This window comes from Carlito syrichta, unplaced genomic scaffold (assembly GCF_000164805.1).
Source record: "Carlito syrichta isolate Samal-C Ts95f unplaced genomic scaffold, Tarsius_syrichta-2.0.1 Scaffold305332, whole genome shotgun sequence".
In the NCBI taxonomy this organism is placed as follows: domain Eukaryota; kingdom Metazoa; phylum Chordata; class Mammalia; order Primates; family Tarsiidae; genus Carlito; species Carlito syrichta.
In genome coordinates, this window is record NW_007249428.1 from 1 (window position 1) to 63,668 (window position 63,668).

At 40.6% G+C, this 63,668-nt stretch overlaps 2 pseudogenes; one reads left to right on the plus strand and one right to left on the minus strand.

Moving 5' to 3' along the window:
• The first annotated feature begins 21,351 nt into the window (after positions 1-21,351).
• LOC103263926 lies at positions 21,352-22,771 on the plus strand (annotated as a pseudogene).
• A 12,698-nt stretch (positions 22,772-35,469) lies between these two features.
• LOC103263945 lies at positions 35,470-47,338 on the minus strand (annotated as a pseudogene).
• Positions 47,339-63,668: the final 16,330 nt, after the last annotated feature.

Here is a 63,668-nt window from a genome sequence, read left to right on the forward strand (position 1 = left end):
GGTTCAGAAGTTAGTCTATGTCTTTATGAAGGCTTGTCTCTCCCGTTTCGGTGTGTTACCTTGAATCGCCAGCAGGTGGTGCTATCTCATCTGCTCGCCCCAGAGGGGGTGGGGCCGGACAGGAACAAGATGGCTGCCTGCCTCCGAGCAGGCAACAGGAGCCCCGCGCCGGGTGGGCAGGACAGTCTCCGTCGCAGGAGCGGTGGCAGCGATCCCAGCAGATCTTCCCTGAAGCGGTTTGATGTGGATCTCCTCCGGCCGGGTTGTGATGAGCTACCCGTGCCAGAGGCCGCGACGGCGGCGGCGGCGGCGGCAGGAGCGCTGGTGGGGGGAGGGGCTGCGGCAGCAGCGGGAGAGGGCGATGCAGTAAAAATGTCCAGTCCTTGTGATGTTCCAGTGATAGCGATGGCCGAGCTCTGTTTGAGGAGCAGGCTGCAATGCTGGGGTCCCCAGCCTCCCGGGGGCGAGAGTCAGAGACCCACTGCAGATCTCCCTTGCAGAGGGCTTCAGACACCGGGTTGCCAGGTCGCCATCTTTCACAAGTCGTTGTTTTTTTTTATTAGCCTGGATTGTTTATCAATTTTATGAATTTTAGGAGGTTTTTTGCTTATTATTTTATTGCAGATTTGTGGGGTACATGAAAGGATTTGCAGCATAAATAAATTGTGTACAGGTGAGGTTGGGGGGCATTTAGTAAGCCCTGTCTCCACCTGATAGTGAAAGTGTTACCCAGTGGATGATTGTGTACTCCTTATCCACTCTGTCTTCTCTCCCCCATTAGCAGTGCCCAGGGTTAGTTATCCTACCTTTTTGCTCGTGTGTCTAATGTTAAGCGCTTGCTTAAGAGTTAGAACATGTGGTATTCAGTTACTTGTTTTTGTGGTAGTTCACTTAGAATGATGATCTCCAATTGCATCTATGGTGCTGTAAAGGATATTTTATTATTCATATGACTGCATAGTATTCCATCATGTATATGGACCATGTTTTCTTTATCCATTCCACTTTTTCTGGGCATCTGGTTAGTTCCATGTTTTTGCTATGCTAAATAGTGCTGCAATGAACATGGAAGTGCAGGTGTCTTTTTGGTAGAGAGATTTTTGTTCCTCTTGGTATATTCCCAGAAGTGGGATTGCTGGATTGTACAATAGCTCAATTTTTAGTTTTTTGAATAAATACCATATTGTTTTCCACAAGTTTCAACTAGCTTACATTCTCACCAATGGTGTTGAAGCATTCCTTTTTCACCACACCCTATCACCTTTTGTTTTTTCACTTTTTAATGATAGCCGTCCTGACCAGTGTAAGGTAGTATCTTATTGTAGTTTTGATTTGCATTTATTTGATGATTAGTGAGACTGAGCAGTTTTTCATGTTTGTTGGCTGCTTGCATGTCTTCAAGAAGTGTCTTTTTTAGTTCTTTGCCCACCTTTTAATGGGGGATTTTTTCTTTCAATTCATTTGATATCCTTGTAGTTGCTGGATGTTAGACCTTTCTCAGATGTATAGATTGTCAATATTTTTTTCCCCATTTTGAAAGTTGTTTTTTTACTCTCTTGATGGCTTCTTTTGCTGTGCAAAACTTTTTTAACTTGATAAAGACTCTCCTATCCATTTTTGCTTTTTTTGCATTTGGTTTTGCAACATGTCAATGAATTCATTACTTACTCTGAATTCCAAGAGGGTCTTACCTAATTTTTCTTCTTTTTTTTTTTCTCGCTTGGTCACCCAGACTGGAGTGCAGTGGCCGCTCCTGGCCACCACAGCCTTGACCTGCTGGGCTTTGGTGATCCTTCTGCCTCAGCCTTCCGAGTAGCCGGAATTACAGGCATACACTACCACGCCCAACTGATTTTTTGATTTATTGTAGAGATGAGGTCTCGCTGCCCAGGCGGGTCTCGAACCCGCGAGCTCAGGCAATCCACTCACCTCAGCCTCCCAAAGGCGCGGGATTACAGACTGAGCCACTGAGCCCGGCTTAATTTTTCTTCTAATATTTTTATAGTTTGAGGTATCGCAATTAAGTTCCTAATCCATTTTGAGTTAATTTTGTATATGGTGATGAGTAGGGATCCTGATTCATTCTTCTGCATGTGGTTAGCCAGTTTCCCAGCTATTTGCTAAATATGCCATCCCTTTCCCAATGTTTGTTTTTTGTTGACTTTACTGAAATGCGTTAATTGAATGTCCATGGTTTTATTTCCAGATTATCTGTCCTGTTACACTGGTTTATGTCTTTTTGTACCAGTACCATGCTGTCTTGGTTACTGTAGTTTTCTAGTAAAGTTTGAAGTGTGATACCTCCAACTTTGTTTTATATGAATTTCTATATTGTCTTTTCCAGGTCTGAAAAATGATGCTGGTAAATTGATAGGGATTGCATTAAATCTGCAGATTGCCTGAGTAGAATGGACATCTAGACAATATTGATTCTTCCAATCCATGAGCATAGGACATTCTTCCATTTGTTTGTGTCATCCTTAATTTTTTTCTTTTTTGATTCAGAGTCTCTGTCACCCAGGCTGAAGTATAGTGGTATAGTGGTTAGATTATGGCTGCCGCAGCCTCACCCTTCTGAGCTCAGGCAGTTCTTCTACTTCAGCCTTTCAGGTAGCTGGAATTACAGGCGGGCACACCTCACCATGCCCAGCTAATTTTTTTTTTTTTTTTTTTTAATGTAGAGGCAAGGTCTTGCCACATTACCCAGACTGACCTCAAACTTCTGGGTTCGGACATTCCTGTCCCCAGAGCCTCCCAGAGTGCTGGGATTATAGGCATGAACCACCTTGCCTGGCTCATCCTTCATTTCTCTGACCTGTGTTTTGTAGTTCTGATTGTAAAGGTCTTCCTCTCTTTGGTTGGATGAATGCCAAGGTATTTTCTTTTTGTGTGACTGTTGTGAATAGAATTGTGTTTTTTATTGGGGTCTCAGTCTATTTGTTGGTATATAGAAATGCATCTGTTTTTTCTGTACTGATTTTGTGTCTTCAGACCACCAAAGCTGTTTATCAGTGCAGGCTTTTTGACATACTCTACAGACTCTAGACTTTTCTAGTTCTAGAATCATATCACCTGCAAAGAGGCATAATTTAACTTCCTCTTTTCTTATTTGGATACCCCTAATTTTTTTTTCTCCTACTTGATTGCTCTAGCTGGCACTTCCAGTACTATGTCTAATAGGAGGGGAGAAAGTAGGCATCCTTATCTTGTTCCAGTTATTAGAGGGGAATGATTTCAGTTTCTACCTGTTAAGTATGATGTCTGCAGGTTTGTCATACATGACTCTTACTGTTTTGAGGAGTGTTCCTTTGATGTTTAATTGTTTGAGGTTTTCTATCAAGAAAGAATGTTGGATTTTGTTGAATGCTTTTTCTGTGTCTAATGAGATAATCATGTGATTCTTGGCTTTACACTTGTCTTTATGTGGTTGATTACACTTACTGATGTGCAGGTGTTGAACCAGCCTTACATCCTGGGAATGAAGCCCACTGGGTCATCGTGGATGAAACTTGAAATGTCCTGTTGGATGCAATTTGCTAGAATCTTGTTGAGAATTTTTGCTTCCATGTTCATCAGGGAAATTGGCCTGTAGTTTTCTTTCCATGTTAGGTCTTTGTCATTTTGGGGTATCAGGATGATATTGGCTTCATACAATGATATAGGGAAAATTCCTTCCTTCTTGATTGCCTGGAATACTTTGAATGGGATTGGTATCGGTTCTTCCTTGTATAGCTTATATCATTCAACTGAGAACCCATTTGACCCAAGGCTGCTTTTGTTGGTGGTGGGGGTGGTTAATAAACTGAGTTGATTTCTTGGATTGTTGTTGGTCTGTTTAGGGTGTCAGTTTCTTCCTGTTTCAATCTTGGGAGGTTATGTGATGCCAGGAATTCTTCCATTTTCTTTAGTTTTTCTAGTTTACTCCCATATGGATGTTCATAGTAGTCTCTATAATTTTTGTATTTCTTTTTTAAAATTATTTTATTTTAAAGTTGTGGGATACAATTCAGAGTTAGGCATGCAGATGTTCATTATGCAGTACCCTTATTGATGAGGTGTGCCCCTCCCTCCCCTGGAAGTTTCCTTCAACTGCCAAAATTTTTGTATTTCTTTAGGCTTAGCTGTAACATTGCCTATTTCATTTCTAATTGTCTCAATGGGTTTTTTTTTTCCTCTCTCTCTCTCTCCCCTCCTCCTTCCCTTCCTCCCTCTTCTTCACTTCCAGAAGTTCAGATTGGTTCTTTCTTACAATTTTCACTTCCTGCACTGTTATCATGGCCTGAGTGATCTGTGTGTCCACCTTCTTGTGGATCTCACTGAGATTCTTGGCCATCCATAGTCTGAGTTCTATGTCAATAATCAGGAACAGGTTGTTCTGGGTGGGTTCTATTGCTTGAGATCTAGGAATGCCTTTTGTGGGTGTTGAGTTGTTAAGGCTTTGGGGATTGCCAGTGTTTCACTGGTTCTTTCTCATCTGTGAGGGCAGACTGTACTCTTTTTATTTTTGGTTTTGTTGGATAAGGTTTCTATTTTGGGATGGCCATTTGTGGGGTTGTTTTGTCCTACAAGGTACTTCCTTTTTTTTCCCCCCACTCACCCACCCACCCATGGATATGGTAGTCCATGAGAACCTGACCACTATGGGTCCTGCTGCTCTTCTGGGTCTCGCTGCCCCGAGAAGCTGTCACATTTTAGCTAGTGTTGACAGTATCTGAGTGTACCACTGCACTCCAGCCTGGGTCACAGAGAGAGACTCTGACTCAAAAAAAAAAAAAAAAAAATTGCAAAGAACATAATTTTGCTATGTTTGCCTTGCAATGTGAAAATAGGAGTTTTTACTCCAGTTTTGGTAAGATACTACAAATGATTTCAATATTTGTTTAGAAAGAATTGTTTATATAACCTTATCATGTAGAGCTATATAAAAGCAAGGAGCAGTATTTAAGGATAAGAAAAATCTGCAGGATTGATCAGTTGAACAAATATGAAAAGTAAACTGAAATGTATAAAAGTGTCTCATCTTTCTAAACTGTTATTGTTGTGCAGAGGCAAGTCTCCAGTTGAAAGCTTGGCCAGAGTTTGAATCTGTTGTTGCTTATTATGACTCACCAAGAGAATATTAGAATACTTTTTATGTTAACATAATATTTGTAAATATTGATAAACTATATTTTCTTATAAAATTTTCATATTGGAATTGAGTTGTGTGCATGAATTTCCCCCAAATCTAATAATTTCAAATATAATCTATTGGCTTCATATTCTTCATTAAGCTTGCACATCTTTGAAAATCTTTATATTGTCTAGTTTTATTTCTCTGCACATAACTTATGTACAGCTCAGAAATCTAAAGATAGGGATGAACTCTATTTGGGTAAGAAAGACTCATTTGGAACACAGAATCCGGTGAGACACATACTTTGCTACCAATTCTTAGACAACCTCAGTATTTCCTGCTTCCTCCTGTCTGCCTCCAGGAATCAAGGGAAAGGAAGCACCTTCCCAAATACTCCAAAGTCTCTTCAAACATAAGAGCTGGGAGCTAGTAATGATTTTGGTAATTACAAACTGGCAAAATGTGGCTTTTCAGTTGTATTCTCAGCTTCCCAAGACTGCACTGTCATTGCTACTACAGGTAAAATGATAACTGCAGTTCTGAGGGAGGTGCTGTTACACAATCACATTCATAATCTGCATGATGGCTCCCTCCCTCTTTATACAACACTGGCTGTCATGGCCATCACACTGATCTTACCATCCAGACAGTGGGATGGAGCCAGGTGAGTATGTTATATTTCAGTTTAACAGTTTTCTAGAAACCTCTATATCAGGAGTATGGGTAAGTAATCACATCAGAAAATAGGATTCTTCTGGATTTACACACTGCTCTAGTGCCAAACTCACACAAGAAGAAGGAATTGTTCCTGAGGCATCAGGTGAATGAATAAAGAGACATGGGGGTTACCTGTCTATCCCTGAAAGTACCTAATGTAATTTAATATAATCCTCACTGATGGTGATTGATGATGTTTAATCCAAGTGATAATTAAATCTGAGTGTAAGGTACTTAAAGACTGAAATTCTAAAATCCACCTGGTGTTCATCCTACCTCACAAACATTGTAGACAAAATTTTGGGATTTCTAGAGATGTGTCTATATCACCCCCATGCTCCAAATACAGAATAGTATGAATCTAACAAGAACTATCAAATCCTATGAAGAATCAATATTACTTGGCAATTGCTGAAATAGAAATGTTTTCTCCAACTCTGGTGTATGAAGTGGATATGGTAACTTTCCCTATACCAAAAGCAGTAGTGTGTGATTATGCTGAAACTTTTCTGCCTTGAAATTGGAGAGGCAGTTTGAAGGGAAAGGTAATTTTATAATGTGCTTCAGCTGGGTGCGGTGACACATGCCTGTAATCCCAGCACTCTGGGAGGCTGAGACAAGAAGATTGCCAGAGCTCAGAGGTTTGAGACCAGCCTGAGCAACGTGGCAAGACGTCTCTACAATAATTTAAAAAAAAAATAATTAGCTGGACATGGTGGAGCATGCCTGTGGTTCCAGCTACTTGGAAGGCTGAAGTAGAAGGATCACCTGCCCCGCAGGTTTAGGCTGCCATTGCCATGAGCATGCACTTTGAGAGACTGAGACAAGAGGATTGCAGAGCTCAGAAGTTCGAGACCAGCCTGAGCAGCATGGCAGGCCCTCGTCTCTACAGTAAATTACAAAAAACAAAAAAATTAGCCAGACATAATGGAGCACGCCTATGGTTCCAGTTACTTGGAAGACTGAAGTAGAAGGGTCATCTGCCCAGCAGGTCGAAGCTGCTGCTGCCTTGAGCGTACCACTGCACTTTAGCCTGGGTGAGACTGAGACTCCGACTCAATAATAATTAATGGACTTCAGACACCATTTTTCAGACTCAGATTTGTTGTGATTATTTTCTCTGGATTAAAACATTCTAACATCAATCCCCAAATCTAACATTTCAATGCATAAAATGTACAAAATTCCATGCCCTGCAGATTTTAATTTCCAGGTGTCATATTAATATTGTCCACAAATTTTACTTCATTATGTAAAAATTTGATGAGTATATGAACTGAGATGGTAGTCATTTAGTTTCTGCCCTACAGTATTGTATCTTGTACTAGTGTTTCATTTCCAATAGCTTAGGGCATTTTATGAGATTGTTGGATTATTCCTGTGGGAGTTGCTATTGTGCTTTTTTTCCCCCGACATAAAAGAAAATGAGTCTGTCTATAACCATCCTGATACAAGACTAATCTTGTATTCATACTACACTTGATCTTAGCCAAAAGACCGAGAAGCAATAATCTTGTATTCATTAAACCCACCTTGGCCATGGCTGCCTGTAATGTACTACAATCAGTGCATCTTCATTTTTATAAAAAAAATTAAAGTCTATTCATAATCTATACTCATCTGAAATATTTTATATATCTATAGAAATATATATTTTTTGAGTTGGAGTCTCTGTTGGCTAGACTGCAGTACAGTGGCATGCTCATGGCCACTCCAGCCTCGACTTGCTGGGCTCAGTCGATCCTTCCACCTCTGCCTTTTTTTATTTATCGTAGAGACGAAGTCTTTCCACGTTGCCCAGCTTCGTCTTGAAACCCTGGGCTCAGACAATCCTCTCGCCTCCACTTCCCAAAGTGCTGGGATTATAGGCATGAGCTATTGCACCCAGCTTATAGAAATTTTTTTTGTTGTTTGTTGCAGTTGCAGTCTCACTCTGTTGCCCAGGTTGGAATGCAGTGACATGCTTACAGCCACCACAGCCTTGACCTGCTGGATTCAGGTGATCCTTCCACTTCAGCCTTCCAAGTAGCTGAAGCTACAGATGTGTGCCACCACGCCCAGCAAATTTTCCAATTTATTGTAGAGACAAGTTTGTGCCAGGTTGCCCAGGCAGGTCTTGAACCCGTGGGCTTAGGCAGTCCTCTTGCATCCACCTTCCAAAGTGCTGGGATTATAGGTATGAGCCACTGTGCCTGGCAAGCTTACATAGATTTTTTAAAGCCCAAAGATGTAAAATTAAATATACCAGTGTAAAATATAATGACAAGGTGTAAAATCCAAACTAAATCAGCCAACAGGATCAAGTCCCCACTCTGCCCCTGTCCAGGGGCTGAATTTAGACAAATCACCTTTCTTCTCTGTACTGAAGTTCTCATCATTATATTGGTCGCACCTGTCTCATAAGATTTGTGAATAATAAAAAGTTACCACATGCCTGCTTTTTATAGCAGTGATAAATACGTTGCAGGCACTCTTTAAATGGTGCACTTTCACATATTGGAAACCTGCTAATAATAGAAAAATCTTTAAGTAGTATTTCTGAGTAGTAACTAATGGATAGCAGAGAACATTGGGGTTTAGTGGGCATCTTAAATGTCGCCCCTGCCTTGCATTCCCCTGCAGGTTCCTCTGGCTTGTAAGATAGACATCAGTCTGTGAGAACTGACAGAATATCTGCTGCAGACCTAGCAATAGAAATGCTCCCCTTATCACAGGCTTTACTTGCAATCCTGAGGAATTTGTGTCTTCCTTTACTTCACTGGATGCAGGTTAGGGTTCACAGAGTTGATTATCAAGCACCTGATGGTAGGCAACTCCTGTCTCCTCTCTAGAGTAGTTCACAGTGGCAGCTTTTGTGCCAGAGTGTGCAAAGGTATGTCCACTGGCACCACCTGCTGCTTAAGAGTCTTCCAGATGACCATGATCAGGAACTCCAGGTGGACTGAGATTAACATGAATCCTCCCAAATACATTGGTCTCTCCATATTCATATGCTAGATCCTCTACCTGTTGGTAAGTATCGTTTTTCTTATGTATGTGACTGGCAAGTGCAGTAAAAAAAATCAGAGACAAAAGATTTGGGATGTTTTCCTGTTCATCCTGACAAATCTAGAGAGTCACCAATGCAGCAATGTTATAGTTCCCTTATGTTTTATGTTTGGAGACCATGCCTCCATGGTTTTCGTTCTGTGTGGGCACAAGAGACAGGTCCAATGCACAAAGACTGATGTCTTCCAAGATTCTTCCCTGAGTTCAGAGCTACCAAAACTCGCCTTCTGGGGAGCACTTTTGTATCTATTTCTATTCTCTCCTTCCCCTTTCAGGTTTGTTTGGCTGTTTTGCAGTAATCCCAGTCAGTTGATGGTGAACATTTCTACAACAACCAAGACAGATTTTCCTACCATCATCTTCTTTGTTCTCATTAACAGAGACGCCAATGTATCCAAGCTTTACATCACCTAGATAAGTAATTAAGAATCCCTTAAGCACAGGACACAGTGGTCCACACCTATAATCCCAACACTGGGAGGCTGAGGTGAGAATATTGTCTGAGCCCAGTGGTTTAAGACCAGCCTGGGCAGCATGGCAAAACCTCATCTCTACCATTAAAAAAAGCAAAAAGAAAAAAAACTGGGCATGTTGGTGCATGCCTGTAGTTCCAGCTACTTGGAAGGCAGAAGCAGAAGGAGGCTTCAGAAGACAGTAGCCCTGAGTGTGCCACTGCACTCCAGCCTGAACAGCAGAGTGACTCTAACTAACAAAAATAATAACAATCCCTTAACCTTCTCAGAGATATGTGAATTGTATGAGTTTACTCAAAGCTCAGTTACTCACTCATCTCCATAAAACTATAGACACAATTATAAAAATAGGTGCATTACAAGAAATTGCCAGTGTATACTCACATACATTAATGCACTTGACTAAGTATAAATGTGTGTTCATATTTGAGTGTGTGTGTGACAGTGACAGTCAGGTTATGCTTATTATCTATCAAGCAATAACACTGGAAATTGTACATTGAAAATATAAAAATGCAATAATCACCCACTGCACTCCAGCCTGGGCAAGAGAATGAGACCCTAGCAACAACAACAAAAAGAATGTGAAAATAATACTTATTACTTCAGTGACAATATGCTTTACCACAAAATCTAATTTTAGTATATGTGCAGCCAGAGCAAGCACACCATAAAATATATTATATTTAATATATCACGATAGGTGATTAGTTGTTAATTTACCATTAAATTGTCCGACAAAATATGGTCAAATGATTGTTTTTAAAAGGAGCAATTAGTCTCTTTCTGTTGAATATTGGGTATATTTGTGTCAATATTGATATATTGACTCACTGGCTCTTTATGATAATTTGTTCTATTTTCTTATTTTTTATCTTATGTGTATTACATTTTAATATAATTCTATCTTTTCTCTGGTTTTCATTGATAGTTGTATATTTATTATCTCTTTGTCGTTAACCCCAAAATTGCAGCTTACTTTTTACTTCTTTATTTTTATTTTATTTTTTTTGAATTGGAGTCTCACTCTGTCACCCAGACTGGAGTGCAGTGGCTGCTCCTGGCCACCGCAGCCTCGACCTGCTGGGCTCCGGCGATCCTTCCACCTCAGCCTTCCAAGTAGCCAGAATTACAGGCATGCGCTACCACGCCCGGCTGACTTTTTGATTTATTGTAGAGATGAGGTCTCGCTGCCCCGGCAGGTCTTGAACCCACAGGCTCCCAAAGGCGCGGGATTACAGGCTGAGCCACCGAGCCCGGCTACTTTTTACACTTTTAAATACTAATCTCAGTGTCAAGCTATTTAATACCTGTGTCCTTTGAACAATATTACATTAATTTACTCCTCTTACATCACTTTAAAAACTCATAGGTATTTAAAACATTTAAAGATACATGCACAGGTCCTAAGTGGATAACAAGTACAATTTTTTAATATTGGGCAGAATTTTTTTTTTGGAGTCTCACTCTGTCGCCCAGACTGGAGTGCAGTGGCCGCTCCCGGCCACCGCAGCCTCTTCCTGCTGAGCTCCGGCGATTCTTCCACCTCAGCTCTCCAAGTAGCCGGAATTACAGGCGCGTGCTACCACACCTGGCTGATTTTTTGATTTATTGTAGAGATGAGGTCTCGCTGCCCAGGCAGGTCTCGAACCCGCGGGCTCAGGCAATCCACTCACCTCAGCCTCCCAAAGGCGCGGGATTACAGGCTGAGCCACTGAGCCCGGCTGGGCAGAATTTTTATAAGGTTTTTTAGATTAAAAAAAAATTAAGACATTTTTAGCCCTGAATATCTCTATGTGATCCCAGTCATTCTCGGGGTTAAGTACTATATTGACATCTGACATCAGAGGTGACTTTTCTCCTTTTTAAACCTTGTATAAATATTAAGCAGCAAGAACTCTTTTGTATATATCTTGAACATTACATTTTTTGTTTGTTTTTGAGTCCGAGTCTCACTCTGTTGTCCAGGAACAAGTGCACTGGCACGCTCTCAGCTACCTCAAACTCGACCTGCTGGGCTCAGGCGATCATCCCACTTCAGCTTTCCAAGTAGCCAGAAATATAGTTGTGTGCTACTACACCCAGCTAATTTTTTTATTTATTGTAGAGACGAGGTTTTACCATGTTCCCCAGGCTGGTCTCGAACCCGCGGGCTCAGGCAATCCTCTCTCCTCGGCCTCCCAAAGTGCTGGGATTATAGGCTTGAGCCAATGCACCAGCCTCATTTGTTGTTTTGAGCTTGTCTGTATCTTGCCTGTTGTTGTGGATCATATTTAGCATTGGATTCTGTTGTGTGAATATCAGATAATTAATTATTCCATGGCTGATGCACATGTGAATGCTTTTCTGGAAATATTAAAAATAGTACATGTATGTAAATTTTAGAAAATATATTGGTGACACAAGTTCAAATTTCTGTTGGGAGCATATATAGTAGTGGAAAATACATAGTAGTGGAATTGTTGTGTTTACATCTCTTCAACAGTAGGTGATAATAGCAAACAATTTTTCAAAAATTTTGCACCATTTTTACATGCAAATAAAAACACACATGTGCACACATTTATACTTAGGCAGATATATGAGTTTCCTAGTGTACCCACATCCTTGACAAAACATGGCTTTTTCTTTCATTTTCATTTTGGTCTCCTGGTTGTTGTGTTATAATATCGGGCTTTATTTATTTTCTAAGAAAATTAATTCCTAAGAAATAGGTTTCTAAGGAAGTGGAATATTTTTTCACACTCTTTAAGTCATTTAATAACTTATGTTTTAAAAACTGTTGTTTTATTTTGCTCATCTCCCCATTGCTTTAACTGTCTTTTTCTTATTGAGTTGTGATAGTTCTTTATATATGCTAGATAGGAGTCCTTCTTTGCTTCTCTCTCTCTTCCATTCTTTACCCTTCATCTGTCTCCCTCTCTCTTTCTGTATTTTGGGGAGTTACTAATTTTAACATATTTTCATTTGTTATTTCCCTCAATATTTTACTATTTTTGTTTTATTTAATAAATCTTTTTTAAGACCACAGAAATGTTCTTTTTTTAAATTTTATTTTATGTATTTATTTATTTGTTCATTATCAATATTATTATTATGATATTGTGGGGGTAGAGTTAAGGGTTAGGTATACAAATATGCTTCGTTCAGGCATATTTGTTTGATAAGAGGTGTCTCCCTGTCCCCAGACATTTACTACCACTAATCCCATCTCCCTTCACCTCCCCCCGCCATAGTTTCCCACCACTGTCAGTCATTTTCTTATGGTATTACGTTGGATGATCAAGGTCCACTATATGAGTGAGAACATGTGATACTCAGATCTTTGTTTCTGTGAGAGGTCACTCAGTATTATAGACTCTAGTTCCATCCAGGTTGCTGCAAAATTCATGATTTTGTTCTCTTTTATGGCTGTGTAGTATTTCATCATGTATATGTACCACATTTTTTTAAACCAGTCCTCTTTTGATGGACAGCATGGTTGCTTCCAGGTTCTTGCTATTGTGAACAATGCTGTGATAAACATATGTGTGCAGGTATCTTTTTTATAGAGTGATTTCAGATCTCCAGGCTATCTTCACAGTAGTGGGATTGTGGGGTCATATGGGAGGTTGATATTTAGAGCTTTTAGGAATCGCCACACTGCTTTCCACAGAGGTTGCACTAGTTTACACTCCCACCAACAGTGTAGAAGTGTTCCCCTTTTTTGCCACACCCTCTCCAGCAACTGTTATTTTTTGAGTTATTGATAATTGCCATTCTGACTAGAGTTAGGTGGTATCTCAGTGTGGTTTTGATTTGCATCTCCCTGATGATTGGTGAGGTTGAACATTTCTTCATATGTCTGTTGGCTGCTTGGATGTCTTCCTTTGAGAAGTGTTTCTTCATATCTTTTGCCCATTTTATAATGGGATTGTATGTTTTTTTCTTTTCAGCACATTTGAGTTCCTTGTAGATCTAAGATGTTAAGCCTTTGTCAGACCTGGAGTTGGGAAATACTTTTTCCCAGTCTGTAGGCTGTCTCCCTGCTCTCTTGATGGTTTCTTTGGTTTTGCAGAAGCTTGTCAGTTTAATTAGGTCCAACTTGTCTATCTTATCTCTTATGGCCTGTGGGTTTCGGGTTTTGTTCAGGAATTGGATGCCAGTTCCAATTTCCATGAGGGTATGTCCTTCATTTTCTAAGGTTCTTATGGTTTGAGGTTTTACATTTAGGTCTCTGATCCATTTAGAGTTAGTTTTTGTGTATGGGGATAGATAGGGGTCCTGTTTCAATCTTCTGCATGTGGTCAGCCAGTTTTCCCAGCACCATTTACTGAATAAGTTCTCCTCTCCCCAGTGGTAGGTGGCGGAGGCTTTGTCAAAGATGAGTTGGTTGAGAAGTTGAAGTTTTGCTTCTGGAATCTCAATTCTATTCCATTTTTCTATATGCCTGTTCCTGTACCAATAGCAAGCTGTTTTGATGATTGTAGCTTTATAGTAAAGTTTGAAGTGTGATAATGTCATACTGCCTGCTTTGTTTTTTATGCTGAGGATTGTTCTGGCTATTCTTGGTCGTTTGTGTTTCCATATGAATTCCTGTGTTGTTTTTTCTAGGTCTGAGAAGATTGTTACTGTAATTTGATGGGTATTACATTAAATCTGTAGATTGCCTTAGGTAAGATGGACATCTTCACAATGTTGATTCTTCCAATCCATGAGCATGGGATATTTTCCACTTGTTTGTGTCATCTTTGATTTCTTTGAGCAGTATTTTGTAGTTTTCATTGTAAAGGTCTTTCACGTTTCTGGTTAGGAAGATCCCAAGGTATTTCATTTTTTTTGTGACTCTTGTGAATGGAATTGTGGTTTTATTTGGGTTTTTGTTTGTTTATTTTTGGAGTAAAGAAATGCGATTGTCTTTTGCACATTTATTTTATATCCTGAGACTTTGCCAAAGGCCTTTATCAGTGTAAGGAAGTTTTTGACAGATTCTCTTGAGTTTTCAAGGTACATGATCATGTCATCTGCAAAGAGAGATAACTTGACTTCCTCTTTTCCTATTTGAATACCCCTGATTGGCTTCCTTTCTCTGATTGCTCTAGCCAGGACTTCCAATACTATATTGAACAGGAGGGGTGAGAGTAGGCATCCTTGTCTGTTCCAGTTTTCAGGGGAAATGGTTCCAATTTTTGTCCATTTAGGAGTATGCTGGCTGTGGGTTTCTCATAGATGGCTTTTACTATTTTGAGGTATGTTCCCCATATGCCTAGATGTTCGAGGGTTTTTATCAAGAAGCATTGCTAGATTTTATCAAAAATTTTTTCTGCATCTAATGATATAATCATGTGGTTTTTGTTTTGAAATCTGTTGATATATTTAATTACACTTATGGTTTTATACTTGTTGAACCAGTCTTGCATCCCAGGGGTGAAGCCTACTTGGTCATGATGGATGATTTTTGAGGTGTATTGTTGAATCCCGTTCGCTAGGATCCTGTTGAGAATTTTAGCATCTATGTTCATCAAAGATATTGGCCTGTAGTTCTCTTTCTTTGTTGGGTCTTTACCTGGCTTGGGTATCAATGTGATATTAGCTTCATAAAATGATTTGGCGAGAGGTCCTTCTTTCTCAAATGCCTGGAATGCCTTCAGTAGGATTTGTATCAGCTCCTCTTTAAATGTCTTGTAGAAATCTGCTGGAAAGACATCTGGTCCAGGGCTTTTTTTTGTAGGTAGTTTTCTTATTATGTAGTCGATTTCCTTGATTGTTATTGGTCTATTTAGGGTATCAATTTCTTCTTGTTTCAACTTAGGCAGGTTGTGTGATGAGAGAAAGACCTCCATTTCCTTAAAGTTATCAAGTTTGTTTCCATACAAGTGTACATAGTAGTCTGTAATGATCTTTTGTATTTCTTCAGGGTCAGATGTGACTTCATCTTTTGTGTTTCTGATTGTGCTTATTTGGTTTTTTTCTTTTCTTGGTTAGTCTAGCTAGGGGACCACCGATCTTGTTTATCCTTTCGAAAAACCAGCTTTTTGTTTCATTGATTTTTTTTTTGTATTATCTTTTTGTCTTCTATGTCCTATATTTGGGCTTTTATTTTGGTGATCTGGATTCTTCTGCTGAAATTAGGGTTTTTGTGGTCTTACTTTTCCAGCTTCCTTAGGTGTCTTGTTAGGCTGTTAATTTGTCATCCTTCCATTTTCTTCATGTCCGTTTATAGGGACATAAATTCCCCTCTTACTACAGCTTTCATGGCGTTCCAGATATTTTGGTAAGATGTTTCTTCATTTTCATTGGTTTTCAGGTATATTTTGATCTCTGTTTTGATTTCATCATTGACCCAAGAGTTGTTTGGCATCATGCTGTTTAGTGTCCCTGTCTTTCTGGGTTTTGGGGGGCCTTGTTGGTGTTAATGTTTTTTTTTATTTCACTGTGGTCCGAGAAGGTGCATGGTAAAATTTCAGTCATTTTAAATTTGCTTATGAGCTGGGCTCAGTGACTCAGCCTGTAATCCCGTGCCTTTGAGAGGCTGAGGTGCGTGGATTGCCCGAGCCCACGGGTTTGAGACCCGCCTGGGCAGCGAGACCTCATCTCTACAATAAAAAAATTTTTAAAAATCAGCCGGACGGGGTAGCACATGCCTGTAATTCCGGCTACTCGGAAGGCTGAGGTGGAAGGATCGCCAGAGCCCAGCAAGTTGAGGCTGCAGTGGCCGGGAATGGCCACTGTACTCCAGTCTGGATGACAGAGTGAGACTCCAACTCAAAAAAAATTTGCTTATGCTTGATTTATGGCCAAGCATGTGGTCGATCTTAGAGTACATTCGATGTGGTGATGAGTAGAATGTGTATTCTGTCATCTTTGGATGGAGTGTTCTGTAGGTATCAGTTAAGTCCATTTGGTCAAGAGTTACATTGAGGTTCCAGATCTCATTGCTGATTTTTTTGTACTGATGATCTGTCTAGGGTTGTGAGTGGGTTATTAAAGTCCCCAGTTATGATGGTGTTAGAGTCAATATCTTTCTTTAGTTTACCTAGAAGCTGCTTTATGAAAGTTGGCACTCCTATATTGGGTGCATATATGTTTAGGATAGATATTTCTTATTGACGCAGTGAACCTTTTATCATTATGTAGTGGCCCTCTGTATCTTTTTTAATTTTTGATAGCTTAAATGGTATTTTGTCTGAAATTAAGATAATGACTCCTTTCTTTTGTGTTCTATTCACCTGAAAATTTGTTTCCCGTCCTCTTATTATGAGTCTGTGCGTGTCCTTTCTAGTGAGATGGGTCTCTTGAAGGCAGTATGTTGTTGCCTGGTGATATTTTATCCATTTTGCCATTCTATGTCTTTTCAGTGGTGTGTTTAGTCCATTCACATTCAAGCTAATTATTGAAATGTGAGAGTTCGTCCCTATCATAGAGTTCTTATAGAGTTGTTATTCTTCTACTTGGGTTTTTTTTTTTTTTTTTGTCTTTCTTTTGGTTTGGGGGTTGGTTCATGTATATTTCATTCTTTTCCCTGTACTCTTGTGAAGAACGTTGTTCTTTTTTCCTTTTCTTCTGTGTTTAGTACTTTCTTAAGTGTTTCATGTAGAGATGGTTTGGTGGCAGCATAAGTTCTTAGGGATTGGATATCTGGGAAATATCTTAATTCTCCCTCACTAATGAAGCTTAGCTTGGCCGGGTAGGTTATTCTTGGTTGAAATTGTTTATCTTTTAAGACTTTGAAGATAGGGCTCCAAGCTCTCCTAGCCTGCAGGATTTGTGTAGATAAATCTGCTGCTATTCTTAGTGGTCTTCCATGGTAGGTCATCTGGCCTTTTTCTCTTGCTGCATTTAGGATTTTTTCTTTTATACCTACTTTGTTTAGGTGAATGATTATGTGTCTGGGAGTTGGTCTTCTCATTTGTTGTCTTGCAGGGGTTCTCTGAATCTCTTGTGTTTGAATTTTTGCATCACTGATTAGATAAGGGAAGTTTTCTTGAATAATCTCGTGGAAAGTTTTTTCCAGTGTGGTCTCTGTCTCTCTTTCTGCCTCAGGAAGGCCAATTACTCTTAGGTTCGGTCTCTTGAAGTAATCGCTTGTCTCTTGAAGGTTTTGTTCTGTGTTTTTAAGCTTGTTTTCTATGTTTTTAATAGTTTGGGTTAGTTCTATATTTTGGTCCTGAAGCTTTGAGATTTTTTCTTCTGCTTGGCTAATTTTGTTTTCCATGCTTATCAGTTTATTATTTATTTCATTCACAGTATTCTTTATTACTGTTATCTCAGTTATAAGCTCCTTCCTAGTTTCATCTTGTCTCTCTTCAATTCTTTTTAATCTCTCCATTAATGTCTTAATATCTAGGTTTGTAGTTTGAGACCAGTCATTCTGGGGGCTCGTCATTGTTTGCATTCTGAAGTCAGTTTTCTTAATGTCTGCCCTCCCATGGTTCTGGGAGAGACCCATATTCTTCTTTTGGTTTTTCTTCATTTGTGTAGATTTTTCTCTCTCTCCCCCTTTACCTCCCATTCTTTAATTCTGTTTTTCAGGGAAGGTGGGTTGCTTTTGCTTCACTTGTGCAATCTCCTGATCTTTCTTATGAGGGTCCTCTGGCCGTATTCACTTTTGAGGTTGGAGTGTGGGCTGCGGGGTGTACTTTTTGCAGTTTTGAGGTTTAATTGAGGGGGAAGATGTGATTCAGAATCTGTATGCTGATTCCAGTGTCCACCAACAAGTGTATGAACATGGTGGAACCTATTTCCTACTGCCTTACAATCTGTCTGTGCAGCGGAATGTAGGTTTGGTCCCTGGAACAAAAGGAGGTACTAAATAGAAAAATAATGGAGGAAGGGGGGGTCAATAGTAAGTTAGAAAGAGAGAAGAGTTAGAGGGAAAACTGACATACATACCAACTAACAGGTGCAAAAGAGACACAAGGCCGGAGAGAAGTGAAAATACATGCAAGCAAAATTCCCTAAAGAATACTGGTAGCTACACAAAGACAGACCAATAAAAGCGTGACTTTTGATCCATTTTCCCTAACACAAACAGATACTGTAGGTCAAAAAGCAAACAAAAGTGAGCAAAACAATCAGTCAAAATGATAAAATCAAAAGTCAAAATAAGAAACCAGACTATCTCTGGAATCTTTCCTGAGTGTCTAAAGTCTCTTCAGCTCTGATCTCCAGCCTCTCCCCTTTGCTTTCATTGCAGGCAGCTAGATTTACTCGCAGCTTGGGTTTGTTCTTTTAGCCTGCTGCCTGGGAGGTCTGCACTCTTAGTTGCCTGTGTCTGATTCAGCATGGAGGGGTTGTCTCCTGTTTAGCGATGTTACCTTAGGAACCGAGGTGGAGGCTGCTCGTAGGTGGGTGGGGCAATGCAAATCTCTGCCTGGAGAATGGCCACAGTGGCAGCTCCTTTTTCGTGGATCCTTTCTCTCCGCTCGTCTGGGTCCCTAGGTGATCTACTATGATGGGCTGAGGTGGCATGCGAGGTGCCGGGGACCAGCTGCACAGCTGGGTGCTGGATCTGGGGTGTCACCAGCAGGCTGGGGTGGAGGAGGGAGTTGGTATTTCCCTCCTCTGGAGCTGAGAGCCTCCAGTCAGCACCTCCTTAAGATCTTTTGTTCTCTTACAAGCTTGGAGTTGCGCACTGGGTGCCTCAGCCAGGGTGGGCCCAGAACTCCAGAGCTCCAAAGCTCCAAAGGGCAGGCGGTGAGTGGCGAGAGTGGCCCTGGGCCCCTCACAGGGTACTTCAGCCAGAAATGGAACCGGTATCTCTAAGGGGTGGGCGCCCAGAGCCTTCCTGGGTGACTGGCGGCTTGGTGCTGGCTGCTGGGCGAGATGATGTAACCAGGGAGGGAGCCGAGACCCAAGACTCCCATGCAAGCGGGGATCATGTATAGTGGAGCAGCTACAGCCGGGGACCACAATGTCCGGCCCTGTGTGGGACCGAGGGTCCCTGGGCCTCAGACTGGTGCAGCTGGTGGTGGGCAGGGGACTGGGGGAAGAAAAGTAAGAGTCTTTTTGGGAACTCACATTCGGAGAATCTCACAATTCCACCTATGCCGTTGCCATCTTACCGAAACTACTTTATTTTATTTTTAAAACATCAGGATGTATATTTAAAATTTGAATTTGCAATTCATTTAGAATTGATTTCTTGTGTGGCTAGTGATTTGATTTAATTTTTTCCAGTAAGCTAAAAAAATTTCTGAAAATGTTTTTATGGTTATTTTTATTTTCTGTCACCTGTCATTGTCTCACATATGTTAATATCACCTCACTCTTGGAGCTGACTTTTCTGTGAAGACTGTGTAATTTAATTCTTTCTAAATCTTTCAGGCCAGATACAGTGTCTCACACCTGTAATTCCAGCACTTTGGGAGGTCAAGGCAAGAGGATTGCCTGAGCTCAGGAGTTCAAGACCAGCATGGGCAACATGACGAGACCTTGTCTCTACAATAAATTGTAAAAACTAGTTGGTTGTGCTGGTGTGCCTATAGTCCCAGCTACTTGGAAAACTGAGGCAGAGGGTTCACCTAAGCCCAGCAGGTTAAGGCTATGATCGTGCCGCTACACTCCAGCCAGGGAGACAGAGTGAGACTCTGACTCAAAAACAAAAACCAAAAAACAAAAAAAATTTCAGTTTATAACAACTCCACAGCACCAAACCGCCAATGTTAGCTTTGGTTAAAAATCTTCCATGGACCTTTTTGCTCAATGGGTGAATTATTTCCTTTGTTATTGTTGTTATTGTTTAATTTTTAAATATTTTAAAATATTAATTAACAAATAGAAACCAAAAACATTTCAGATGTACCACATAATTTTATATAGGTTCTGGGTCCAACAATTAGGTTTACAAACCATCCAAGAAAAAGTGCTACATACCTCATTGCTAAATATCACTGTGGTCATCTTCAAAGTACTCCCCTTTCAGTTATGCACTGATGCTAGTGCCTAGTCCACCTATCAAAGAAATTTTGGAACTCTCTCTGTAATGACCTTCAGAGCTGTTATTTGTTGAGGTCTGACAATTAAGTTTGCAAACCTCCCCCTGCTTGCTTACACTGGCAGCACTGTACAAATAACTGTATTGGCACACCCTCCTTACTCATTTGATCTGGCCCCCAATGAAATTTTTCTTTACCCAAAGACGAAGGAAATATTGAAAGGAAGACATTCAGGACATCAAGGGTAATATGATGACAACTCTGATGGCCATTCTAGAAAAATAAATAGATTAAAAAAGTCCTAAGTTTTTTTTTCTTACTGAAAGCAGTCAACAGACTGCTCAAAACTAAAAAAAAAAATGTGACTTCTTGGTGCTTTGCCTACTTGCAGGAAGTCACTCTCTCCCTGTACCTTCTGATACCTCCCTCCACACATACCCATTTTACCAGATTTATGGGAAAATGTACATGGGAACTTTTGGGAAGGGCTACGTCAAACTTTCATAATTATGTTGCATTCATGTGTACAGGTCATCTTCGTTTATGGTTCCCTTAGCAGAAGCAATAGCTGCAGAGGTGGCTGCAAACAGAAAGATAAAGCTTCTGATCCTGAATATTCTCTAAATGCTGAAAGGTACAAAGGTGAGAGGGCAGCACATATCCCAGGGTGAATAGCTTACAGAGAATAACACCTCTCCGCTGCCTTCATTCTCCTTCCTACTCACACCTGTGCAAGCCTTCATTGGTCCCTTGCACTTCCCTGTACTGGAGATAGTATGTGATCTGACAGTTTCCCAAACTTGCCACCATGCACTTACATTGACAGCGCTGTACAAACAAGTGGGTAGGGTTTCATAACCTTGATATATCAGTGTCTCACAGCTGTATTCATGTTGACATGGTGGTGTTTTACTGAGTGGCATTCATTATTGTTGTTGCATTTTTTTAATGTGCTGTCACAAGACTGTCAGAGCTTGAATTAGAGCAAGAATAAACATTAAATTTCTTGTTGACCACACCTCTTTTCTAGATTTCTGCCTCTTTTCCCCGTGCAGTTGCTGCCCCCAGCCCACTTAGGATCATGGTGACAACTGAAGTACTGAACATTGGTTAAAAAAAAAAAAACTGTATGAGAGTAAAACAAAAACAACAAAAGAAGTCTATGAATTGTTAGATAGTCCAAGAAAAGTCCTCCTGCAGTCCAAGACCAGATTACGGCAGGAAATGCAGCCAGAAAGAATCACCTGGAAGGAAAAGCTGCAATCTCAAATAAAATTACCAGCTGAATCTTTCAGTTGTTGCAGGAAGCAGGCATCAAAACTGCTTTCACCAGAAAATATGGGGAAACACCTTTTATTGCACCCCAGTGTGAAATGATTCCAATTGAATGGGTTTGTTGGAGAATCGCAACTAGTTCTTTTCTCAAAAGAAATCATGGTCAAGGAAGGATATAAGTTTTATCCACCTTATGTGGAGATGTTTTTCAAGGATGATGCCAATAATGACCCACAGTGGTCTGAGGAGCAGCTCGTTGCTGCAAAATTTTGTTTTGCTGGACTTGATATAGACCAAACTGAAGTGTATATCATGAGTCATGCTACACAGGCTATTTTTGAAATACTGGAGAAATCCTGGTTGCCCATAACTGTACACTAGTTGATATGAAGATTGTATAACCACCAAAGAAATTGTTCTTGCTGATGTGATTAATAATGATTCCTGGAGACTCTGGCCATCAGGAGATCGAAACCAACAGAAAGACAAACAGACTTACTGGGATCTCAAAGACGTAACTCCTGAAGGGCTACAGATGGTAAAGAAAAACTTTGAGTGGGTTGCAGAGAGAGTAGAGTTGCTTTTGGAATCAGAAAGCCAATTCAGGGTTGTGATATTGATGGACTCTACTTTTGATCTCAGTCACTGAAAAAATCTAGAAGGCCTGTGACAATTTTGGCATTCCGTGTGAACTACAGGTAACATCTGCCCACAAAGGACCAGATGAAACTCTGAGGATTAAGGCTGAGTATGAAGGGGATGGCATTCCTACTGTGTTTGTGGCAGTGGCAGGCAGAAGCAATGGTTTGGAACCAGTGATATCTGGGAACACTGCATATCCACTTATCAGTTGTCCCCCTATTACACAAGACTGGGGAGCTCAGGATGTGTGGTCCTCTCTTCGACTACCCCATGGTCTTCACTGTTCAACTATACTTTCTCCAGAAGGATCAGCTCAGTTTGCTGCTCAGATATTTGGATTAAGCAACAATTTGCTATGGGGCAAACTGTGAGCAAGCATTTTGAACACATGGATTTCCTTGAAGCAAGCTGACAAGAAAATCAGACAAAGTAATTTATAAGAAAGAACATCATTACATTTTTTATGGGAAAAAAACTATAAAAAATTTCTAGTTTAGCTGCAGGAAAAAAATCAAGCCAGATGAAAAAATGATTTTAGATCAGAGAAAACAAATAAAATGTATTAGTGAATAAATGCTTCTCTAAATTCACGGACTAGTAGAATGTCAGTTTATGATTAATATTTTTTCACATACCTTTCTCATGCCAAGACTGATATTTCATATAAGTAGTGAAATTATTATTAGGACACTTTAAAGTTGCTCTTTCCCCATGGTATGGTCATTTTAGGTAGATAATAAATATGTTTTATAAATGCTAAAAAAAATTTCTTGTTAAATTTGGCAAGAGTGGAAGAGAAATCAAGGACATGTTCGTCCAAGTTTATGGGGATAATGCCATGAAAGAAACAGCAGTATACAAATGAACTAAACGTTTTTCTGAGAAGAGATAATGTGTCACTGATAAAAAGAGGTCAGGACAACCAGTAATGAGCAGAACTGATGAAAACATTGCAAAAATCTATCAGATTGCATATCAAGGTCATCTGCTGACTGTGAGAAGTATAGCAGACCAAATAAACATTGATAAAGAAACAGGAAAATCTTAGCTGAAAATCTTGGCATGAGAAAGGTATGTGAAAAAAATGTTTGATGTTGAAACATGGATACACAATGGAAGTCAGTCAGTTCTCCATGACTAAAAAAGTTCTGTCAGTCCAAATCAATAGTCCAAATAATGTTGCTAACCTTTTTTTGATATCAGAGAGATCATTCATTATGAATTTGTACCAGCTTGACAAACAGTTAACCAAGTTTACTATTTGAAAGTGCTGAAAAGGCTGCCTGAAAAAGCTAGACAAAAATGACCTGAAGTTTTCACCAACAACTTGTTGCTCTTACATCACAACAATGTACCAGCTCACACAGCACTGTCTGTGAGGAAGTTTTTAGCCAGTAAACAAATAACTATATTGGAACACTCTCCCTACTTACCTGATCTGGCCCCCAGTAACTTTTTTCTTTACACAAAGATAAAGGAAATATTGAAAGGAAGATATTTTGATGACATTCAGGACATCAAGGGTAATATAACAACAGCTCTGATGGCCATTCTAGAAAAAGAGTTCTGCACTGGGCATGGTGGCTCACGCCTGTAATACCAGCACTTTGGAAGGTGGAGGCGAAAGGATTGCCTGAGCCCATGGGTTCGAGACCAGCCTGGGCAACATGGTGAGGACTTGTCTTTACAATAGATTTTTTTAAAAATTACCTGGGCGTGGTGGCACACACCTATAATTCTAGCTTCTTGGAAGGCTGAAGCAGAAGGATCACCTGAACCCATCATGTCAAGGCTGCAGTGGCCATGAGCATGCCACTGCACTCCAGCCTGGATGGCAGAGTGAGAGTCCAACTCAAAAAAAAAAGAGTTTCATACTTGCTTTGACGGGTAGACTAGGCACTGGTGTCAGCGCATGGCTCCCCAAGGGGAATACTTCAAAAGTGACAGTAGTGCTATTCAGCAATGAGGTATATAGCACTTTTTAAGGTGAGTTCATGAACTTATTTGTCAGATGCTGTAAACTACTTAGTCTGTAATTACATAGAAAAGAAAATAAACCAAAGCAAGCAAACAAAAATAAACACCAAAACCCAACTGATAGGGCTTGCTCAAAAAGATCACATAACAAAGGCAATGGGTACCTTTTGGACTAATTCAATAACCTGTTGTGTTTCTACACCAGAATCTATAGTAGAATTGCATTACATGTTTTTGTGCTTCCTTGTCCCATAAGTGCCAGGGGAGATCATTCCAATCTGAGTGAAGGACAGGTCGAAAAGTGTGAGACAAACTTTCCTGTCATTTCCAATCATGGGCAGATCAGGATTTACCATGAGTGCCTCTACCCTCAATGTCCAAAATGTTGACTCTCTGGATCATGTTGTTAGCTGCCATGTCAAAAATGTCTGTTTCCTTGCTCCTGTCTAAAACTGAAACATCTCTTTGCCAGTAGGGAGAGCTGAGAAGACCTAGAAAAATCCAGAGTTCTACTTTTCGGTTAAGGTTTAGTGGAATTATGTGAACAGGTTTGCATTACTCAGTTCTTCCAACAGTCAGTAAACACTTGGTGATTTTGGTATTTGAAGTCTCTGACAAAGGGAAAATACCCCTACCTAGAGTTTTTCTTTGGAGTTATGGACTCAGAGCCACATTGACACTGCTATTATTATACTTACACTGATTTGAAGGTTGGCTGTGAGCTTGCTATAGAGTTCCTGTCAAACTGAATCCTGACCAAAGGAGAGCTGGGGGATTCCTAGCTTGACATTCCAATTTTGAGGTAGACCAACTTAAACTATGAGAGACCTCACAATGGTGCTTGTTAAATAAAAATATCCTGGAAGGAAATTGGACTGCCACAGATATATCTCACCTCTAAAGACAAAAATAAAATCTATCTTTAGTAAAAATTTTATACCTCCCCCTCCACTAGCTCTGTGGGTGCTCCAATTCACTGAGTATTCCCTAAATGCCTGACCTGGGTTCACTGAAGGGTTAGGTAACTTGGCAGTTCATAGTGTCCCTAGGCCTGCCATGGCTGTTTAACCACAGTGCCAGCCATGCAGAACCTGAAACAAGAATGGTCCCTCCGGTCAATGGTCAGAACTCATTGCCTACATAATAGCTGTTTGGTTGTCCACGTTGAAAACTAGAATGTCTGATTAAGAACACCCTTAATCAGGGGTTGCAAACTGGAAGTAAATCCCAGCTGCTGATCCAAAAGTCTGGGGCTCACTCATTTAAAAGTCCATCTCTGAAGAGACTGACCAAAATCAAATTTCAGATTAAGCTTAACTTTATGCCTGATGTAGAGACCATTGTAGATGCCAGACTTGTGGTTCTTGGTCAAGGTTCATCATTTATTCTCATTGTTGAGGCCCTGTACCATTTCTGGCAGACTGATTGCATTAAACGTTTGCCCCACTTCTTGCGGTATTGATCATGCCTCACCACTGTTGACACCTTCAGCGTAATCGCAGCTGACTCTAGTCACACCATGTGTCTCTAAACTAATCTATGTCACATTTTAGGTTTTTGAGACCACTTGAACTCTGACCATGTTATGGCTTTCATCACCAAGTCTACTAAAATAGGCCAACAGTCTAATTGTAACTCCTTTTCCTCCTCTGGGTCAACACATTTTGGTTAGGTAATTTTGTTGAGTGAATGTGGCTGTCCCCCCAAAATAATTTCCTCTTGACTGCCTCCACTGTAGGAATGCAGTGATTTGGGGCTATAGGTATCTACTTACAAAATCTGAGATTCTGCATTGACCATTTCTTGCCAAGATATGTCTTCTTTTCTCCTAACTGTACCGGTTTGTACACCCTTATGAGTAACAGCCCAGCCCAAAGGGGGTTGTGAGTCTCAAGTTAATTCTGGATAACTTTTACATAAACTTCCTTGTCCCCTTTTCATCTGGCTCTTTAGATAAAATATCTAGAAAAAAGTAAGAAAATAAAATTGAAACTATAGGTATTCGAATGGGACACATTAATTCTCTGAATGTAGAGAAAGAGCATCAACCTGAAACCAGTGAAGTAAACAACTTAGACCCCAAGTGCTCTGGAATGAAGGACATTAATAACATTTGTCTTTCGGAATCATCCCTGTGGTAGACCAAAGAATATTTGGAAAATCATGCTGAAATAGGACAGGGTAAGTATTAATGGGACCAGATGGTAGGACAGATAGTGTGGGTTCATATTTTCCTTCTAGTCACCCACATCAGCCTTGAGATCCTTTTGGAAAACTGGCCAGAGAGTAATCAGGTGACTGAAATAAATCAAGTATATCCAAATTAGAAACAGGAAGGCCAAACTATCTCTGTTTGCCAAGGATATAATCTACAAGAGGCTCCTAGATTCGGTTTTAAAAAGTCAGTAAAGCCTCAGATTACAAAATCAGTGTATAGAAATCAGTATCACTACCATACACCAAATAACAATGAAGTTGAAAATGAAATCAAAAGTCCAATTTATAATAGATGCAGAAAAATAAAATACCTATGAATATATTTAACCAAGAAGGTGAAAGATCTCTTCAAGGACAACTACAAAACATTGATGCAAGTAATCATAGATGACACAAACAAATACAAAAACATCTCATATTCATGGATTGGAAAATCAATATTATTAAAAATGACAATACTGCCCAAAGAAATTTACAGATTCAATGCAATCCTTATCAAATTACCATCACCATTTTTCACAGAATGAGAAAAAAAAATTCTAAATCCTATATGGAACCAAAAAGAAGTTCAAATAACCAAAGCAATCCTAAGCAGAAAAGAACAAAGGAGGTTTCACTTTACCTGGCTTCAAATTAAACTACAAACCAGCAGTAACCAAAATGGTATGGTACTGGTTAGAAAAAGGAACAAAAGAAAAGTAAACACATAGACCATTGGAACAGAAATGAGAACTCGGAAATATAGCCAAATACCTGAAACCAACCTATTTTTGAAAAAGCAGACAAAAACATATACTGGAGATATGACATCCTTTTCAATAAATATGGCTGGAAAATGGAATAGCCACATAAAGAAGAATAAAACTGGATCTCTATTTCTCACCATACACAAAAATTAACTCAAGACTTAAATGTCAGACCTGAAACCATAAAAATTTTAGGGAAAAAAAACCTAGAAAAAACTTTTTTGGACACTGGCCTAGGCAGATAATTTATGTCTAAGACCTCAAAAACAAATGCAATAAAAACTAAAATAAATAAGACTTCATTAAACTAAAAAGCTTTTGCACAACAAAAAAAATAATCAACAGTAAATGAACAACCTATAGGAGAAATTACTCACAAACCATATATTCAACAAAAGACTTATATTCAGAATCTATAAGAAACACAAACAAATCAGCAAACAAAACAAAAAACACATTACATAGATTACATAGCAAATGACATGAACAGACATTTCTCGAAAGAAGATATACAAATGGCCAAAAAGCATATGAAGCAATGCTCAACATCACTAAACACCAGAGAACTGCAAATTGAAACCACAAAAGGTACTACCTTTCCCCAGTCAGAATGATCATCATTAAACACACATACACACACGTGTGCGCGCAAGTAAATAAAAACAATAGTTGTTGGCAAGGATGCAGTAAAAGAGAAAGCTTATACACTGTTGGTGAGAATGTAAACTACTACAACCTCTGGAAAACAGTATGAATATTTCTCTAAGAACTTTCAGTTCTTAGAGAACTGAGCGTGATGGCTCAAGCCTGTAATTCCAGCACTTTGGGAGGCCAAGGCAAGAGGATTACCTAAGCTCGGGGGTTTGAGACCAGTCTGAGCAACTTGGTGAGATCTCATCTCTACAATAAATTTTTTAAAAAGCCAGGCATGGTAGCGCATGCCTGTAGTTCCAGCTACTTAGAAGTGCTCATCAACTGATGAGTGGATAAAGAATATTTGAGGGGGAAGGGATTATAATGACTGACCAAGAGCAGTTAGAGTGTGTTTCTCTCATAGAGGAAACCAGTAGAGTATCCTCAGCACCCAGAAAGGAATGAGACCACAGCAAGCACCATAACTCACCAAAGAAGCAATAACATCCACAGATTGTGAAGAAGAGAAAAATGTATTGATCTGGGTGGGAAATAGCCAAACTCCCACTTAGATCACAGCACAAACCATGAGCAGCCTCCGGACACAGTGTAGCAGGTGAGTAAGGGGAATTCAGGAGTTCTGTGGTCCTGCCATGGACTTTGAAGTCCCCCTAAGCCCTACAGGACTGCAGTCTCTCACAGGAAACTGCCTTACTCACAGCTGTGCTCTGGCGAAAAGGCCTGAGTTGCTCCAGCAGCCACATCTCAGGAACTCAACCCTTGCTGGCAGCTGCTTTCCTGCTGGCCTACGATGGAAAAGAGCACCATGCGGGAGTTCTGTTGAGGCAGACAGTTCCTGGCTGGAGCGAGTTCCTGTAAGAACACCTGAGACTGGCTGCACTTTGACATTCTGAATCTAGACTGCCTGAAACTAAAGCAGGGGAGCTTGGTGGGACTTGATACCTTAGCAACCTTTTACTCCTCAAGATAAAACAGACTTTAACAACAGTAAAAAAAAGACAAAGATAGTTAATATATGATAAAGGAATCAATTCTATAAGAAGATATAATTTCAAATATACGTTCACCAGAGTTCCCAGCTTTCAAGAAAGAATTGTACTAGAATTAAGAAAAGATATAGAGAGCAATACAATAATAGTGATGGACTTCAACTCTCCACCAACAGCAGGAGACAGATCATCAAGGCAGAAAGTCAACAAAGAAATATTGGAGTTAAACTGAACCCGACAGCAAATGGATCTCACAGACACTGAAAGAACATACCTCCCAAAACTACAGAATATATATTTTTCTCATCAGCACATGGAACATTTCTTGAAGATAAATTATATGATAGCCCACAAATTGAGTCTCAATAAATATTTTTTAAAAAACAAGATCATATTAAGTACCTTCTCAGATGACAAATAGAATAAAACCAGAAATTAACTCCAAAAAGAACTCACGAAAACAGGGAAGTTAAAAAAATTGTTTCTGAGTGACATTTGAATCAACAGTGAAATCAAGATGAAAATTTAAAAATTGCTTGAAATGAATGCCAACAAGATTTTTAAAAACTATGCAAGAGTTTTAAAAGTCTTCACAATCTACCATACAATATTTGCTTATAGTTTACAACATAGCATCATACCCAAAATTTTTTAAAGGTGGTAGGTGTGTTATTTTTTTGACCAAATTGTTAGCATCACATTATGTAGATTTTGGAACAATGAGGGGGAAAAAAAAGTACTTCTAGACAGGAGTGTGCTCTCTCAGAGCCCAGTTCTCTTTCAGATGAAAGAGAACTCTTGCTTTTCCTGAGAAGCCTTAGTACCCCATGGCTGAGCTTAAGCTGGATCTGTGAAATTGAGTTCCATTTTCTCTTTCCTCTCTGGGCTGAGGTTCCTCCTTCTGTTTTTCTGCCACCTAGAGGTGGATCTATATTTGTCAGTATTTGGGTAAATTAAAGACATAAATCAGGCAAGGGGACTCTAGAGTTAGTCCCCAGCATAACCTGAGTCTTGCCTGTTTCTCTTTCTACTGTACTAAATCAATATGACACAGAGAGATATCCTAACATGGGGCCTGGAGCAATTAGAACATCTATTTCTAGGAAAGCTGTCCAAATGTTCTAGTCCATCCATATGTGGTAGGTGGAGGGAATCATTAAGAGAGGTCAGAATCTCTGACATTGTGTACTAGGACATGTGTTCATCAGTCCCCTTATGAGCATTCTTGGGGTTGAGTCTCTGTGGTTGGGAAAGATGAGGCTCTGGCTCAGGGAAAAGTTCCCTGTATGAAGGAATATCATGTTCCATGCCCTTCTCAGCAGAGCACCACTGACTGAATTGTTTGAGGATCATGCATAAATAGATTTTTTTGTCTTGCATTTCAAAGAAAAAAATGGAGAAAACATACCCATTTTCAAACTGAGTGAGAAGGTAAGAAACTTCAGTGAAGAAGTCGGGGAGGGGGGACTGTGGGGCCCTGCCCATCCCCAGAAACCTCAAAAATCCTGGTACAATCGTTGGAATTAACTTTACCAAAACTTGATTTTTTTCCCATATTGATTTAACTTGCATTGGGTCTTTATCTTGTTACAGATTGTAATAAATAAATCACTTTTTAAATCTTTTTATAGGAACATCAAATTCCCCACACCCTAAGTGTTAGAGATGCCATCCCCACTGTCGTTTTTCACTGCTTATTAGCATGTGCTGTGGTCTGAATGTTTGCACCTCCTCCAGCCCCAAATTCATATGTGGAAACTTAATTACCTAGTGATAGTTATCACTTGTGGGCCTTAAGTAAGTGATTAAGTCAGGATGCTCTGTTCTCATGCGTGGAATTAGTGCCCTTGAGAAAGAGGTTGAAGAGAGTGCCTTTGTTCCTTCTGCCTGTGAGCCTGCCTTCAATACCTAATGGTATTTGTACTGAAAAAAAATTAAATGTATACATTACATTAAGAACATAGGAAGAAGGCACCACCTATGAGAAAGAGCGCCCTTGTTAGACACTGAATTTGTGGGTGCCTCAGTCTGGGACTTTCAGCCTCCAGAGCTGTGAGCAATAAACTTCTGTTGTTTATACATTATCTAATCTAGTGTATTTTTTTTATAATAGCCTGGACAAACTGAGACACTTTCTAATGCTCCACTGATCTATCAGTTTTTTCATTAATCAATGTGTCTCTCAGGGCTGGAAAATCTCTTGTTTTTCTTTTCCAGAGTTTTCTTTTTGGCCATTCTTATTTGTATTTTATTGTATTGTATTATACTGTATTTTTGAGTCAGAGTCTCAGTCTATCACCCTGGCTGGGGTACAGTGGCAGCATCACAGCTCACTGCAGCCTCAACCATCTGGACTCAAGTGGTCCTCCCACCTGAGACTCCTGAGTAGCTGGGAATACAGGAGTGTGCCACCACAACTGGCTAAATTTTTTTTTTTTTTTTTTGGTTGTAATGAAGTCTTACTGTGCTGCATATGCAAGTATTGAACTCCTGGGCTCAAACGATCCTCCCAACTTGGACTCCCAAAGTGCTGAGATTACAGGGGTGAGCTACTGTGCCCAGCCTTATTTGTGTTTTAATATGTAAGGTTTTTGGTTGTTGTTGTTTCAATAACAAGCCTACCTTCAATACCTAATGGTATTTGTATTGAAAAAAATTAAATGTATACCTTACATTAAGAACAATTGATACTGATAATATTGAGTTTTTCTACCTAAGAACATGATATTATTTCCATTTGTTTAAATATACATTCATATATTTTAGGAACTTTCTATGGTTTTTCTCCTACACTACACACATTTTTCTTAGATTTATTCTTAGGTATTTTATTCTGTTAAGAAGTAAACTGAAGCACAGTAACTTTTTTTTTTAGTTGGAGTCTCACTCCGTTGCCCAGGCTGGAGTGCAGTGGCATGCTCACGGCCACCGCTGCCTTCACCTGCTGGACTCAGGCGATCCTTCCGCCTCAACCTTCCAAGTAGCTGGAATTACAGACGCACGCCACCATGCCTGGATAGTTTTTGTGATTTATTGTAGAGACGAGATCTCACCAAGTTACCAAGGCTGATCTCAAAGTCCCGGGCTCAGGCAATCCTCTCACCTTGGCCTCCCAAAGTCCTGGGATTACAGGCCTAGCCACCGCACCCAGCCAACAATAACAATTTAAGAGTTTTTTTGAGTAAGAAGCAATTTATAAATTGGAAAATATCAAAAAGAGTTTTAATGTTTTGACAACAACATATCAGAGGCAAGTATTTACTGGGAAAAATATGGAATTTTTCACCTTTTTATGAGTTTTCTAGGTATATAATTATAAGTTTCTTGGCGACTTCTGATTGCTTGAATTCAAGTTCTGTTTTTCTCTAATATAGGACTTTGCACACACACACACACACACACACACACACACACACACACACACACAAAAATACCTGAAGTTAACTTTTGGTTGTTTGCAAATCAACCAATGTTGAGGTCATTTATGAGGCCTAATGGGCTTTGTCTGCCCAGAGATTCTTCAGACCTGGTCTCCATTTAAATTTACTGAAACATTCCTTGTCATTTCATTACTCATCCTGTCACTTGTAAATTATCCTATTTGTAGATATATAGGCACATATTGTGTATTCTTTAAAGGATGTCTTGGTTTCAAACTGATTTGTGGTCTATTATCATTGAATTGGCTGCTTCCTAGAATGATAAACTGCTACCCCAATGTCAACAAGAGTTGTGGGGCTGCAGAGGTCAGGGTAGAGACTAACAAAAGTGAAGGGGAAACACCTCTCTAACCCCCACATGCAATTAAAACTAATTACAGGTGGATGCAATGCATAATTATCTACAATTTAAAATACTCAAAAGCATTAGTGTTTATCTCATCACTATGAATATAAAAATTATGAATCAAACAACAAAATACCAGAAATTTTTATTTATCTGCGTAAAAATTAAGTACATATGTAGATCATATATTGCCTGGTCCCAGTATAAAATGTCAATGGAAAATATATGAAAAAAAAACAATATGTTAAAGATGTCAATACCTATATTAGATTTAATATACTACAATGAAACAAGATGAGTTGAAACCTATAAATAGAAGAAGGTTTAAAAGTAGGCAAATGATATGGGTCAGGTATAGAAGAAATAAATATGGTCAATGAGTATTTAATTCACCTTGTCTTAATACACCTTGTAAGTATACATTTTATATACTTACCAGATGGGGCTGCTGAGTACCTGGAATGTGGCTGTTCTGAACTGAGATGTGCTGGAAACTTAACATATAGAGTGCATTTTTAAGATAGAGCACAAAAGCACTTTATTAATAATTTTATATTGATCACATACTAAAACAATATTTTAGATATATTAAATACATAAATACAATGAATATCACAATTCTTTTTCTTTTCTTTTTTGTAGGTTTTAGAAAATCCTAAATGACATACATGTCTTACATTTTCTTTCTTTTTCTCTTTTTTTTTTTTTGAATTGGAGTCTCACTCTATCGCCCAGACTGGAGTGCAGTGGCCGCTCCCGGCCACCGCAGCCTCGACCTGCTGGGCTCCGGCGATCCTTCCGCCTCAGCCTTCTGAGTAGCCGGAATTACCGGCATGCGCTACCACACCCGGCTGATTTTTTGATTTATTGTAGAGATGAGGTCTCGCTGCCCAGGTGGGTCTCGAACCCGCGGGTTCAGGCAATCCACTCACCTCAACCTCCCAAAGGCGCGGGAATACAGGCTGAGCCACCGAGCCCGTCTTACATTTTATTTCTTTTTTTTTTTTTTTCAAGTTGGAGTCTCACTCGGTCGCCCAGACTGGAGTGCAGTGGCCGCTCCCGGCCACCGCAGCCTCGACCTGCTGGGCTCCGGCGATCCTTCCGCCTCAGCCTTCTGAGTAGCCGGAATTACCGGCATGCGCTACCACACCCGGCTGATTTTTTGATTTATTGTAGAGATGAGGTCTCGCTGCCCAGGTGGGTCTCGAACCCGCGGGTTCAGGCAATCCACTCACCTCAACCTCCCAAAGGCGCGGGAATACAGGCTGAGCCACCGAGCCCGTCTTACATTTTATTTCTTTTTTTTTTTTTTTCAAGTTGGAGTCTCACTCGGTCGCCCAGACTGGAGTGCAGTGGCCGCTCCCGGCCACCGCAGCCTCGACCTGCTGGGCTCCGGCGATCCTTCCGCCTCAGCCTTCTGAGTAGCCGGAATTACCGGCATGCGCTACCACACCCGGCTGATTTTTTGATTTATTGTAGAGATGAGGTCTCGCTGCCCAGGTGGGTCTCGAACCCGCGGGTTCAGGCAATCCACTCACCTCAACCTCCCAAAGGCGCGGGAATACAGGCTGAGCCACCGAGCCCGTCTTACATTTTATTTCTTTTTTTTTTTTTTTCAAGTTGGAGTCTCACTCGGTCGCCCAGACTGGAGTGCAGTGGCCGCTCCCGGCCACCGCAGCCTCGACCTGCTGGGCTCCGGCGATCCTTCCGCCTCAGCCTTCTGAGTAGCCGGAATTACCGGCATGCGCTACCACACCCGGCTGATTTTTTGATTTATTGTAGAGATGAGGTCTCGCTGCCCAGGTGGGTCTCGAACCCGCGGGTTCAGGCAATCCACTCACCTCAACCTCCCAAAGGCGCGGGAATACAGGCTGAGCCACCGAGCCCGTCTTACATTTTATTTCTTTTTTTTTTTTTTTCAAGTTGGAGTCTCACTCGGTCGCCCAGACTGGAGTGCAGTGGCCGCTCCCGGCCACCGCAGCCTCGACCTGCTGGGCTCCGGCGATCCTTCCGCCTCAGCCTTCTGAGTAGCCGGAATTACCGGCATGCGCTACCACACCCGGCTGATTTTTTGATTTATTGTAGAGATGAGGTCTCGCTGCCCAGGTGGGTCTCGAACCCGCGGGTTCAGGCAATCCACTCACCTCAACCTCCCAAAGGCGCGGGAATACAGGCTGAGCCACCGAGCCCGTCTTACATTTTATTTCTTTTTTTTTTTTTTTCAAGTTGGAGTCTCACTCGGTCGCCCAGACTGGAGTGCAGTGGCCGCTCCCGGCCACCGCAGCCTCGCCTCCTGGGCTCCGGCGATCCTTCCGCCTCAACCTTCCTAGTAGCCAGGATTACAGGCATGACATTTTATTTCTAATGGACATTGCTGCCTTCAGAGGGTTGTCACCCCTTCAAAGTTCAGGCTTCCTCCTCTAAAGACCAGAGGCCAGAAACGTTATAAAATCAGATACTTTATAGTAATTGTCATTATTTCCATTTGTGAATAATATACACACAAACTATATATATAATATATAATTAATAAATGAATGTAATCTTATATTCAAGGTTAAATGTAACGTCTCTCAGGCCGGGCCAGGTTCCATACTAGTAGCGTTGGGGCGGGGCGGGGGGGGACTCTGCCTGAAAAGTGCTGCAGCCAAAATCCAGACACTTGCTACTTCAGCTCCTGACTGATCGTATCTCCTGTCACTCAGAGCTTGTGGGGGCGGGACCTGGAGTTCTTCCCTATCAACAGCGCCAGAGTGAGAACTGTCCAATCAGGCGCGGAGCTGGAGAGGAGGGGGCGGCTTCCGGGAGGTGGCGGGGTCTTTTGTCTCTGGCGCCTACTTTCCAGGAGACCTGGGGGCTTCTGTCCTCTGTGACCTGCTGGGCCTGGAGACCCGTAGGGAGGTCCCAGGAGACCTAGAAGCCGGGAAATGGTGAGTGCTGGGCGGGCGTCCAGACGGTGGAGGATTGGCGAAGCCGGCGGAATCGGTCTGCCGCGACCCGGGCTTCCCTGGCAGCTCCGGAGTCTGAATCCGAGTGCCCGTCGGCAGCCGGAACTCCGGGGTCCTGTCCGGTCCCTGCGCGTCTCCTCCTGTCTGGAGCCCCCCTGGTCCGCTCTGAGCCCGCAGTCCCTCGTCCCCCCAGATTGTGCGAGATAACTGGAGGATCCCGGGAGGATCCGCTGGTGTGCGGGGACTAAGAGAAAGTCCGGAGAAGAGCCCACTCGTGTTCTGGCCTAGTGCATGTGAGGAGCTGTGGTCCGTGGGTCCCCTGCCCTTCCTTTCTTAAACATAAAACTGTGACACCTTTAAAATGTTAAAGAGTTTATTTGAGCAAATAGATTCACAAATCGGGAAGCCCTCGCCATGGCTTGGGGTTTCGAAGAAAAGCCTTTAGTAAGGCGCAGGAGGAAGCAAACAACGTTAAATAACTAATCTGTTACAGTTCCGTAGTCTCCTTGTTTGGACTCTGCAGGTGGCTAGTTCCTGGTTATGGAATCAGCTTTATTGGCAGTGCGTGGTTGGTAAAGCCTAAGTTTTCCTTTAAGTTTGTAATTTACAAGAAGTTCATATGAGTTAGTTGGTTTTTCTTAAGTAGGACTCAAGACACTGCAGCCACTTCCGCCTAATTGCCCCCATTTAATTATTTTAAATAATAGAGGGACAGGCTCTTCCTGCAGTTTTCAAACATATGGCAAACAGGGTCTCAAATCCATGACTTTGTGGCCACAACCTGTTTTAGGACCCGTAGGAGAGCCTCAACTTTCAGTTTTTTATCAGCATTCCCAAATGCCACCTACCCTTCTGCAGATCACAGCATTATCAACTGTTTGTACTTTATTTACATTTTAAACAGACATGGTATTTTAATCGCTGCTCTTTTTTCACAGAGAAGTGGCTATTTTTTAAATACTTGTTTTCTGTTTGCAAACATTTCACATTTAAAAAAACAAAATAATCCCGTGTTTCCACCATAAAAAAAAAAACTTCTGTGTGTCTCCTTTTATCTTTCCTAAGCACAGACACTTTAGGTGGAGGTTCCCCTTTGAAACTTTTGCAGGGAGTTGTGTCCTCAGCCACCTTCCTGTCTTTTCCGCATCTTGGGTTTCAGAACTGTCTGGAGATGGATGACTCAAGATGTCCACAGTGGCCGTGTCTCTTAGAGTGTCTAGTTCAGCGATTCCCAATCCTTTTGCTATCAGGAACTGGTTTCATGGTAGAAAATGTTTCAACAGATGGGAGGCTGGGGGGGGGGTGGTTTCGGGATGATTCAAGCACATTATATTTATTGTGCACTTTATTTCTATTATTATTACATTGTATTACAATAATAATAGCATCACCACCTCAGTGTCACTTCAGGTCATTAGGTGTTAGATTCTCATAAAGAGCGCTTAACCTAGATCCCTTGCATGTGCAGTTTACAATAGGGTTTTCAGTCCTGTGAGAATCTAATGCCACCTCTGATCTGACAGAATGTGGCACTTAGGCAGTAATGGGAGCAATGGGGAATAGCTGTAAATAGTCGAAGCTTCCCTCCTTCACCAGCCGCCGCTTACCTTCTGCTGTGCAACTCAGTTCCTAACAGGCCACAGACCAGTACTTGTTGGTGGGCTGGGGACCTCTGGTCTAGTAAATATTAGCCCTGAGTCACCTCTTCCCGGAGAATAGGCTGAGTATGGGGTGGAGACTTAGAATGTCAGAGGGATGTCCTAGAGCTGAGGAGAATCTTCTGGTATACCCTTTTTTTGAAAAGGTGATCCTTGTGACATTAAGATTCCCCGTTCCCCCCAACTCCTGCTTTAGTTCTTTGCAGACACATTGGTGGTCAGCATATGGAATGCTGTCATCGATGGGGGGAAAATCTCTTCTTTCAGATTTGTGAAAGGAGAGAACTGTCCTAGTGAGGTGGTGTAAGAACCTGCAAAACAAAATGCTCTTCGGGACTAGGGGCCAAGCCAAGTGCAGTGTCTCCTGGGAGGGTGGTCCCTGAGCCCTTCAATGTGCAGGATGGGGTGGAGGATCTCTTAGTGATAGGAAGGCCTGACTTGACACTTGAGTTAGAAATGTGTGTTTGTGTTGGCACATCCCGTCCCTGGGTTTGTCACCTTGAAAAGATTTGCTCACTTATTTCAACTTCAGCTTTTCACTAATTTTAAAATGGATTATATCATTAGAGCTTGAAATAGTTTTTAAAAAACGGAGAAATAGTTCTAATAGGCAAGAAAAAAGAGGTGGATTTCGGCTTTATATTTATATTTCATGTGTTAAAAATTCTATTTATCTTTTTTATTTTGCATTGTTAGTATGGTAAGATGCTGAGGTCTGTTCTGTGTTAGTGTGAATTCACACAAAATCCCAGGGTTTAACTTTGGGAAAGCTCCACGGGAAAAATAGATACAATGGCTTTCATTGAGGCTGCAGGAAAATGAATGTATTTCCACAAGAAAGTGGTAGCTTAATTGATCAGTTACAGAACCAGAAACATCAGTTTCTCCCTTGCGCAGGTGAAGAATTAGTGACAGTGGATAACTTGGTTCTGCGTCCTGTTGTCTGGGTGTCAGAGTTTAATGCTAAATCTTATGCAATGGAACTTGGCAATGGCGAAAAATGTTCACAGATGATTGTTCACTACATGAACAATTATTATTATTTATTATTATGGAAAGAATAAATGAATTATATGTTTATGGTCTGAAAGGGATACTTTTGATTTTTTTGTTGAGATATAAAATGTAAGTTTCTTACAAGTGCCTTTCTGTAAACAGAAACACTGAGTTTGAGTGATTTTGCTGGATTCTTCAAACACTGGGTATTTATTTAAAACTAAGTGAATAACCTTGTCTGGAAAGCAGAATTACAGGCCCAGAGACTTCAAGCAAAAGTCAATTCTGATCCTACAAAAGGAGGTCACTGAAGGCCCAGTCAGTTCTTCCTAGGGAGCCTTGCCTACAGGTGTCCCAGCTGTTCACACTAGCCATGGGAGGGGGCTTTGAACTGAGAGAAGCTGCAGAGGCCTGGCAAGCTGGGAACCCCCAGATACATGTGGTTAGGGTTGGGATGGAAGTGGGGGTATCTTGCCTTTTCTGAGGGTGTAATTGTTATTGCCCTGGGACTGTTTCTAGACATTGTCAAATAAAATAGTTTCACATTTAGGCTAAAAGTAATTTATGCTAAAGGAATATTTTAAAGGTTAAGCAGACTGGGGCTTTCTTTCATGGGAAGGAGCAAACAAGATTATATAGAAGGTGAGAGGGCAGGGCAGGGCAGGATGGAGGGTGGTGAAATCAGATCAGTGAATATTTCACCCTGAAGTCAGTCTGTTCTTAGTAGTGGTATAAAGAAGGGTTTTGTGTTGGCTCAGGCTAGGGTAAGTCAGATTCTAGGGCCTGAGGGATGGAATAAAACTTAAACAAAGTTAGGTTAACAAATATTTTGGCATATTGGTCTGGTGGCTCATGCTTGTTATCCTAGCACATTGGGAGGCCAAAAGGGGAAAATTGCTTAAGGCCAAGAGTTTGACACCAGCCTGGGCAACTTAGTGAGACCCATCTCCAAAAAGATTTTTTAAAAACATTGCCAGGCATGTTGATGCATGCCTGCAGTCCCAGCTATTCAGGAGACCAAGGAGGTGGGGATCACTTGAGCTCTCAGGTTGGAGTCTGCCGTAAGCTATGGTCATGCCAGTGTACTTTATCCTGGGCAGCAAAATGAGTTTTCGTCTCAGTAAATAACTAAACAATCAAGTATTTTGTTCTTATCACTGAAGACAAAACTGTTCAAGTAATTGTTTATGAGGCAAAACATGGGAATTTGCAGAGTTTGCCACCAATTTATAGGCACTTGCTTAGAAGTATAGATGGGCCCCTGGGGCTTGTGACTGACATCTCTGGTGGGACAGTGTTGTGAGACTGAGCACTGAACCTGTGGGGTCTTTTGCTGCCTCTGAGTGGTGTCAGAATTGAATTTTTGGATGCCATCTTGGAGAATTGGTTGGTGTCCAACAAACTCTGCACATATGGTGTCAGAAAAGTTATCAGAAAAAAAGACAGGTCAGAAAAAAATCACAGGTCAGAACCTTAATGTGACTATGGGTATGGGTTTGATATCAGGTGATAACTGAGACCCTGGAGGAGAGAGTGTTGCCATGCTGGGAGGAGGGGACAGGAGGATGTGAGGAGCTCCCAGAATTGAATTCCCAGCTTCTCAGGATTTCTCCCCTCAGTGCTTAGGAGTGTGTTACCTTGGGCTACATCCCAACCTTGAGAGTGGTCCCCAAGCTTGGGAACATGTTTAACCTATGGAGTGTGGGGGTCCTTGCAGTTGAAACAGAGTGCTTCCCTGAGCTGCTTGCTTTATGTTTTCTTTATTAAATCTTGCTGCCATCTAATTCGTGCTTACTCAAGTATTTAAGGATTTATTTCATGGTTTTAGTACAATATTTTTATTTTCTTGCTTAAAAATGAATGGATACAACCTGAAGAAGGAAAGATAATTTTTGAAATAAATTGTTTCGTGTTGAGTTTTAATAGTATGACCCTCCTATGGCTTCCATCCGGGTGGGTACACCGGCCCTGGGCCATTTAGCATTTTCTTTTTCTTTTTTTTTTGAGTTGGAGTCTCACTCTGATACCGAGGGTGGAGTACAGTGGCACAGCTACACAGCCTTGACCAGTTAGGCTCAGGCAATCCTTCCGCCTCAGCCTTGCAAATAGCTGGGACTATAGGTGCATGCCATCTTTTTTTTTTTTTTAATTGTAGAGATAAGGTCTTGCCTTGTTGCCCAGGCTGGACTCAAACTCCTGCACCCAAGCAGTCTACTCGCCTCAGCCTTCCAAAGTGCTGGGAGTATAGGCATGAGCCACTGCACCCAGCCTGTTTTGGTATCTTCTTGATCTCATCTTTCTACTGCTCTCAGAAAGGACCACAGTCCTGATTCTTTCTGTTATTCTTTCTGTCTTAACTGTCTGAAGCAGAGTTGCTTTGTTTGACCTATTTTGAGTTTTTAGTAATGATATTATTAATTATTATGAAATATATTCATTAATATTAGCTTAATTATTCAGTAATATTTTAATCAATTGCAATTAATTATTCCTTGTTAGTCATAACAATGAAATATAACATCTTAATGTTAATTGATATTAACTTATTGGTAATGTTATATAAATGTTATTTTTCATTAATATTATCTTCAAAAGTTTTTTTGTGTGTCCGTGTATTTAAGTGGTCTTTTCACTTCAGTCTGGGACAGGCTGCTGTCTGAGGCTGTGGGTCACCCTTTTCACTGCTTATGACACTTGAGATTTGTCAAGTTTCTATATTGATATTGTTGGCAATGTCATTACTTTCCCCAAGTGCTAATGCTTTGTGAATTTGTTGACCTAAAGGGAGAAACTGAGGCACAAAATATATTTTAAAGAGTTTTCTTGAGCCAAGGTGAGGACAGTTACCAGAAGGACTCAAACTCAAGTAGTTTTGGATATGAGCTTAATTTGTGAGGAATAAGGCCTCCACCCACCTGAGAGATGATTCGTTATCACTAATAAGTATCTTAATTTCCCTATTTTTGGCATTTCTGTGAAATCTACCTGTCTGCTTTGGAATGGTCTCAGTTCTGGAGGCCTTCCTCCCACAACTTGCTTTTAAATTATCTTTTGGTTTATTCTGTCTTAAGTTGTACAGCCTTTACACACTTGCTTGGCAATGGCATAGATGCCCACACATCCATAAGTTTTTAATATGATGTCACACATGGCCTGAAAATCCCAGTGGCTCCCCTTGTGTAGCATAGTTATTAATTTTTTTCATTATAGGCGTGCTAATATCATTTCTCTCTCATCCAGGAGGAACCCTTGTCCATCCCCATTCCAAATAACTCCCAACCTGTTTAGTTCCCCTTCTTTCTCTTTAGTGAATTGAGGTTTTAGTGTTACTTTGGGGATGCTAAGAATGAGACTCAAGAGTTTAACCCTTTTTCTAGAGCAGCTTATTTTGTGACCTTGTCTGCTAGCCTGTTTCCTACGGCCTCCAAGGTGCTCCCCTGTTGGTGACTATTTACATGTACTACTGCTATTTCAGTTGAGAGTAGGAGGTTTTTCAGGACCTCTTCGATTAGCTCCCTATGTACTAGTTTCTTTCTCTTGCTGTTGATGAGACCGTACTCTGTCTAAATTTTTCCATAGGTATATACTACCCCAAAGGCATAAATGGAATCAGTATAAATGGTACCCTCCTGTTCTGTGAGGAAATATAAGGCTTGATTGAGGGCAAACAATTCACAGGTTTGTACAGACCAATTGTTAAGCGGTCGACCCTTCTCACATATAGACTGTTGATTTCCATCAACAACTGCATATCTATTATGCCTCTTTCCCTCTATTATTTGGTAGGACCCATCTATAAATAGTCTTGCCCCATCATGTAATGAGATCTCTTGGAGGTCTGATCTAACTTTGGTTTGATATTTAATTATATCCAAGCAGTTATTATCCATTGTTTCTGAGTTCTCATCGCCTTTCCATAGGAAACTAGCTGGGTTTAGACAAGCATTTGTGGTTAAAGTTGTCATCCTTTTCTAATAGCATAACCTCATATTTTAGGATTCAGTTTGCCATCTCCCTGCTTTTTGGTTGAGTGTGGCTCTGACCTGGTGAGTAGTACTGATTATTAAGACCCCCAGAGGTAAGTTTCCTGCTTTTTTAACTAACTGGTCAGTGGCTGCCATTGCCTGGACCCATCCAGCCATCCTTGAGAGACAAGGTTGAGTTTAGAAACAAAGTGACAGTCTGCTTCTCCCACTCCCCAAGTTTGGGTTAGTTTCCCTAGGGCCACACTTTGATTCATTGTGGCAAACAAGTGAAATGGCATGTGGTAGGAATGGAAGAGCCAGAACAGGGGCTATAATGAGGGCGCACTTTAAATCCTCTAGCTTGTTTTTCCTCCTGAGGAAAGTTGTATCTAAAACTTTAACAGTTTTAGATACAAAATTCTTGTTCTTTGGGCATAAGATTTAATCTATAGCCAGCAATAGCCAGTTAGTCCTAAAAACTTTTTGAGTTTTCTCTTCGTTTTGGGCAGGGCCAGGCTTATTATACTGGCTATTTTCCCTGGGTTTATTCATCGTTTCCCTTCACTGATGAGATGTTTTAAATATTTAACCTCCTTTTCTACAAATTGTAGCTTATTTCTTGAAACTTGCAGCCCTTTTTGACCTAGAAAGTTGAGCAAACTAATAGTAGTCTACGATACTTCCTTCCTTTGCTTTTTCAGAGATTAGTAAATCATCTACATATTGCAACAGCTGGATTCCTACCCTGAGCTGAAATTCCTCCAGGACAGTTTCTAAAATCTGGCCAAATAAATTTGGGGATTCAGTGAAGCCCTGCGTTAGTACCATCCAGCGGTACTGTTGCTTCCTTTCAGTTATTGGATTTTCCGTAAGGCGAAACATTTTAGAAACCTCCAAAGGGAACTTGGAATGGAGAGGAAAATTTTCTATGCCTTTTTTCTTCTTTCTGTTTTGTTTTTTTTTTTTGAGTTGGAGTCTCACTCTGTTGCCCAGACTGGAGTGCAGTGGCCGCTGCCAGCCACTGCAGCCTCAACCTGCTGGGCTCCCACGATCCTTCCACCCCAGCCTTCCAAGTAGCTGGAACTTCAGGCATGCACTACCACGCCCGGCTAATTTTTTGGTTTATTGTAGAGATGAGGGCTTGCCAAGTTGCCTAGGCGGGTCTCGAACCCGCGGGCTCGGGCAATCCACTGAGGCTGAGCCACTGAGCCCAGCTGGCCTTTTTTCATTGTTCCAGTTCCTTTCTTAGGATTGGCTAGAGGCTTGCAGGGGCAGCAGACTTATAACTTCCTTGGAGCCTTGAGCCCTCTGGCTCAGAGCCCTCAGGGAACTGACTCCAGCTTTTCTGTGTCCTATAAGAGGGAGGGAGACTAGAAAGAGGGTTCCTTGGGGCCTGTTCTCTTGGCCTTGAAGGAACATGGAAACTGTTGCTGGCAACTACCCAAGAGTATAATCTCTTTCCTCCTGTGAGGATGAAGCCTTATCAGTAACATGGAGAACTAGGGTCTGGCACACCCAGTCCTTTGAGCCAAACTGTGGCCAGAAAACTGCAGGTTTGGTTTCCTAGTCCACACAAAACAGCAGTATTTAATTATCTTTTGTTTCTCCTTGCTTCCCCATTGTTTTACCATTCCCCCTCACCCCCACACCCCTTGTACTATCTGGAGGAATGTCCTTGGAGGGGACTTCTTCCCTTCTTTTTTCCCCTTCTCCTGGGCCATTTACTTGGCCCTTCTTTGTTCCCCTAGGTCTAGATATTTTTTTCTTTTCCTTTTATTATAAAAGTAAAATAAAAAATAGCATTTATAAATTCAACATTTTTCCTTTAAAGTATTTGATCTAAAGACCATATTTACAATAGCAAAATGCAGAAAAAGGGAAAATACAATTTTCAGCACTGATTGTAACCATGTTTAAATGTTGACAAATACGTTTTTTCAAGTCACAGAGATAACTACAACAGAAAAAGCAATAAACCCTTTTTTAAATTGCATACCAAATGAGTCTCGATTTAAAATACCCCTTTTCTTAATCCTTAATCTGAATGCACAACTGTGCTGTGGATGGCTAGAAGACAACGCTGGGTGGGAACACAGCAGAGGGACAGCAGCAACGACAACAGAAAACAACTATGATCCAGCAGCAGCCGGCAAAGCTCAGCAAGCAACCTCACCCCCGATGCCTCAGTTTAGCCCAGTACTGTGATTGCTAGTACCATCTACAAGTGAGCCAAGCTGAAATTCCATTTATGAGCCAAGAAAGGAAGCCAAGTTTAGAAGGCCTTGAGTTAAATTGACAATGATTCAGACAGGCCAGCTTTTCTCTGAGCACCTTTGGATGCACTTTGCCTTCCTTCTTTTGGACAGTGCAGTGGAATTTTAGGACTTGGTTTACACAGTGTGGGAATTGCCTTCTTATAGGTCCTTCTTGCCCATAATCAGGGAGGCATTTTGTTAAAAGTTAGCAGTGAGCTGCCACTGGTCAGAGACTTTGTGTAGCTGAGTTTGCAAAAGGAAGTTTCCACACCACTGTCACAGATCCTATTGTTATCTCAGAGCGCAAATATTTTCTGCCTTGTGAAGGCAGATGAGATAGGCAGCGAGTGGGACTGGAAGCTGCCTGGATCACTTCAATGGCTTCAATGTAGCCCATCTGTCTCAGGGCCTCCACTAGCTCTTTGGCTCCCCAGAGACCTCATAATTGTCCATAAGCATCTTAGAAGGAGGAGGACTCAGCCAGAAGGCATTAAGTATCCCCAGACCCAATTTCTGTACCAGTTTTTGTCTGGATCAGGTATTTCTAGCAACTTATAGAGCTGCAACTTTGCATCTTTAGTCAGCTGTTTCATGTCTTCTTGTGCTGGTAAATCATCAGATGGTAAAACAGATGTAAACTCTGGCTCCTATGGTTTCCTACTTAATATGCCAAATACCTGCCAGCTGGCGGCCATGTCTAGAGGTGTGGTTACAGGCATGACTTCTTCATCCTCTTCAGCATTTTCCCCAAGAGTCATCCAGTTCACAGAGAGGCTCAAAGTTCTCTACCAGGGGATCTGCTCCTGATGCTTTGAGAAGAGCTGTCAGCCTGGTGGAACCTCTCCCAGCTGCTATATGTGGGGGTGAAGTTCCATCATAAGTGGTACTGTCCACACAAGCATCACCCACCAGGAGCAGGCAGCCTGCCAAGGAGATGCTGTCATGCTCCACAGCCAGGTGTAGCGCCATGCGCCCAGACTTCTGAGCATTGACATCTGCCCTGGTGGCCATCAGCAGCAGCAGACATGGCAGACTGTTGTTTATAATGACTAGATAAATGGCATTCAGACCTTCCCCGTTGGGTTGGTCAATAAGTAGTGCTGCCTTTTTGTGCTTGAGTAGGATACTGAGAATTTTATCATGTCCTTTTTTGACAGCTAGGTACAAAATTGAGTTACCTAAGCAGTCCAGACCACTCAGGTCAGTCCCAGCCTTCAGCAAGTTCTCCACCACATCTTCCTGCTTAGTGATCACTGCCAAGTGCAAGAGCATCTGGTACAGATCATTTCTCATGTTGATAATGTCATCAGAAATCAAATCTGATGTGATTTCTAGCAGATCCCTCACAAGCTGAGCATGAATATAGATGTTTGTTAAGTGTAAGACACTTTCACCATGTTCATCCTACACAGCAGTGAGATGGCACTGGATAGCCCGCAGCACCTTCATATCTCCTATCACTGCATAGTCAAAAAGGGCATTGGCATGCCTCTTGGCAAGCTGCAAAGCCTTTTCCAGAAAGAGGTTATCTTGAAACATAGCATTCTATTCCTTGGCTCCCAATGTATACGTTAAGAGTAACCTCATCGCTCCCATCGCTGGACTCTCCGAATTCCTTTTCTTGCTCTGTGATTACAGTGACTTTCCCAGAGAGACTTACAGCCTTTATGTTATCACTCTTGTCATGACCTTCAAAATCATTTTTAGATTCAGTGTCTATTGTTCCATGCTTCATCACAGCATTAGATTTAGTGGCACCAGGATGGAAGGTAATTTACTGTATGTAGGAAATCCATAGGACGGGAAGCTGTACTCTGGAATTGTACTTTCAGTGCCCTCACCTCCACTATCACACATGCCTCTGCCTCCAGCTCCAGCTCCACTACTACCACTGAAACTATTTGAAAAATTGGGCATGAGCTTCTGTTGTTTCCTCTGTGCTTCCTCTTTATCTTTGATTTCAGTGTAGTAGAGAAAAGGTTTGGGTTTGCTAGTTTCCAAATCAGATTTCCTCCAAAGTTGGATGAACACAGAGGCTGCTTTTGTAATATTTACATCTTTACACTTTGGAGTTTTGAAGACGATGGCAAATTGTCTGTGGGAGAAAAAAATCTCCAAATCCTTCCCAGATTCCACCATTTTCCTCTTCATAAAATTGAATCTTTTTGAACTTTGTCAGAGAAGATAATTTCTTCCCCTCCAGTCACACACCCAGTTGTCCTGTCCATTCTTACAATTTTGAAGTTGAATGCATTGGGAGCTTTGCTGTCATAGATGGCATCTGAGACCACGGGTTCTAGGTGCCTTGTGAAGGTGCCAGTGTTGTCCGGAAAAAAAGCTGTAAACATAAGTCACACCATGCTGAGGTCCATCTCCTTTGTCTGTTGAAGAGCTGCCTGGCAAATGACCTCCTTTTCCTGATCTGTGACCTGCCAGTCCCCTCCACCTTCTGCTTGTAAATATGCAAGGTCAGGGTGCACCAAGAGTCCAGGATTATAGCACCTTATACATGCTTTGGTCATTCATGCTTCCAATGTTTCAAATACTTTTTTCTTTGTCACATGAAGTATACCAAGGTTTGCAAAGCCAACCACCATGTCCTTGGGTCCAGCAGTTATAGTGCAGATCCTATGCTTGCAGTGTTTTCCCACCAGGCTGTGGGCATGTAGGTGGATATTTTTTCCATTTGTGACCAATTAAACAACAACCTTTGCTGGTCCCACATAATTGCAAATTTTGACCTGAGGGTAAGACTTCTTGTTCTTTTCACTAGATGCACCTGGTAGTCCACCATGGGTTGGGCCTTCACATACATAATGGAAACGAAATCCTCTCTGTTTAAGTTGCTCTAATATTTGAAGGTATGGGCCATCTGCTGTTGGCAGAGCCATCTGTGGTTGAAGTAGTTGAAGTAATTCTGGATTAAATATTGTATGACTCAAAGGATCCAAAAGAAACATCCTGGTGGTGAGTCTGCATTCAAACTCCCATGCCTGTGGCTCCCCTTCTGGGTGGCATGGTCTCGCCAGGCCAGGCCCATCCATGCTGTATCATATCCACAGCATGAATGGAGGGAAGTGTGGTGCTGGGGTGGTGGTGACACCTTCCTGACTGGATGACTCTGGCCTCGGCCATGCTGGGCTCTTAGAATGGCACAGGCCAAGGGCAGGGACAGCTGGAGGCACGATTCATGGAATGGCAGGGGGAGCTGTCATTGCTTCACAGGGCATTCCTGGGGCAAAACCTCTTCCTGCCTTGACTTGCGGGTGCACTTCTCTTTCTCTCAGGCTCACTCTTTCACTTCCTGACTGGAGATTCCCACTGACATTGAGAGAGCAAACAGATGGACACACAAGGGTATGCTGTGGGGGTGGGAGGTGGGCTCGGTGTCGGGGCTGGGGGAAGCTGGTGCTGAGGGGGATGCCCTGCGTCCCTGGTCCAACCTGCCACCCAACTTGGCTCCTGCCTCCACCCCCACCCACCAGGGCCGCTAGGGCCACTGGACCAGGCCTAGAATTTTTATTCCCTATTTTTGGTTAGGTTGGTAACCCAGATGCCTGAGTTTCCCTTTGTACTCAGCCCCCCTACTGAAGATTTCTTACACACACTGAGACCCACTTAATCTGTTTCTGACCATTTCCCTCGTGGGAGAACGGAACCACACATCCAGACTCTGCAGTGTATCTATGATACGTCTCAGTCACACCTCCAAAAATGCCCAACTACCAAGGCAGTACTTAGAGTCCAATTTTCCTACCTTGGTTCATGCACTAGGTTGCCTAGTTACCGTGGTGCCTGCTATCTCTTTCCCTGTGTCACCTCAGCTGTCTCCAGCACAACTGTCTTGGGCGTATCTATGGTCCTGCAGGGGGCCAAGACACCCAAGCAGAGTAAGCCACCTGAAAATCAGATGAGATAATCATAATAGATAAAGATAATCCCAGATGAGCCCTCAAATTATAAGAAACAAACTCACCCATCCAAAGTCAAAGGATGGATACGGAGACATGGAGTACAGTAGAAGCAAGACTTTAATGACGGTCTTGCAAGATTGGGTGTCTGATAGGCTAGCACACCCTGGACAGCTACGGCAAGCAATTTATTCCCTAATGCACGAATTCCTCCCCCGGTTCCTCATTGGCTGAGTACTTCGGCGTGTATAATCTTTCCTGGATGTCAACTGAGTTCCATTTTTTCCCCCTTATAAGGTCATCCTTGGTTCCCTTCCCTTATGAAGTCTCTAGTTTCTTAAGACTAGTGTATTGTTTTCTTATTGACCCATTTCCATCTCCTGATTGTTTAGGATCTCCAAGAGCTGGTGGCTGGAGATTGCTACATCCACCAACCTGAGTAGGCCTTGAAAATGAACCATCAGAATGTTTCTTACAGAGGTGAGAGGATTACCTTAGCCCAGGGGTAACTTGTCTCTATGATAAATAAAAAAATTAGCTAGGCATGGTAGCTCATTCTTATGGTTCCAACTCCTTGGAAAGCTGAAGCGAAAGGATCACTTGAGCCCAGCTGATTGAGGCTGTGGTAGCTGTGAGTATACCATTGCACTCCAGCCTGGGTGATAGAGTGAGACTCCAACTCAAAAAGTTAAAAAATATATATAAATAAATAAAGCTAGACTGAAAACTGTGGTGTTGGGAATTTTGAGATGAACTCATGTTTATTATAATTAGAGAGATATGTGTGCATGCTTGAGCTTGTATTTATACCCATGTTTCCAACTCTGTTTGCTAAGAGGGCCCAGGAACAATGACACCTCAGTATTAGCACCTAGCTCTCAGATTTGGTTTCTAAATACTATTTGTCAACAAAAGTAACCAGGGCTACTTTTAAAAATGGATAATTCTAGGGCTGAAGATGAAAAATGCAAGTTGAGCCTGGAGTATCTTGTACTGCCAGAAAGATTAAAAGTACAAAGGAAGAGAAAAAGCAGAAGGGAACGTGTCAAAGGGAGACAACTGGAAGGCAGGCAGGCAGGCAGGAAGGAAGGAGAAAGGAACATGCCAAAAGGAGTCAACCTGAAAGTTCTCCCAGTGGCCCAATGTGGAACAATTTGAGCAATCACATAAATAATGATAGTATTGGATTATAACCAGAGAATAAAATCTCCAAACTGATAATCCTCCATACTGATATAGAAATAAATAAGGAATGAAAGAAGGAAGGAAGGAGGGAAAGAAGAAAGATAAAAAGGAAGAAGAGAAAGACGAAAACCTTCCCAGAATTCCTAATAGTATGCAATGTAGATAATGAAAAATAATAAATAATTACTAGTACTTCATAATACTAATTACCGTATGCAAATTTACTGCAAAATGCAAACATTTTGAGGTCAAATAGAAAAGAGAAACTATTTGCATAGTCTCAAAAAATTTACTTCTAAATATCTTTAATATCATTTTCTATAAATGACCTTTTACTATTTAAAGCAAAATTATGCAATGTATTTATAATGGGGGATGTAACATTTATAACAGTAGCACAAAGGAAAGAAGGAGATTAATGGAATTTTTTCTTGCAAAGATTTTGTATTTTACATATACTATAACAGCACAGTTTTTGCTCTAAGTAGATTGTGATATGTTAAGGATACATATTATAATCCCCAGAGCAACCACTAAAAAAAAAAAAAAAGATGTGTCTGTGTGACCTTAATGCTTAAGAGATTTCACTTAAATGCTAATAAATGAATCCAGTTAAATTTAAAAGTATGTTTGCAACAATGTTTATAGACCTTTTAGTAATTATAGCCCAAAGTAGAAAACAACCTAAGTGTTCAATAGGAAAATAGATCACGAAATTATAGCGTGTTCATACAACAGAACACTACTCAGCAATACAAAAAAAAAAAAACCTGAAGCATATATCCTGGACAAATCTCAGCTCATAAACTGACCAAATGCAGTAAAGTGGATGTGAAATGCATAATATACATAATGTATGCTTTCAGGCAAAATAAACCTATAGTGTTAATGAATCGGCACAAAGATTGCCTCTGGAAGTAGAAAATGTTACCTCGAAATAAACTTAGGGAAATTTTCCAAGAATGATGAGAATATTGTTTTCTTTAAAGGGGTAAAGTTTATATGAGTTGTATTTATTTGTCAAAACTGTGCATTTAAGATTTGTGCCTTTCAGTGCATGTATATCTGACTTTATTTTTTTTAAAAAGCAGAACCAAAAATGGAGGTGAGAAATGGGTTGAAGTATAGATGAAACAAAAATGGTAACAATTAGTAGTTGTTGAGACTGTGTGGCAGGTGTATTATTCTAGTGTATTTATTGTGTATACGTTTAAAATTTTCTGTAAACAAGCACTTGTTTAAAAAAAAAAAGACAAAGTTGCTGTACAATATCAACTCTTAAGATCTGAATTACTATGGGGGAAAGGGAGGAAGAGAATTATTGTCAGGGGCATGAGAGGCTTATTCTCTTTTTCTCTTTCTTGGTTACACAGATGTACTTGTTTTCTAATAACTCATAGAGCTTCACACGAATGCCTTATGAATGTATTTCTGTATGCATGTTCTGCAACAAAAATGAAAATGTTTCTTTTTTTTTTTGAGTTAGAGTCTCACTCTGTCGCCTAGACTGAAGTGCAGTGGCCACTCCTGGCCACCGCAGCCTCAACCTGCTGGACTCTGGCAATCCTTCTGCCTCAGCCTTCTGAGTAACCGGAATTACAGGCATGCGCTACCACGCCTGGCTGATTTTTTGATTTATTGTAGAGATGAGGTCTCACTGCCCAGGCAGGTCTCAAACCCGCGGGCTCAGGCAATCCACTCACCTCAGCCTCCCAAAGGCGTGGGATTACAGGCTGAGCCACCGAGCCCAGCTATGTTTCATATTTTTACAGTAAATCCCAACTCAGAATCTCAGAATAAGATTTTCTTATTTAAAGTGGGACAGGATCAATCATAGCACTATCAGAGAGGTTTTAACATTTTGAGGAATTGATTCATGTCCTAACCCTTGGGTGACACCCTAGGTTGCCGGAGTCCAGCTCCAGCAGGTTCAGTGTTTCCCGAAGGATGAGCGGTGTTGGCAAATGAATGGATGGACACAGACCTGGTGTTTATGCAGGACTGCTCGTTTATTGCTAGCAAATCTATGATTTATATACCTTTTTGTTACATAGCCTTTTGGGTGACATACATGAGAAATCTTTTCTTGATATTACTCAAATTCTCCAAAACAAGTTTCTTAAAACATTAATGATGGTTATCTGCAACTTTCTGAGTGGTTTTGTCATATTTTTACGGTTAGGTGGACAGTCATGTGAAACCTTTCACGTACTCTTCTCATACTTTAACAATTAGATACAATCACTTTCCTTAAAGCTATGAAACAAAAAACTTATATGATTATTCCTTTAAAGCTAAACACACTCATAACACAAAAACACCATTACCCTATACTTGAATACCCATGACCATTCAAAATTAAGCATAATCTATGTATTAAAACTCATATTTAATCTTTTCCTAGAAATCAGGTAACAGCAAAAATTAGCCTGTTATATATTTAACTATGGCCAGGTACACTCTAGCAAATGTTTTCTGCCACAAGGAACTAAACTTTTATTTTTGTAGCTATAGAAAAACCAATTTCCAGAACAATGACATTTCTTGGGCTTCTGCCAGTACAAACTGCACAGCAATCCACGATTAGTGGGCCTCCATCTGCAGCCCCAGTTTCTTAACGTAATGTTGAAGGTTCCCCTTAAGGGGGTATAAGATTTATCTAGTAATTTGATGAAAATTTCTGGCCTCATCACTTCAGGACGGGCAATTATCTTTCCTCTCTGTGCTATAACTGCAGGGTGTATTGATCAAATTTCCCACAATCCCCCGGGGTCTATTTTCTGTGGTTGGTTAGCAAGTTGTAGTTTCTCAACCCCTAGGATTTCCACTGGCAGCATGACTAAGCAAAGCAGAAGAAGCAGAACCGCTGCTTTCCCAGATGTGCCATGCCGTCTGGGGTCATCAGTCTCCTTGACCATGTCAGAAGGCAGACCTTTGCAGTTGGTCGCCAACACTAGGTCTTTGCATTTTTACCTGAATTTATTAAGTGACATGATTTTGAATTATAATGATGCAACTTTTTTTTTCCAGCAAAGTCCTCCCCCACAGTGATGCTTACCAAAGCCAGGGCACCAGGCACAGTGCCCTATACATAGTAGAACAGTTATAGGACTGAGTTGAGGCAGGAACAGATTAATAGCAGAGGTCCCGAGTAGTATATGCAGGTAAGACTACAAGGCCATAGTTCAGCAGCAGATGTTTTTACATTCACCTGGGGAAATAACATGGACTGGGTCACTAACAGATGGTGGTTTAAAGCAGTGGTACTGGTCTTGGCTGCAGATTATAATCACCTGGAGCGCTTTGAACCAAACTGTTGTCTAGGGTCCACTCAAGGGATTCTAACTTACTGCTTTGTTGCTACTTTGGACTGGAGATTTTAAAAGATGCCCTTGCGCCGCACCCGCCCCCCCCCCCAAGGTTATTTAATATGGAGCCACGGGTAAGATGCCCTGGTGCAGGTTGAGGGATGTGTTAGCTGTGGGTAATTTCCTGTGTGCTGTGGGGATTTGCCCAATGTCTGCTCCTGAGTATAGGGTCTTGGAAAACAGCTTTGTCCTGTTAAAAATGAAAAAGGACAACTTTAAGATGAACTCAGATGTTTGACTGAACTGCAGCAGGAGGAAATGTCTTCTCAGTTTATCTTTCTGTCATTTGTTTTAAAATAAGAGTTTGAGGCACAGTAGTTCATTTTATTCTGTGTTTAAGATAATAAATAGCTTAGAAATATGAAAAACGTAAAAATTTGCATACATGTAGCGTCCATTATACATGCTTTCAGATTTCTCCTGTGATGAGAAATGACTAAAGTGTTTTCATTTCCTAAACTCTGCCCTCAGCCATTTCTCCAAAGTATTCTGAGTCCTTCCAAGTGCTTCAGAAGCATTCTCTGGAGGGATTATTCCCAGTGATGAAGAGTATTAGATAAATGAGAGGCTCACAGAAATTTTGTTTCTGTTGCAGATGTGTCACTCTCCAGGCCCTCAAAGCCATAGGGAAGCTGCACAAGTCATGTAGTCTGTGGAGGTGCATAAGCTTTGGAGTCTCAGAGTTGATCCAGAGTCCCAGCCCAGTGTTAGAAGCAGTGGGGATTTAGACATTTCCCTAACTTGGCAATAGTTATGTAACCCTAATCTGGAAAAGAGGCATAATGATACTGTCTGCAAAAATGGCTGCATCCTTTATTTCTGTAAATGTGAGAAAGTGTAGTAGTTGGAACCTAGGCTCAAAAGGTCTTTAAGCCTTCTGTTTTTCTTTCTGAACCCCGCCATCTACATGAGAGGAAGCCCTGTTAGCCTGCTGGGTTCTCTCCATAGGGAGGAGAACCAAGGTGCCCAGGTAGACAGCTAGTTCACTCCAGGGGTAGAGTCATCCCATTAACCAGCAGCCTAGCACACCTGCCTGAAAGAGCCTATCTGATGCTAACCTAAATAACTGACCAGTTCATTCAGGAGCTGATATGTTTGAAGTTGCTCTTTTATGCAGTTATAGCTAACTACTACAAGTACACATTACAAACAGATGCCAGAATTCAAAGACAGGGTGATTACTCGTTACCCGTAAACAGTAGGCAACCCTATAGGTACTGATTTCCTTTTCTCCATATGTAAAGTTGAACCTCTTGTTACATGGTGTTAAGTTATACAGAAATGTTTGTAGACACTCATTGCATGTTATTGGTGCTTAAACTCACACAGTCTTCCACACCACAGGAGGAAATAGCCGCAATCTGATCATTAGGATCAAGACCAAATTACAAAATCATTTGCCTTTATCTGTTCCCTCCATATTTGAACTGTGGGGGTCAAGGCTGAAGTAAATCTAAAGACAAGGCATTCCTTCCTCCTAGGGCCCCATAGTCCTTTGTTTATTGTCGGTTACCTGGAAGATGGATTGCTCCCTGCCAAGCAGCAGGTGGGCATTAGTTGTCTACTTGTAGATGCTTTCTGTTTGCAGTCCCTGCTCTCTCTAGGAGCATCTTCTCTTGTAAACTTGTGCTTGAGGAAAGGTGGTATAGTGGGGATGTTTCCTTATCTCTGGCAGAAATGGGGGCTTCAGGCTCTTTACCTCAGAGGATCGGAAGACTCAGAGTCCTCAGAGCTATACTTCACTGTGGAAGCCTGTGGGGCTACTGAAAACCTGGAATATGAGTGTTCTCAACTGAGATGTGCCTTAAAGTGTAGAATGAGGTTTAAAGATACAGTGCCCCCAAAATACTAAATTACTGAATATATATTGGTCACCTATTAAAATGATAATATTTTGGATATTTTGGGTTAAATAAATTATTACATCCAATTTTACCTGTTTATTTTTCTTTCCTGTCATGTAACCACTAGGAAATTTTATATGACACGTGGCTCACATTTTATTTCTATTGGACATTGCTACCTTAGTGGATTGTCTTCCCTTTTAAAGCTCAAGCTAATCATTAATAAAACAACAACAGATGCTGGCAAGGATGCAGAGAAAAAGGAACACTTCTACACTGCTGGTGGGAATGCAAACTAACGCAATATCTTTGGAAGACAGTGTGGTAATTTTTGAAAGAACTAGAAATTGACCTTCCATATGACCCAGCAATCCCCCTATTGAGAATATACCCAGAGGAACTCAAAATCATTCTACAAAAAAGATACCTGCACATGCATGTTTGTTGGAGCTCTGTTCATAATAGCAAAAGCATGGGACCAACCATGCTACCCCTTCAAGCTGGACTGGATAAAAAAAATTTGGTACACATACACAATGGAATATTATGCAGTTATAAAGAAGGACAAACATATGGACTTTGCAGCAACTTGGATGGATTTGGAGTCTATCTTACTCAGTGATCTGTCACAGAAACAAAGAACAGAATACCGTATGTTCTCACTCATAAGTGGAACTGGAACAATTATAAGAAAGAGATTGGCAGTAGTGGGAAACTGCCAGGGGGAGGGGTGGTGGGATTGGCAGTTGAGGGGAAATGACCAGGGGAGGGAGGGGCACACCTCATCAGCAAGGGTACCTGCATAACCCTGAATCGTACCCTACATCTTTAAAATAAAAAATAAAAAATAAAAATAAATAAAGCTCAGGCCTCCTCCTCAAAAGAACAGAGACCAGACAGTCATGAAATCTGAAATGTAAAAATAATTTTCACTGGGTGTTTTTATTTGTGAATAACATATTTCATAAATAGTTATAATCTTATATACAAGACTAAATGCAAATGATTAGAAAGAAGGTGGCAAGGAAGGGCAGGATGGAGGGTGACAAAATCAGATCCCAGATCTGAGAATTGAATGATAGGTTGTATTTGGCCTGGAGTGAGAGAGAAACTTAAGTAACAGTTTGTTAACAAATATTTTATTCTGACCACTGTAGACAAAACTGTTAGACTAATTGTTTATGAGGCAAGAACAAGAAATTTTAAGAGTTTGTATTTGTGATAAGTATATAAGGGAGCAACATCTAAGTCATAATGGGAAGGGTGTTTCTTTGCAGTAAGATGCTCTTGAGAAACACAAAGGATGGGGTTTTTTTTTAAAAATCACAGCTATTCATTAGGATTCTTGGTAAACCTAATTAAAGTGTTTTGCTGAGTTTTGTGTGTGGTTCTTTCAAATTATTAAACATGAGGAGGGGTATGAAACCCCTGATTTATAGGCAGTTGCTTAGAAGGAAAGATGGGTCCCTGGAGATTGCAGCTGGCTTCTGCAGTGGAGGCAGTGATGTGGGGCTGAGCCCTGAGCTGCTGGGGTCTGTGCTGAATCTGAGTGGTGTCAAAATGAATTTTTTGGACACACAGTCGATGTTGATAATTATTACAGTTTAGGGAATCCCTTGCATTTTTGTAAGAGAAACGGCTTAAACTGACTCCAGATGACTTAGTGGACATTGGTTAAAATTGAGATTATGGAGGAGAGAGCACTGCCATCCTGTGTTACAGCCTGACCACCTGGCTCTTCTTATGCCCACTGCCCAGAAATACCAACACGCTGACAGCAGTCATTGCCATAGAGAAAGAGTTTAACATTGCAAAACAGTGAGGAGGGTGGGAGATAGTTCTCAAATCTGCCTCCCCGAGACTCTTAGACTAGTGTTTTGTAAGTAATAATTTGGCTGGCAGGGGCCTAGAGAATGAGTGCCAATGATTGGTTAAGGGTGAAGTCATGGGGTGGGGGGATGTCACAAAACCAGTTTCTTCAAGGAGGTTGCAGGACTGTGGGGTCATTTTCTCGGTACATGTCCTGGGTTTGGGTGAGGCCTTGGGTGAATCGGAGTGTAAAATGTGAAAAAACTTATAAACCCTTTTTAGGTTTTGTAATTAATATCTATAAAGAGTCCTGCAATTGACCTTTGGACAATGAGCCTTTATAGAGGTAGTTTTAGGAGGAATGTGTGCAGGAGGAGGGGGCCCCGGAGATTAAAACTGCTCACACTCCTTGGCTTACCCTGGCTTCAGGATGCCGTCAGAGAGATCTGCACAACCTTAGGCCCATTGCTTAAGAGAAAATATGTTTATCAACCTAATGAGCAGGTTTCCCCTTCCTCAGGGGGTCAGGACATAAAGTTCATTGCTCTCTACTGAAGTGACTTTGTAAACAGTCATGCAAGGAGAAGTGCAGACTTAGGCTTAGAAACAGTAGATTAGTTCATGTTAGCCATAGCAGCTTTACAGGGCTCATGTCTTAGCAACTCTTACCCCATGGCCTTTTATTAATTTTACATAGCTAGCTTTTTTTTTTTTTTTTTTTTTTTAACATAGGTGGCTTTATGAGGAGGGGACAGTAAGATGTGAGAAGTTTCCAGAATTAAATTCCCAGTTTCTCGAGTTTCCCTCCCTCACTACTTAGGAGTGATAACATCCTGGGCCACATCTCCACCTTGAGAGTAGTCCCCAAGCTTGGTATTGTGTGTAATCTATGGAGTGTGGGTTCCTTATGAACTGGAGGTGAAACAGGATGCTTCCCTTTTTTCTTTATAACATCTTGCTGCTATCAAATTTGTTTGCCCAGTTATTTAGAAATTTTAATTCATAATTTAAGTATAAGATTTTCATTTTATTGGTTGAAAATCTCAGGAAACTAATACAATCTAAAGAAGCAAAGATAATGTTGGAAATAAATTGTTTTGTGCTGAGTTTAAAAAAGAATATGACCCTCCCTGGCCTCACCATTCAGGTGAATAAACAGACCTTGGGCAGTTCTGGTGTCTCCCTTATCTCATCTTCCTTCTACACCCAAAGGGGACCACAGTCCTCCTGATTCTTTTGTTGTTCTTTGTTGCTTAACTGTTTATCATGAAGCAGTGTTTTGCTTGTTTCTTTATCTAGAGTTTTTATTAGCTTTATGTTACCGTCAGTATTATGCTGAAAAATTTTTTGTGGTTCCTTGCCTCAGTTTGTTGTTCATACATGCTGCTGTCTGAATCTGTGGTTCACTGAATGAACTCAACCGTTTTACAGCTTATGGGGCTTGAGTGAATTCAAGTTATTTTTTTAGGTTGTTGTCAATGTCATGTCATTCTTAGTTTTGTCCCCCAAATATAACATCTGATAAGTTTATCACTCACTAAAAATATTGGTGGATTTCAGATAAATTAAAATTTACTTTAAAATGGCAATAAGCTGTATAGATCAACCATAAATCTGACCATTTATGTGTCTATGTGTTTAAAATGTTTACATTTATGTGGTTTTTTCATCTATGAAATAGTTTTCCATCATTTTCTCACATTTAATTCTTTTATATGCTTGTTTTTGTCCTTTTGGGTGGAGTAACATATACTGTCAACACTAATTCATATTAATTTGTGAGAACTAAGTATATTTTCCTCCCAAATTTTGTTTTTTCACTCCATTTTACCCCTTGATGCATGCTTCCTCCTCCCCACCTTTATTTTATTTTAAAAATGTGGGGTACAAGTCAGGATTAGGTACATAAGTGGTCTATGTACAGGTGAAGTTTGGGCCTACCATTGGTCCTTACTTCCCCTGGTTTAGGATCAGGCACACTTAGTGATATTATGGTCCCCTGCTCCCTCCCTCCCCTGGCAGTGTCCTGCTACTGTCAATCACTCTCTTGTAGTATTGTGATTAATCTTCAGGACCCACTAATAAGTGAGAACATATGGATTCAGTTCTTTGTTTCTGTGATAGATCACTGATAGATTCTGAATCCATCCAATTTGCTGTGAAGTCCATAATTTTGTCCTTCCTTATGGCTGTGTAATATATTCCATCATGTATATATACCACATTTTTTTATCCAGTCCACTTTCGATGGGCAGCACAGTTGGTTCCGTGTTTTTGCTATGGAATAGTGCTGCAATAAACATGCATGCTTTGTTATCTTTTTTGTAGAATGATTTGAGTACCTCCGGGTATATTCCCAGAAGGGGAATTGCTGGGTCATATGGAAGCTCGGTTTCTAGATCTTTTAGAAATCACTACACTGTTTTCCATAGAGATTGTTCTAATTTACACTCCTATCAACAGTGTAGAAGCGTTCCCTTTTCTCTGCATCCTAACTGGCATCTGGTTTTTGTTTTTGTTTTTATTAATGATGGCCATTCTTAGTGGAGTTAGGTAGTATCTCAGTGTGGTTTTAATAGGTCTGTTTGTTTTTTATACATTGAACTCATTTAAGTTCCTTTTAGATCCTGTAGGTTAGGCCTTTATCAGATAAATAGTTAGCAAATTTTTTTCCCCTTACTGTGGTCTGTCTCCCTGCTTTCTTGATGGTTTCTTTTGCTTTAGAAAAACTTTTCAATTTGGTGAGGTCCCACTCATCTGTCTTATCTTTTATGGTATATACTTTTGGGGTTATGATCAAGAACTGGTTGCCTGTTCCAAGTTGCATAAAGTTGTCTCCTGCATTTTCTAAGATTCTTATAGTTTGAGGTTTTACATTTAGGTCTTTGATCCATTTAGAGTTGACTTATGTGTATGGTGATAGATAGGGGTCCTGTTTCATTCTTCCCATGCGGTCAGCCAGTTTTCGCAGCACCATTTACTGATAGGGTCTCTTCTCCCGAGTGGTTGTTGTTGGTGAGTTTGTTGAAGATGAGTTGATTGAGAAATCAAGGGTTTGCTTCTAGACTTTAAACTATATTATAATGCTACAATAATCAAAACAGCCTGGTATTGGTATAAGAACAGGCATAGAGACCAGTACCTTCTGCTTTGTTTCTTTTGCTGAGGGTTGTTTTGGCTATTCGTGGTCTTTTTTGTTTCCATATGAGTTTCTGTATTGTTTCAGTTCTAAGAAGAATGGTGTTGGTAATTTGATGGGTATTACATTGAATCTGTAGATTGCCTTGGGTAGGATGGCCATGTTAACAATAATGATTCTTCTAATCCATGAACATAGAACATTTTTTGTATGTGACTATTGTGAATGGGATTGTGCTTTTTATTTGGCTCTCTGCCTATTTGTTTTTGGTGTATAAAAACACAACTGTCTTTTGTACATTTATTTTGTGCCCTGAACTTTTCCAAAGTTATTTATCAGTGCAAGGGGGTTTTTGACAGATTCCCTTGATTTTTCAAGGTATAAGATTATATTGTCTACAAAGAGGGATAGCTTAGCTTCCTCTTTTCCTATTTGGATACCCCTGACTTCCTTCTCTTGCTTGATTGCCCTAGCTAGAACTTACAATACTGTGTTGAACAGGAGGGCTGAGAGTGAACACTCTTGTCCCCCTTTTCAAGGGAAATGCTTTTAACTTTCATTCATTGAGCAATATATTGACTGTGGGTTTGTCGTAGGTGGCTCTTACTATTTTGAGGAATGTTCCTTCTGTGCCTAAGTGCTCAAAGGTTTTATCAAGAAGTGATGTTGGGTTTTGTCAAAAGCTTTTTCTGCATCTAATGATATAATTATGTGGTTTTTGTTTTTATATCTGCTGATGTATTGAATTACATTTATGGTCTTGCAGATGTTGAACCAGCCCTACATCCTGGGAATGCTTGGTCATGGTGGATGATTCTTGACATGCATTGTTGGATCCTGTTTGCTAGAATCTAGTGGAGAACTTTTGCATCTATGTTCATTGAGGAGATTGGCCTGTTATTCTCCTTCCTTGTTGGGTCTTTGCCAGGATTGGGTATTAGTGTGATGTTAACTTCATAAAATGATTTAGGGAGGAGTCCTTCTTTCTCAATTTCCTGGAAAACTTTCAATAGGATTGGTATCATCTCCTCCTTGTATGTTTTGTAAAACTCTTCTAGGAAGCTGTCTGGTCCAGGAATTTTTTTTTTTTTTTGTAGATAGTTTTCTTATGATAGAGTCGATTTCCTGGGTTGTTATTGGTATTTTTAGGATTTCAGTTTCTTCTTGTTTCAACTTTGGGAGGATGTGAGATGTCAGAAAGTTCTCCATTTTGTTTAGGTTTTCAGTTTATTTCTGTACAGGTATGCATAGTAATTTCTGATCATCTTTTTAATTTCTTTGGGGTCACTTTTAACCAGTTTTTTGTTTTTGTTTTTTTTAAATAATGCTTTTGTCTTCTGTGTCCTGTATTTGGGATTTTATTTTGGTGATCTGGATTCTTCTGCTCAAGTTTGAGTTTTGGTGGTCTTGCCTTTCCAGCTCTTTTAGGTGTGATATTAGTCTGTTTATTCATTATGTATATTGTTTACTATGATCTTTCTATTTTTTAAATATGTGTGTGTGTATGTAGAGCTATAATTTGTCCTCTTATTACTGATTTCATGGCATCCCAGAGATTCTGGTAAGATGTATCTTCTTTGCTTTCACTTATTTCCAGGAATCTTTTAATATCTGCCTCAATGTTCATGTTGTCCCAGGAGTCATGCAGTAGTGTGTTATTTAGTGTCCATGTTTTTGTGTATTTGGGGAGAGGTCTTGGTGGTGGTGATATTTATTTTTATTGCATTGTGGTCAGAGAATATGCATGGTAATATTTCAGTTTTATGGAATTAGTTTATGCTTGATTTATGGCCAAGGATGTAGTCAATCTTTGGAGTATGTTCCATGTGGTGATGAGTAGAATGTATATTCTGTGGTTGTTGGGTGGAATGTTCTGTAGGTATATATTAAGTCCATTTGGTCAAAGGTCAAGTTGAGGTCTCAGGTTTCCTTATTGGTTTTTTGCCATAATGATCTCTCTAGCATTGTTAGTGAGGTACTTAAGTCCCCAGATATAATAGTATTAGAGTCAATATCTGTTTTTAGTTTACTTAGTAGTTGTTTTATAAATCTGGGTTTTTAGTTTACTTAGTAGTTGTTTTATAAATCTTGTTGATGGATTGAACCTTTTATCATTATTAGTATCCTTCTGTATGTTTTAAAATTTTTGATAGCTTGAAGGTTGTTTTGTATTATATTAAGATTGTGACTCCTGTCTTTTTTGTTTGTTTGTTTTCCATTTGCCTGAAAGTTTATTTTTCATTCTCTTACTTTAAGTCTGTTGGTGTCCTTTTGTTGTGAGGTATGTTCCTGGAGCAGCATATTGTTTGGTTGTGCTTTATTATCCAGTTTGTCATTCTATGTTGTTTCAGTAGTGCATTTAGTCCATTCGCATTCAGGCTGATTATTGAAATATGAGAGTTTGTCTCTGTCATAAGGCATTTATAATACTGTTGTGTTTTCTTTTAACTTTTGCTTTAGTTTGTGTGTGCATTTTGAATTTTTTAGGTATATTGTATGTTCTATTGGCTCTGTGTTTGCCTGTACTCTTGTGAAGTATATGGTCATTCTTTTTCTTTCCTTCTCTGCTTAATATTTTCTTAAGCATCTCCTGTGGAGCTGATCTGGAAGCAGCATAATCTCTTAGGGATTGATGTCTGGGAAGGATTTTAATTCTACTTTGCTGATGAAGTTTGGCTTAGCTGGGCAGGGCATTCTTGGTTAGAATTGTTTATCTTTGAGAACTTTGAAGATTGGACTCCAGTTCCTTCTAGCCTATAGTGTTTCAGCAGGTAAGTTTGGTACTATTCTGTTCTGTCTTCCCCAGTAAGTAATCTGACCTTTCTTGCTGCCTTTGGGATTTTTTTTTAGTACCTACTTTGTGTAAGTGAATTATCATATCTCTAGGGATTGAATTTCTCATTTGATGCCTTGTGGGGGTTCTCTGAATCTCTTGTGTTGGGATGAATCTCTTGTGTTGGGATGATCACGTCTTTGGTGAGATGAAGAAAGTTTTCTTGGATAACCTCGTGGAATGCTTGTTTAAAGGTTTTCTCTGTTTCCCTTTCTGCTTCAGGTATGCTGATCAGGTGTAAGTTTGGCCTCCTGATGTAACTGCACACATCTTGGAGATTTTGTTCCTTCTTTTTGAATCTTCTTTATGTGCCTTTAATAGATTGGGTTAGTTCCATATTTTGGTATTCAAGCTCTGAGATTCTTTCCTTTCCTTGGTTAATTCTGCTTTCCATGCTTGTCAGCGTGTTCATTTATTGAATGGAGTTCTTTATGGTTAAAATTTCTGTTACAAGTTCCTTCAGTGTTTTTGTATTTCTTGTGTCTTGTTTGCCCTTTCTATCCATTTCTTGATCTGTTGTCTTCTGATGCCCATTGTGGATGGTCACCATTTTGGGCCCTGATGTCTGCTCTTTCAGACACTGTCTCTTTGGGAATCAGGGGATTACTTGTGATCTTCCATTGATTTTTCCTCATGTGTGACAGATCATGTTCATTTTTCCTTTAATTCCATTATTCAGTGATAGAAAAAGAAGATTTCACCTCTATTGTTTGCTCAGCCACCTATGATCAGGGCCTCGGAGTTTATTCTGTTTTGAAAAAGGCCTGGAGGGGAGCTGTGCTGGGTTTTTTTGGTTTGGGGGGGTTCTTTTCTTTTTTCTTTTTTTTTTTTTTGCAGTTCTGAGATTTCTATAAGGTGTAATGGGAAAGCTAAGATTCAGAAGCTGCCCGCAGATCACAATGTTCACCCCCTGGTACCTACTTCCCATCACCTCACTATATGTCCATGTGATAGGAATGTATGCATATCCCCTGAGTTGAAAATAACACGAGAGAAAGGAAGATAACAGAGAAAGAGAGAAGGGAAAAGAAAAGAAGAGATAGAGATGGGAAAATAAAAGGAAAAATAAGCCGGGTTCGGTGGCTCAGCCTGTAATCCTGCACCTTTGGGAGGCTGAGGTGAGTGGATTGTCTGAGCCCGTGGGTTCGAGACCCACCTGGGCAGCAAGACCTCATCTCTACAATAAATCAAAAAATCAGCC